The 54921-nt window shown below is 44.4% G+C and overlaps 3 protein-coding genes across 7 annotated transcripts in view; 2 read left to right on the top strand and 1 right to left on the bottom strand.

Moving 5' to 3' along the window:
- The window catches only part of arid5b (AT-rich interaction domain 5B), a gene marked incomplete at its 5' end in the record, with an annotated part of 176828 nt that extends 168198 nt beyond the window's left edge, over positions 1-8630 (top strand). Inside the window, 2 exon segments of the mRNA XM_084321299.1 lie at positions 5887-6097; positions 6248-8630. Coding sequence (XP_084177425.1) covers positions 5887-6097; positions 6248-8272 — 2236 coding nt within the window. The 3' untranslated portion in view covers positions 8273-8630.
- Positions 8631-14362: 5732 nt separating this feature from the next.
- On the bottom strand, positions 14363-43148 carry rtkn2 (rhotekin 2; the record flags this gene model as incomplete). Its single annotated transcript, XM_084321556.1, has 12 exons — positions 14363-15527; positions 16827-16934; positions 17907-18075; positions 24823-24954; positions 26115-26221; positions 26417-26511; positions 33536-33736; positions 34873-34990; positions 36886-36939; positions 37504-37562; positions 38777-38979; positions 43002-43148. 12 exons carry the CDS (start codon positions 43146-43148, stop codon positions 14764-14766), a joined length of 2157 nt encoding a protein of 718 aa, XP_084177682.1. The 3' UTR covers positions 14363-14763.
- A 6437-nt stretch (positions 43149-49585) lies between these two features.
- The window catches only part of cep170aa (centrosomal protein 170Aa), a 132234-nt gene continuing 126898 nt past the window's right edge, over positions 49586-54921 (top strand). For all 5 annotated transcript variants that reach the window (XM_084322123.1, XM_084322126.1, XM_084322124.1 and 2 more), the window contains exon 1: positions 49586-49670. The gene's annotated coding sequence lies outside the window, so the exon portion shown is untranslated. The remainder of the gene's footprint in view (positions 49671-54921) is intronic.

The following is a 54921-nucleotide window of genomic DNA, read 5'->3' as shown; positions in this document are numbered from 1 at the left end:
ACGGATAGTTCTCCTCACCATCTTCATTCCTATATTGGCATGTGGTATTATTGTGTTATTCAGATTGTTAAAGCCTCCCTTCCCCCCCTTGTTATTTACGATGTCAGATAGGGAAAACCGACTTGAGAAATATTCAAAGAAGGCAGAGAGCGTAGTTCAATAGTCCAAATAGTTCTCGACGACGTGTGGTACTTTCCCACAATTCGATTCTTGTCTTAACTCGGATTTGATGCAGTCGGAACAACGCACCCCCCCACCCCCCCCCCCCCCCCCCCCCCCCCGTCATCAATCAAGTCAAGCAGACGGCGCATTCAAAACACGTCCTTAGTTACCAGTTGAGATATTGTATTCCTGTAACCGTTTTTTAAGGGGGCTATTGTGATTAATGACGTCAAAAGATTAGATTAGGATTCATAAGCTGTGTGAACTTCTTTTTGGCAGCTATGTGATTTTCAGGTTGACCGAGCCTTTGTCTCCAGGCAGCCTCCTCACCCCCCTTGGCGGTGTGCCAACCGTTGTGGCATTTTGGATAGAGCTAGTACATACAGAACATACCTGCATTGTGTTGGCGCATGCTTTCCACACACACACACACACATATACTGTACTAGTACACGTACACTAGACGTACACCTACATGAGCGCACATGTGCTCACACCCACGTGAGTGTGGAATTCCCCACAGCTGGTTTAATTGGAGTCGTATTGTTAATGCATAATGCGGGTATTACAGAAATATTTTCAGGGGCGTGTTTGATTCGGCAGATGCCTCTGGCTTAGCTGTATTCTATTTCTAGTGTAACCTAACAAAGCCCTTGTGTTCTCTTTGTTCATATCATTTGCTCTTTTCTACAGGAAATCACCCACTTTCTTTCTGTTTTATGTTCACGACCGGAGACAGACAGGCCTGGTGTGGTTAAAAAACATGAGTCAACTCCCCTCTCCGTTGTGAAATGTAGTTCCTTAATCTAATTCTGACAAGATGTCTTACCAGCAGACGTATAGAGAGGTATTTGTGTTTGTCTTAACAACGGAATTATTGTAGCGTCATGGAAAATACAAAAATGGTACAGTACATACTATACCGACACAACACAACAAAGATAGAGAGATAGAAGATAGAATGGAATTGAACCACACAGGGGGTCCGTGAGGAGGTTTCAGAGGTTTAGTTTAGTGTTTTACTATTTCATTCACTAGAAGTTAAGCCCCATGAGAGAATATACTGTATAAGAGCCTATTTAGATCCTTTCACTGTATCTCCTCAGCTAGTGGACAGTTGTGGAATTCTGGAGTAAATCTAACAAAAATCTTCTAAATTGGCGTCTGTGGTCTGATTGATTGATTGATTGAAAAGTTTATTAACAGATTGCAGAATGGGTACAGTACAGTACAGCTCAATACATACAATTGTTAAGGGGATGCAGACCAGAGAAAGACTTTCGTCTTGTTTACATCAGGGTCCCCCATTTTCAATTCATCATAACATATATGACATACAGATAGACAGTACTGCTACATCTATACATTTATGACATATCAGATTTGCAAATACAGTACTGTTTGTGATACAAAAGTGTCCAGAAAAGGAGTGTATATACATTTGGCGTAGAAACTGTACATTGGAGGAGGTTGGATGGGTGGGGTGGGGTTGGGTGGGTTGGGTGAGGGCTGTACATTGGAGGTGGGGGGGGGGGGGGGGGTTGGGTAGGGGACACACACACATTTTACACTGTACATTGGAATACTGACAAAGCCTTACTTGGTCATTTACTGTACAACTAGGTTAGGACATTTGTAGGGGCCAGTTTCGAATTGCAGTCTCACGTAGGTGTTTTTTGAGAGTGTTTTTGAAAGTGGGTAGTGATTCACATTCCTTTACAGCTTTAGGTAGGGCGTTCCACATTGATGTGGCATAATTGCGAAACGTGTTTAGTCCCTTGTTTGAGCCGAATCTGGGTTTTACATGATTTGTGGAGCTCCCTCTGGTGTTGTGATCGTGGTATTCACTGACCTTTGGGAAGTATTTTGACATGTACATGGGTACCTTGGTCGCGTAGTGTATCTTGTAGACCAGGCCCATTGCAAGTTGCTGTACTCTGTCGTCTACTCTAAGCCATCCTAGGTTGTCAAAGTGGGCAGGGGTGAGGTGGGTTCTAGGAGTCAGGTCAAGTAGTAGTCTGACTAGCTTGTTTTGAGATGTTTGTAATTTGTTTTTTAGTGCCTTTGAGGTGCTTTGGTACCATGAGGTGCAAGCATAGTCGTAGTACCCTTGAATGAGTGCTCCTGCTAGAGTCTTCAGGGTATTCTTGTTTACCAGAGAGGAGATCCGGTACAAGAATCGCGTTCGTTGGTTGACTTTTTTTTATTACATTGGATGCCATTTTGTCACAGGAAAGATTAGCCTCTAGGATGGAACCCAGGTAGGTAATTTCATCTTTCCTTGTGATAATATTGTCACCCACTGTAACCGAGAAGCCGTCGGTCTTGCTGAGTTTGTTATTTGAACCGAAGAGAATGGACTCTGTTTTGCCCATGTGTAATGATAGTTTGTTGTCGGCGAGCCATATGCAGATTTTGCCTAGTTCCGAGCTGAGGGCTTTTTCAACCTGTAACTTGTTCTTGTCAGAGACCAGCAGGGCTGAGTCGTCCGCAAACAGGAACAAGTTGCAGTCACAAGCTGACGACATGTCATTTGCATAAATTAGGAATAGTAGCGGTCCTAGTATGCTTCCTTGTGGAACACCACAGCTCACTGTGAGGGGGGGGATAGGGTACCGTTTACTTCCACCATCTGTTCCCTCCCCTCCAGGTAGGATTGTATCCAGCTCACTGATAAACTATCAAAACCAATTGCTTTTAGCTTGTCAATCAGAATGGTGTGATTGACAGTGTCGAAGGCCTTTTGTAGGTCCAGCATGACCATGCCGCAGTATTTGCCCGCGTCCACCTCTTGTTTGATGTGGTCGTTCAAGTAGAGAAGGCATGTGTCAGTGGAGTGGGATGTTCTGAAGCCAGATTGGAATTCGTAGATTAGATTTTTTTCCGCGAGGTACTTTTCGATCTGTTCGTATACTATTTTTTCCATGACTTTCGAGATGGATGTAAGGATAGAAACAGGGCGGTAGTTACCCGGGTCTAATTTGCTGCCCTTTTTGTGCAGGGGTGTTACTCTCGCAATTTTGAAGTCCTTGGGGACGTGTCCCTGTTTTATGGAGAGGTTTATTATGTGTGTGATGACTGGGGTGATGGCTGCTGCTGAGTCTCTGAGGAATTTGGAGGGGATGTTGTCATGGCCAGTGGCCTTGTTTGGTTGGAGGGCGCTCAGTTTTTTGAGTACCTCATCTGTAGTTACCATTTCCAGTTTGAAGTCGTCTTTGTGGACGCCTAGGTTCTTGTAGTATGCTACTATGTGTTCTACCCCATACTGCCCTGAGTGGGAGGGTAGTTTGTTTACCAGTGTTGTGGCTATGTTTGTGAAGAAAGTGTTTAAGTAATTGGCTACATCCAGCTTGTCTGTGATGAGCGTGTTGTCCGTCTTTATGTTTATGTTTGAGAACCTGGTTTTAAGTTTTTTACTGCAGCCTAGTTGATTGTTGAGTAATTTCCAAAGTTCACGTGGTTTATTTTTGTTTTCCTCGGTTTTGTCATTGATGAAATTTTTTATTGCAGTTTTGATCATGGAGTTTACGTCATTTCTTAGTCTGTTTCTTTCTAGTTTGAGTTCAGTCACGTGGTCTTGGAGTTCACTGCTCATGCTTTTGGTAAGCTTTGACTGGCTTTTACGAAACTCAGAGCATTTTTTGTCTCTGGCTTTCATAGCGGTCAGTATTTCAGTGTGCATCCATGGCTCAGCGCGATTTTTTACCCTGGTGGTTCTTAGGGGGGCCATGTTGTTTAGTATTGATGAAAATTTGGTTTTGAAGCCAAGCCAAGTTTCTTCAACCAGTGTACCATTGAGTTCATCTGACCAGTCCAGACTCTCCAGTTCAAGGTTAAAGGCCTCGCTAGAGTAGGTTTTGAGGTCTCTAGATGTGACTGTTTTGTGACAGCCAGCCTTTAGTTTTAGCTTTTTGCGGGTACAGAATATCATATAATGATCACTTAACCCACATGCTATAACCCCTTTATTGGAGATCTTGGACTTGTCAGAGGTCAGTATGAGGTCAATGGTAGTCTGAGTTGATTCACATATCCTTGTGGGTTGGGTGATTAGTTGGCTGAGGCCGTGCAGATCACAAAACCTATTGAAGGATTTGAAGACGGGTGCATCTTTTTGTTGCATATCCGTGTTCCAATCCCCAATAAGAATTTTTTCCGCATCCTCAGCTCCAGCTAAGCACACATCCAGAGTATCATAAAAGCCAGTTTGATCTGGCGGTCTGTATATTGTGCCGACTAGAACAGATTTTGCCCTTTCAAATAAAATGTCCACCCATACGGTTTCAATTGTCTCATGATGAAGGTCAGTACGGGTAATGAATTTGGTGTCCTTATGTATGTACATAAGGACAAATATGTCTAATGTGTATCAGTTTGTTGGTCCTCGACACGAAAAAGGTTGAGAACCACTGATATATTCTAGTATAGCATGACATAACATGACATGACGTGACATGATAATAACATGACATAACATGACGTGACATGACATAATGTGGAATAATGATCCCCTCCCCCACTCAAACAATCTCCCAGTCATGTTCCAACCCCCCTCCCATTCACATTTTGTCTCCCACCTGATACCACCTCCCCTTTCTAACTCACTCCTCCCCCCTCCTGGCCCCCCTCCAATCCAATACCTGGGCCATCCTTCCCAGAATCCCTTTTTCTCCACTATAAATACCTACGTCTTACTGGATTCTGGGAGCTCTCTCTGGCGACACATCAGGCCAATGTCTCCATTGAGTCATCCACCGTAACTTTTGATTTACTTGTACCTGTTTGGGTATAATAAACCTGTGTTTAACCAAGTCTATATTTGAATAAGTACATTCATTGATCCGGTTATATTCCTCTACAAATAGCATGACATGACATGATAATAACATGACATAACATAAGTAACATAGCATAGCATAGCATTAAATGAAATAACATTTCATTTAAAAAAGGAGGTTTCCCTCATTTACAGTCACATCGAGTATACATACAGAGTTAAGCAAAAAAAGGCATATCAAATCATAACAATACGACAACTTGATTGACAATGGTTGGAGATCAAGGTTTTAAACTGCAACAGAAGGGAGAATCTCAAACTTTAAGGACTGTTGGAGTTCATTCCATGATTGATTGATTGATTGAAAACTTTATTAAAAGATTGCAGAATGGGTACAATACAGTACGGCTCAATACAAACAATTGTTAAGAGGATGCAGACCAGAGAAATACTTTCGTCTAGTTTACATCAGGGTCCCCCATGAGCTAGGGGCATCATAGCAAAATGCAGATTTACCCTGTTCCAAGCTAACTCGGGGCACCTTAAGGACCAGCCAGTCACTAGAACGGGTTCCATTAGGTACCAAAATTCCATTCCAATAATGATGTAGTATAAGGAGGTAGCTTACCCATACAGGCCTTAACACATTGAGCGCCATAAGCTTCCCCCATCCTTCACTGTGTAGCGCCAGCTTTTCATGACCATTTTCGCGATATTTCACGATCTTAAGAGTCCAAGGATTTAAGGGTGGAGGCCGCAGCATGCTTATAAATTACATCACCATAGTCCGGGGACTGAAAACTGCTTCGACAACTCTCTTCTTACTAATCAAAGAAAAGCTGGTTCTGTTTCTGTATCGGAAGCCAGTTTTCTGTCACAACTTGAAGGCAAGGTTAACGTAACATAATATAACATGACTATAATGTCTTCCCCTCTGCCCCTCCCAGGCTCCTGCTTCCCTATGAGAGGAACATCAAGGGAGAGAAGGACAAGCCCCTCCCCTCGGTCAAACCCAGGAAGCAGGAGTGTGGCCAGGACAAGGCCGGGGGGCCCAAAGCCAAAGGAGCGGGGGCCAAGAAACCCAAAGGCTCCAGTAACCCCAAACAGAGCTGCAAGATGGAGACAGAGGAGACGGCGCAAGTCCAGGAGCACCCGCAGGTCAGACCTCTCCCTCCCCTCCCCTCCACCTGCCGTCTCGTCAGGGTTTATTATTGCTGTGTTGTCTAATGAAATAACCAATATGTCTCAGATATGAACGCGTGTTCTCCTTTCGTAAAAAAAACAACAACACTTATTTTGTGTCTCCAGGATTCCACGGTGAAAGATGAGAAGCCGGAGGCCTTTGCGGCCGTCAAGCCGGCGGCCTCGTCGGGAGACGAACCGATCACGATAGAAGAGGAGGAGCTGCACGTGACCCTGAAGAAGGAGGAGTCGCTGGAGGCGGAGCGACCGTCCCCGCTCTCCCCCGACGACCCCGACTGCAGGGCGTCCCGCGCGTCTCTGCACCTCCTCTGCCACAGGGGGCCCAGCCCGCAGGCCGACTGGCGGCAGATCAGGGGGGCCCTCCACGAGAAACTTGTCTCGGAGCAGCTAGCCGAGGGGCCCGTGGTCCCTAAAATCCCCTACCCGCTTCACAGCTGGGACCAGAACAAGCCCACCGGACCCGTCGCCCTCCCCGAGCCCGTGTCCACAGTCAAAGACTCCACAGAGAGCTACGGCTGCGGCAGAGTGGGGAAGGTGTTGCCCATGATGTGCAAGCAGCCGGAGAGGCAGTCGGAGGTAGCGGTCTACCCGGAGACACAGGACTACAGCGTGATCAGGAAGGAGGGCCCCTACTGCAAAGCCGCCCAGGGGATCATGTCTCCTCTGGCCAAGAAGAAGCTCCTCTCCCAAGTGTGCGAGACCAATCCCTACTCCTTCGCCTCCCTGCCTATTCCGCCGCCGCCTCCCCCCGCCCCTGGTCCGCCCTCTCTCCCTGCCACGGTGTCGGCCGTCGACAGGGAGAAGGGAGAGAGGCGGTGCGGCGAGGAGGAGGTGGCGGCGGCGGCACAGAGACAGGGGAGCACCGCGGACAGCGGCTTCCCAGAGGCAACACCGATCTTCAGGCCTTCGGTCATCCAGCACGCCCAGAGCACCAAGCCTCCCCACCCGGCCAGCGGCGGGCCGTCGGAGAGGAACCCCCACGTGGAGCCCTCGGAGTCCTACGCTTGCCGGACAAGCCACCACCTCCAACACCCACAAGTCAGCGCGCCGTGGCAGCCCTACCTCCCCCGAAGTCACGCCCAGGACGGGGCGGAGAGCGGCGGGGAGAAACTCCTCCTGGTGGCCCCGACCGCCCAGGCCCAGAGCTACGGGGGTGACTGCTACTCCTCCCCCCACCTCCACAGCCTCTACAGGCAAACCGAGAGCTGTCTGAGCCAGGAGCGCATGGCCGGGTACCCCGGCGGAGCAGAGAAGAGGGGACATTACATAAGGGACGGCGAGGGCAACGAGGGCTTCGTCTGCGTCAGCTTGGACAGAGAGGGCTTGGCCTACAGGTCTCACTACAGCGACAGGACTCAGATGCACGGGGACTGCAGAGGGGTGGAGGACAAGCCCAGAGACTTCAGTATGTCCAAACCCCTCTCGCAGAGGACGCACTTCTCCCAGCCCTCTTTCTGCGGCCTCCCGTATCCCATCATGCACCAGGGTTTAGACTCCCACCCCAAGGCGTGCCGAGTCCCCCCCATGACCATCTCGCCCCTTAAACAGAGCCCCCCGGACCAGCCGTTCCCCAGCCCCAAACCCTCGTCGGACGCCTCCCTCGTCGGCTCCACGCGGCCGGGCAAGCGGAGCCTCGGGGAACCGGACAGCGAGGGCGTCCCGGACCGGAAGGTCCGCGTGGTGACGCCCATGCACCCGGCCCCCCCGGCCCGCCGCGGTGACCCGGAGGAGCTGAAGCCGGCCGAGCCGGCGCATGCCGTGCACCTCAACAGCCACCTCCCTGAGGGCCACCCGGCCAACAGTTACCCCCCGCCGCACCACCTGTACCCGGGAATGTACCCGCCGGGGAGCCTGGTGTCAGGCCCCAGGCCCCAGGACGGGCTCCAGCAGCACCCGGGTCTGCAGTACCTGAAGAGCCAGAGTGCCGTGTCGCCCCTGGTGCCCCCCTTAGCCTTTCACTCCATGATGCTCCACAGGCAGCTGCTGGCCTCTGGCCCCAGCCCCCACCACTTCTACCGGCACCCGGGGGGCGGAGCGGCACTGTACGGGGACCTACTCCACCACCTGTACCCCCTCTCCACCCTCCCGCCCCCACAACTGTCCTCGGTCCACCCTAGTACCAGACTGTAAGAGAGAGAATGGGCCCCCCCCACCAACTCACACTCTTATCTTTCTCTATATCCTTCTCTCTCTGGGATAGTGGCACGGTCAGCGCGTTAACACTGATGACGAAAACTGATTGTGGACAAACGGACAAACTCGTCAGAGTCAAACGGACTTAAAAAAAAAAAAGAATTCCATTTCCTTGTTTTTTGTGTTTGTTAATTTGTTTATACACTTTGCACTGTTATTTTGTTGTCGTTTTTTTTTTTTTATCACTACTTACTGTATTTAAGTTTTTCCTCGTCATCGTCGTCGTATCCTTATTTGCATGTGGCAGGTGTGTTTGTGGTCACAAATCTGTTAGCCACTCTGTGTCACTCACCACGAGCCAGGATGTTGCTCTGATTGGGGGGGGGGGGGGTTGGGGACAAGAGAAAAAGCCATTTTGTTTACCATGTCTGATGGGGGTGGGGGGGTTGGGAGGCACCTCGTTGTAGCTTTAAAAACACTATGATTAACATCTTAAAAAAACGAGATAGCAGTTTGACACATCATGATAATATTACACTTTTTATGTTGGGTGCTAATATTATCTGTTTATGTGTCTCTCCACTGCTGTGAAAACGTGTCGTTTTTTTTGGCCTGGTTTTGCTACGTTGAACCCACCTGGATCTCCCCTGGTTTTCTTTTGGAATGGATGTTCACAAACTGCGGTGCTGCAAAAGAAAAAAAAAAAGAGCGGAGTAATCTGTACCATCCAGAGGTGCTGTGTGAATGGCTGCACTGTCGACTCACTTTCAACTCAACGTCAGTTCAGGAAAATAGACTATCAACTGAATTCTATTCACTTATGACATACGAGTTGTTGTATTTCACTATTGAAAAAAAAATCACACAATGAATGTTTTTATTTTTTTTCCTCACTTCAGTTATTAAATAGCGGTTTCAATCTTACTTTAAAGTACGTAAAATGGACCTTCAAAGCCCACGTACTGTAGATAGTAGCCTGATAACAATATAGCAGTTTGTTCTCGGCATAATGAAGCAGCCGTATGCTGTTGAATGCTCACAAAATCATCAATTTCCTCGTCTTATTCTTGACTTGAAAAGCTCTTTTTTATATTAAAAGGAAAAAATTAAAGAAAAAAACAAGCATTTAGTGAACAAGCTGAAAAAGACTCATTGTATGATCTTGTGTGAATGTTGTCAGATAGGTGCTTATTGCTTTGCGGATAACTGTGCCTTTCGCATTCTTGGATTGTTAGCGCTAGCACTACAACTGTTAAGGTTTACCTTTTGTAGCAATTAGGGATATCAATATTACAGACACTTATCGGCCATACTGCAGCAAACAGACCCACTGTACTGCAATACACAGACCCATACATGCACTCACACACACATACACACAAAAGCCTAAATAGCACAGTTATCAAACGAAGGGCTTGGGGAAATAGTGGCCTATTTGAGATCTTTAAAAAGAAATATTGCATATTTGTGCTTATATTATAAAACTAACTCAATTCACTTATTTGTGTCAGGCAGTCAATCATAGAATACTTGAAAAGGTTTACAAATACTTGACTTTGACCCAGAGCCTGGCGTCTGTTAGGAGAGAGAGACGATTGGATGTGTTTTTTTTTAAGCAGTGATCAAAAGGTAGCATGCTCCATAAAGTATGCCTATACCACGCTTTATAGCCTAAGGGAGGCAAGACAACACCTGCTCCCGCTTAACAACCAACCATAACTTGCTGTTAATGGTAAATCTGGGACAAGTGGAAGTATACGGTGAAACGGTGTCTTGTGTGTTTCAGAATTTCAAAGAAGACGAAAAAAAGAAAAAAGAACAGCTGTAAACTGTCTGTGTGTACAAGTTTTACGGGATACTTTTAAAGATAAAACATTCATTTCGTATTAAGTACTGTACATTACCGTGTGTAGGTGAAAAAAAAGAAAGAATAAAAACGGGCTTTGAACGGTGCGTCATGCGCTGCCAAGTCCGTCCTGTACAGAACATTCAAAAAAATCTAACATCAATTCCATGGCAACCCCTTACTCTTATGTCTTATGGTTTTTTTTTAATGTAAATAGCACTGTATAGATAGTACTGAGTGGACTGATACTTTGTTGTCATCATTTTAAACTGTGTTATAATCTGTAAATAGTTATAAAATAGTCTAAAAAAAATATAAGGAAAATAAAAGTCGGTTACACAATCTAGTCGTGTCCTTGTTGGGCGCCGTCTCAAGGTCACCGTGATCACCTTTAGATTTTAAAAACGAAACACTACAATTTAACAATTTAGGATACACTATCTTTTTGTTTGCTTCTATTTTTGTTTTTACGTTATTTCCATGTGCATCCTCTGAAAAGTGTTTTTTGATACAATAGCCATCTGTTTACCAATCACCCCAGCTGGCGAGAGAGAAGAAAAAGAAAAGAAAAAACGAAAGGAAAAAAACAAAAAACGTTTTGTATGATACGACTTCCTGTATATTTAATTAAAATATTTTACTATCTACGCACGTCTCCCACTGTCGCCTTCTTTCCTTTGTTGGTCTTCAGCAGGTGGGAATAGGTGCACATAGCTACACAAGATGTTAAATATGAACAGCCTTTGTGAGGCCATAACATCTTTGTTTGAGCTCTTAACACCCAAACGATTTAGTTATATTCTAGGATTGCTAGGTCTGAACCAAAAAAAAATAATAACTCAATTAGGTGTAAGATATCACAAAATAAATATTTGTATGGCCTCACAAATTTGATGGGTTTAGAGGAGTTCTCCCTCTGATATCTAGCTTTAGGAGAGAGTGGTGTGTTTGTTCACAAATACCAACTGAACCGTCCTGGGGCACAGGAGGAACGTGAATTCTTCAAATGGGTGGCATTCCCCTTTAAAAAAAATCAGATGTCTCACAAAATGACTTGCGATATATTGGAGAATGTCAATGGACAAAATCCAGTTTTGATAGTGTCTCACACATTCCATTACCACAGTGTAATATGATGATTGATTGGATTACCCATCATGTGATTTTCCATACCCAAGCAAACGTTCCTCCCTGCGTATGGCCAAGCCCTTGCGGTACATAACAGGAATGAGGTATTTTTCTGCATCACTAGAGTGTAAAGGGGCGGTTCAGTACTCATACACACATTATGGCTTAATACCATTATCTGAATATGAGATTCCACCCTGGCCCTAATCCTCACACCAGGCCACTTCTGGGCTACAAGCCAGATAAGCCCCTCTCTCTCACTCGCTCCCTCTCTCCAGTATATATTTACTGCAGTAAGAGTGCACTGTGCTGCATCATACACTGTTCTCCTGCATGCATCTCACTGGGCCCTGTGGACTTTCCCCAACGTTTATTGCCACCCTCTGGTAAAACTTTGTAGTGAAAGATATATCTGACAATACCTCCGAGCTCAGCAAAAAAAAGAAGAAGACAGAAAGCAGCAGGGTGGAGAATACGATCCAGTCAGCGATAAAGAGAGAGCGTACAGTTAGAATCCATGACAGAAGAGAATAGAGAGGTTGGAGGAAATTGCACGACGTCAGGAAAACAAACAACTACCATCTACATGATCTTTTGTAAAGGTTTTATGACAAAGTGTGCACAAAATATTTATGTGGATACGCTCAAAAATATTATTTAAAGTAACTAAGAAATGACAAATTATGAACGCTGCCGCGCAAAAAAAAAAGGCTACATTTAAAAACATTTCCCATATAATGTGTTATTGTAGACATTCTAGAAGGAAAAGGCATACAAAACAAGTATGGAATGTAGTAAAGTGTTCAAACGACAGGGTACTGTGCAATAGTACTGGTCTGATGATCCCTTAAAAAGCGATTCAGTCCTTGCTCACTCATTAGTCATAGATTTGTATTCATTGGAAGCGTGGCATTGGATACAATAATATTAGGTGACAATCGAAATGGATATTCAGAACACATTCATTACCAATCTATGAATGCACAATGTTTGTGAAATTACGGGGTCATAATACATTCATAACACTTCAATAAGTCAGTAGTGTGGTCTGGCCATTTACAGTATACTGTACATACCCATCATCCTATTAAAGAGGCCTCTTCCAACATGGCTGCTTGTAATTTATGTGCAATGGTAGGTAAAACTTTGGAAAAGCACAATATTAGTGTTACTGCGACCGATTTACAAAATCTAGTCAAAAAGATATTTTTTTTGTTGATATATTTCTCATTTATCGACACATAGCAACCATTGTTTTGCACTATAGCAACCATCTAATATGGAGGACAAAATGGGCATTCATTACGTGGGAGGCCTCCATTACCACTGAAATACAAAAGATGATGGGATCACTGTTGTGTTTGCTTGAACCTTCCATTGTTCCGTTAGAATAATATACTTTGTCGTTTGTGCCCTATAGAGTTGTTTGGTGCCGCCTATGGGCCATTGGGCTACCGTATTTCTATGTTACGCAGTTTGGGAGAGGTAGAAGGAGACCGACTGTTCAGTGTAAAGTGAAAGTGACAAACAAGTAAAGCTAACATCGGTTTCCACAACAGTCACCTCTCTCAACATCACATCATTATGCATCATGAATATGTTATGATGACACTGTCACAGGTGAGTAATGAATGCGTTATGAACTTCCAGTTGATGTAAACCGAATGTTGTTTCTTAGTTCTCTTGTGCCAAAGTCAGGGATAGGATTGACAAGAGACACAGGATATGATCCATGCAATAGTGGTTACATTACAACGGTGCTGACTCCTATATCAGCCAATAGCAATAGAGCTGTGCTGTGCCCGCCCCCTCTCTGGTTTCAGAGGTATTTTCTCTATGGCTGGAGCCTCTGGTGAACATTTAAATGAACCAGTCATCTTACCATGCAGCATAGAGACCCACGGGTCTCCCAAGATCATAAAACAGTTGCATAGATTTCTTCCTGCGCTTGTTGAAACCAGGAAAAGGGGATATTAGATGACCCTAACAATCAAAAGTAACTATGTAGAGTATATTTTAAATTAAATCTATGCAACTGCTTTTTACAATCCATGTTTATTTTTTATGTTGCATAGAAATATTGTATCTAATCTAAAATGTTTTACAAGAGAGGCTACAGCCATATAAGATGTTGGTATAAGAATGATTATATGGTTAGAAAGACCTCTTCCAGGTGCGTTCCCTGGAAAGGACCTAAGCGGGGTTGAAATACTCCCGACTTATTATCTAGCAGTTAGCAGTATAAGTCATCTGCCAAAGAAACATACAAAGACATTCATTGTTTGGCGCTCAGACCCTCAAAGACTCCGTAATGCAGTCATTCAATCACATCGCAGTCCATAAATACTATTGTTTCTAAATGAAACGGGACCCAAGGTTACTCAGTCTGGGACGACCAAATCCCATTTGTGGTCAAAGACTTAAGTCCTAAACCCTTGTTCCCTAACATCGTCTCTGAAGTGGCCATGAGCAATTCACAGTAAGTAGGATGTAAGTCGATAGTTCACAAGCGAGCGACCCGTCTACAGTAAAGCCTATGGATAAATTCCAGGTTGAGGGCTTTTTTTTAAAAACATGTTTTTTTTGTCTCAGGGCTCAATAACCCTTTTCCATTTTAGTGCAAGTCAAGGTTTTGGATGATGACGGTCCTCCAGGCCAAGAAATATTCCCTTAGACATCACCAGCGGGCCGAGCTGCTTGTGAGCGATGAGTGGAGTCCGTCAGTCATTCATCTCTAAGGGATGCTTAAAATAGGTCTCGCACAGCCGCCGGCGTGATCATTTATATGAGCGGCGGTGGATATTTTGGGGGAGGCAGTGGCTCAAGAGGCATTTTCACTCCTAGAATGGTGTCCTGGGATGGATGGTACTCGGCTAACTAGGGTACCTGTTTTTCTCTTGGACACGCCGTCCTGTTTTAACGGGAAATTATGGTAAACAAAGATCTCAGGGCAAAAGAAATATAATAAAAAAAAAAAAAAAAAAACTATGAATAATAGTCTACATCCTCAGATATGAGCAGAGTATCTACGTTCCTCTCAGTATGTTGTGGAGTATGTTTGGAGTTTTAGTTTTTTTTTGCCCAAGGATGATGGTTTATTGTGTGTGCATGTGTGTGTGTGCGTGTGTGTGTGCGTGCGTGTGTGTCTCAACCTCAGACTTATCTCGACACCTTATCACTATAAGCACAGTATGTATCATAGTTTCCAGTCTGTTACGAACTAAAATCTATATTAAAGGACACATTGAGGGCACTGTGTGCCACGGGGGCCACTGGTCCAGGCTCAGAGGACGTCTTCTTCACACGTGGTTCCAAGTCATTCTTGCCTCGATACAAAAATCAAGGTGCCCTTATGTTTTTCATAATCTTTTTTTTTTTTTTGCTGATTCACCGCAGCCACAGCCTTCCATTTTCATCATGAAACGTGTCTCATCACATGTCAGAAAGACCGCTATGGTCCTTTAAGCCTTTGGACCCTAACTGTGGCTGTGTGCCCGTATAATTAAATGTGATTCTAGAGACCCTGGTGTCCTCCATGGCTCCCAGATACCCAGGCTTTGGGGTTGATCTTCTCTCTAAAGGACTTCCTCAGCTTGCTCCTGGGGGCCGGGACGGGTCGTCTGGGGAGACCGGGGGGCGGTGCCAGGGCCGCCGGAGCCTCGGGGGTCTTCTGGGTGTGGTGGTTCTGGAACTCCAGCTCTTGGAGAGCAGGGGGCTGCTGAGGTTGACCCTGCGGCCGCACGTCGAGGTGCCCCAGCGGGGCGTTTTTGCGGCCCAGGGCCCCCGCTCCTCCTCCTCCCCCCCCGGCGTTGCCCCTCTGGAGCTGCTGGATGATGGCGGAGAACTTGGCGTCCAGCGACGGCCTCCCGGTCTTGGACCTGGCGGTGTGGCGAGGAGCGCCAGCGGCGCTGTTCTCCTTCTCCTGGTACGAGAGAGGAGGAGGAGGGCGGAGAGGAGGAGGAGGAAGGGGAGGTCTGGCTGGACGGGTGGGCGGCGCGTAAGGCTGTTGGTCAGAGGGAGGGGGAGGGGCACGACGCTTCTTGTTGCCATTGGATGCCGAGCTAGGGCTTGGGGCGGGGCTAGAATGAGGGGTGGAGCTTTTGGACGGCGACAGGATGCTCTTCTGGATCACCATCGAGCGGGAGCCGTCAAACAGCGTGGACCAATTGGGTGGCTCCCTCTCCTCCCCGTGGCCAATGAGAAAGCGGCCATCCGACTCTTCAATCTTGCTGTGGATAATGTCAGTGATGCTCTCAATCTTGCCAGGAGAATTTATACCTGAGAATAAAACCAAATGCGGAAATATATTATTTTGCAGTAAGATGAGAAAATTCATCATAAAGCCATTCTAAAAACAATACAACAAAAGCAATATCCAAGATAAGCCAACAGTCTAACTGAATTCCAGTTTCTTGTATATGAAGAACAGATTACAGAAATAAAAAACTCTAATGTGTTATTTCCATGGCATGAGACAGTTCAATCAATATTGTGAACATGAGCTACTCTCTCTCCCAAAGCCAGAAATCAGAGAAGTAAGAATCAAACGTGTGCTGTCATCAAGTATAAAGTCTGGAGCTGCTCCGCAGACAATGAATGGGAGACAGATTTTGTTTCGTTTAATTTTTAATTTTTTTTTTTATCTTTTTCCCCCTCCATTTTCCTCCGATTTTCTCCCATCCCAATGTTAGTCGTTATGCCAATTCCCAATCCCCTTCCTGGTCGCTGCGCACTTACCCCCCACAGTCGATCTGGGAGAGTGGAGGCTATCACGTGCTTCCTCCGACACACGTCCAGCCAATAAACCGCTTCTTTTTTCACCTGGCAGCGCGGATTCTCATTGAGAGGGCGTAGCGTGTGGAAGGATCACACTATCCCACTCAAGTCCTATCCGCGCTTAGCAGGCACCCCGACCGAACTGTAGGAGTCGCTGTTTACAACGACCCGGACCCACCCCGCCAGCTTCTCCCACCCTCTAATACAGCCAATTGTATTAGTGTGAACGGCCAGCCAAGCTGGTGACAACCCCGGAGCTGTGAGCTGGATTCGAACAGGGGAATCTAGCCGCTCCGGGGTTTGGTGACGAACGCAATCTCCGTTACGCCACCTGACCGCCCCGTTTCGTTTCATTCTTTTTCTTTTGTATATCCAAAAGAGCTTTATTCTATGGTAGTGGTCCCAGTTCTGAAACAGAACATGAACTCAGAACATTCCCCCGGGTGCTCTTAGTGTCATCTATAAAACATTTCCCAATTCATTGTCTATGGAGCAGCTTCAGACTGTATACTTGAGTTTTAGCACTCTAGTTTTTGTGTTTGGGAGAGTTTTCACTAATATGTTTGTACCATCTTAGACCAGAGGAATGATGTATGCATTTTTAAATTGGGAGCAGTTCCCCTTTAAAATGTAGGACTCCCAATTGTACATTTCAGATACAGGAAAAATACCCTCCAAATTGATGTCGGCAATAAACTGGAAAGGTGTGTTCTCTGTCTGTCGTCAATAACACAACAGCAGCGCCTCCTCCTGCATCATGAAAGTCCACTCTGTGCTTATTTTCTAAAGCCCTCTACTCACTGAGGTCGTTGTAAACGGAGTCTGCCTGCTTGGCGAGGAACAGGGGCGGTTTCCGTGGTGACGTGACCTCAATTTTCATCAGCTGCTTACAACAGTGGAGCCACTGGCCTGATGATAAAACACACACACACACACACACAGACAGGTAAAGCATCAATAACTTGCCTAGTCCTAATTTGGTCATAAAGTGCTTTTCAGAGGTGGACTGCTTTTACTATACACAGTACGTATTCACATGTACACACGCCTTATCTGCCTACTGCTTATGCCATGACTGGACAATATGACCACAAATGTTATCACAAATGAATCCTTGAGAACAATATACAGTCGATCTGTTTTTTACTTTTTTTTTTAATTTATTTATTTATATATATATATGTATTTCTTTACAGCTGTATTTTCAGTTGTAAAGTCAATTCAAATAAAGGAAAAAATACTGAACCTCAACACAAAACGCTCTCTCTCTCTCTCTCTCTCTCTCCCTCTCTCCCTCTTTCTCTGCCAGATTCAAAAGGATTCCTTTCTGCCTCTAGCTGAAGCCTGCAGAAATCTAGGTTGATGCATTCTTTTGTGCTTTTGAAAGGAAGATACAAAATATTTATTTTATGTTCAGCTCCATCATGAGGGAAATAACTAGCACTATACAAAGCTTCTTCATATCTCGTACTAAAAAATACTATTATTATATACTAGAAGAATAGAGGTCTTCCGTTTTCTGCATATAGAAATAATCCATTCATGTAATAACTGCGATTCCCTCTATTTCACTGGTTATGCATCAACATGCAAGATTCAGCAACAGATTTCCTTTGTGCGGGTTCTCTGGGTTCTGCAGGTCGGGTTCTCTGGGTTCTGCAGGCGTCACCGTGTGCTCATTTAAAGCGTCCGACAGTGAGTCGTCAGTAAGTTCTACCGGCAGCGGTTAACCCTGAAGTGTACCAACAACACCCAGAGGTATTATGCAGTGAACTGGTGTAAACAATAATTCATCGAGAATCGTTTGATAATTGCCAGGTCCTTGCTGGTTTCTACCCTTAACACAATACACAGACACACACACACACACTCTGAACTCACTCTGGTCGTAGAGGTGCTGGTGCAGGGCGTCCAGCCAGTCGTCCAGCTGTTCCCTGGTGTCGGTGGTGAAGTGCAGGGTGAGAGCGCCACCTGGTGTCGGGGTGGTGACGGACAGGCTGCTGGCCCTCTGTCCCGCCGCGCTCTTCTCCACCACGTGGATCCGCGTGTCCTGGAGAGGAAATTTTTTTTGGAATTGGAATTGGCATTAGAAGGTTCTTCTGAAAACACGTTATTCATGTGATGTGGTGTAACAATTTGGTCTTGTGTAAAGTTCGATTTTAGAAAATATTGACTCATGTGGAGAAGAAGAAAAAACGAATGAAAATCTTTAGATTTGTTTTGCTCTAGCGGCCGGGTAGCACAGCGGACTAAGCGTCTGTCTACCACCGCAGAGACACTGGTATCGAAATCCGGCTGTCAGCAGTGCCTCCAGCCTGGCCGGCCGTCATACTGGCACAATTGGCAGTGTCAGCGGGAGGGAAGCCGGTGGGTGGTAATCTGGTCGTTGTAAACAGCGACTCCTACAGGTCGGTCAGGGCGCCTGCACAGCGAGGAAGGGATCTGGGTGAGGTAGTGTGCCCTCTCACGCGTTACACTCACCCAATGAGAGTCCTCGCTGCCAGGTGAAAAGAGGCTGCTGCTGGCTGTCTCCTATGTATCGGAGGAAGCATGTGATAGACTTCAGGGCTCCCTAGACCGACCAGTGGGGGGCACATGCGCGCAATGACCAGGAAGGGGAGGGGGGAATTGGCATAACGACAAAAAATTGGGATGGGAGGTAATTCCAGAAAATAGGAGGAGAAAAAGTGGATAAAAAAATGATTTGTTTTGCTGTATGGGATGTGAAAACCTGAAAAGGGTACCGTACTCTTAAAAGGTACTTCAAAGGTAATATCTCGAAGCTACTCCATAAGTACAGTAGATCTGAGCCTTATAATTCCAAGCTCACAATTTAATACCAAGAGCACGGGAAGTACTGTTGTGATTTAAAAAAACAAACACAAAGAAAGGCTAGGCAAGCCTGGTTAAGGCCAGACCAGGATACACGCCGAATTGATATCCAATGCAAGCAACTGATAAGTCACTCCAGTGTCTGACGATGCAGAGTGAGTGTAGCATTAGTTAACATCAGAAATGCACTATACCTACAGTATGTGATGATGAGTGAACGTGACATGGTTATTTTGCACCACTGAAGTTGACGTGTTGTTCATGTGGTCCACTGTTATACAGATCAGACCAATCAGAATCAGAATGGTCTTTATTTGCCAAGTAGTTTTCACATACAAGGAATTCACTTTGGACGTTATCGGTGCGACATTAGCGGACAGACATTAACAGACAGATAATACAATAAAGAGGTGGAGTAAAATAAAATGAACTATGAGCCAAGTAAAGCACAATAGAATAATATAATTATGAAATAAAAAATATAGGCCAGGGCTGTATAACTGTAAATAAGAGGTTGAATAAAATTTGATAATAATAATAATAAATAATAAATAATAAATAATAAATAATAATAATAATAATAATAATAATAATAATAATAATAATAATAATAATAATAATAATAATAATAATAATAATAATAATAATAATAATAATAATAATAATAATAATAATAATAATAATAATAATAATAATAATAATAATAATAATAATAATAATAAATAATAATAATAATAATAATAATAATAATAATAATAATAATAATAATAATAAATAATAATAATAATAATTACTTGCATTTATATAGCGCTTTTCTAGACACTCAAAGCGCTTTACAATGTAGGGTGTAAATTGCCTCCTTCACCACCACTGGTATATCACCCAACCTTGGGCTACGCAGGCTCAATGGCTACCATACACTGACACCCGGCACACATCACACTACACAATGGCTGAACGGATATATAGATGGGATATAAACTAAATTAAATATAGCACAATAGAACACAGTACAATTCTAAGTAAAAAATCAAATAGGAATAGGCCACCAGGGCTATACAACTGGGCAGATGTGGTAAATTATATACAGATGATGCTGTTTACAGGAGTTTGTGCGGCTTCACTGTGGTCCGATACCCGTTACTGCAGGCAACACTAGCATGTTTCAACAGTGGGGAGTCGCTCAGTAACCAACATTGGCTCGTATTGTAATATAAAGGCTTGTATTGTAATATAAATATCACCTATTTTAGTGCCGGGTTATAGAAAACCCTGCAGACAGTGATGCATGAAACACAGTGACACTGCCCATAAGAGAGAACAGGGTTCACATGCCCACAGTGGAACAACACCATTTTTGGCCACAGGGTGCCAATCCTCCTTACTGTAGCTTCAACATCAAACATCAGCTGACTGAGAGCAACTAGTTGACTGAGGAGGTTAAACCCCCATGTATGTGTGGCCTACTGGCCTCCCACCACAAAGAAGATTCAGTCCTCAGTGGAGGCTCCCTGCCACCACCACCACCCTGGCTCCCTGCCACCATAACCACCCTGGCTCCCTGCCACCACCACCACCCTGGCTCCCTGCCACCATAACCACCCTGGCTCCCTGCCACCACCACCACCCTGGCTCCCTGCCACCACCACCACCACCCTGGCTCCCTGCCACCATAACCACCCTGGCTCCCTGCCACCACAACCACCACCACCCTGGCTCCCTGCCACCACCACCCTGGCTCCCTGCCACCATAACCACCACCCTGGCTCCCTGCCACCACCACCCTGGCTCCCTGCCACCATAACCACCACCCTGGCTCCCTGCCACCATAACCACCACCCTGGCTCCCTGCCACCATAACCACCACCCTGGCTCCCTGCCACCATAACCACCACCCTGGCTCCCTGCCACCATAACCACCACCCTGGCTCCCTGCCACCATAACCACCACCCTGGCTCCCTGCCACCATAACCACCACCCTGGCTCCATGCCACCACCACCACCCTGGCTCCCTGCCACAACCACCACCCTGGCTCCCTGCCACCACCACCACCACCCTGGCTCCCTGCCACCACAACCACCACCACCCTGGCTCCCTGCCACCACCACCACCACCCTGGCTCCCTGCCACCACAACCACCACCACCCTGGCTCCCTGCCACCACCACCACCACCCTGGCTCCCTGCCACCATAACCACCACCCTGGCTCCATGCCACCACCACCACCACCACCCTGGCTCCCTGCCACCATAACCACCACCCTGGCTCCCTGCCACCATAACCACCACCCTGGCTCCCTGCCACCACCACCACCACCCTGGCTCCCTGCCACCATAACCACCACCCTGGCTCCCTGCCACCACCACCACCACCCTGGTTCCCTGCCACCACAACCACCACCCTGGCTCCCTGCCACCACCACCACCACCCTGGTTCCCTGCCACCACAACCACCACCCTGGCTCCCTGCCACCACCACCACCACCCTGGCTCCCTGCCACCATAACCACCCTGGCTCCCTGCCACCATAACCACCACCCTGGCTCCCTGCCACCACCACCACCACCCTGGCTCCCTGCCACCACAACCACCACCCTGGCTCCCTGCCACCACAACCACCACCCTGGCTCCCTGCCACCACAACCACCACCCTGGCTCCCTGCCACCACAACCACCACCCTGGCTCCCTGCCACCACAACCACCACCCTGGCTCCCTGCCACCACAACCACCACCCTGGCTCCCTGCCACCACAACCACCACCCTGGCTCCCTGCCACCACAACCACCACCCTGGCTCCCTGCCACCACAACCACCACCCTGGCTCCCTGCCACCACAACCACCACCCTGGCTCCCTGCCACCACAACCACCACCCTGGCTCCCTGCCACCACAACCACCACCCTGGCTCCCTGCCACCACAACCACCACCCTGGCTCCCTGCCACCACCACCACCATGGTTCTCCAATATTCATTCCTACATGTATCTCTGTTCTTGTTCTACACTACAGTTCAGTTCCTACATGTCACTCTGATTTTAGCAGCATATTGTTCTCCACCAGACTACATGTCTCTGAATTAAAATGGCATACTTAGCATGGTAAGCTATGTATTGGTTTAATAAAGGATGTGTTAGCGTGCTATTTTATGGAAACTATAGGACAAGTATTTTGTGTTTTCTCAAGTTTTGGGAGAAAAACAACCAAATAAAATCCCAAATGCCAAGGTTTTGTAGAGTGTGCAGTACAACCCCCCTCTAGCATAGATACATGTATTATGCAACATATTTATAAATTATTAAAACGCTGAGCTCAACGGAATAAGCCTCATTTTGTGACCCTCATCTCAATAATAAACAGCATTTTGTGTCAATAACTGAATTTGGGCATGTAATTTTCTTTTGAAATTATGAATCCTCTTTTTTTTCACTTTTTCTCCCCATTTTCTATTTCTCTCCCATCCCAATTTCGTATATCCAATTCTTCCCTCCCCTGTCTTGAACGTTGCTAGACTATGCCTCCCACAGGTCGGTTGTAGTGAGGACAGAAGCCTTGCATCACGTGTCCCCTCCGGTACACGAGGAGGCAGCCTGTCACATCTTTTCGCCACAGAAGCTCGAACTCTCAGTGGCGAGGAGTAACGCGTGGGAGGCTCACGCTGCCCCCGTCACTTCCTGCTTCCGTCGCACCGGCGTCACCAAACCGTCATGTAGGAGTCGCTGTCCACAACGTCAAATCCCCACCCACCGGCTTTCCCACCCTCTAACCCTTGCCAATTGTGTTAGTATGAACGACCGGTAGCAATGCCGAGAGCTGGGCTCGAACCCAGCGTCTCCTGCGTTAGAGGCGAGCGCCTTGCCCACTGCGCCAATCAGCCGCATTATTAATCCTCTTCTCATCATCTACAGACTAGAACTGAACATAACCTAAAAAGGGTAGTGTGTCTATCCAATCGCCTGGAAGGAGGTTTTAATAGAAATAGTCACTTTTTGGGCTAGCTGCAAAGCCGTAACTCATCATCGTTTTCTTTTTTTTATCCACTTTTTCTATGTTTCTCCCATCCCAATTTAGCCGTGCCAATTCTCCCCTCCCCTGTCTTGAACGTTGCTCGCATGTGCCCCCCACTAGCCGGTTGTAGGGAGGATAGAAGCCCATCGCATGTCCCCTCCGATACATGTGTAGGCAGCCAGTCGCATCTTTTCACCTGCCAGCGCGGACTCTCATTTGGCGAGGAGTAACGTGATGGAGGCTTCCTGTCTCTGCTGTGCAGGCGCCCCAACCGACCTGTAGGAGTCGCTGTTTACAACGTCCAGATTACCACCCATCGACTTCCCACCCGCTAACTCTGCGAATTGAGTTAGTATGACGGCCGGCCGGAGGCACCCAGCCACCCACTCATCATCGTTTTCCACATAAAACGTTATTTATGATTCATCTCTTATCTTAACCCTAACCTTAACTCATTCAACGCCAGACCCGATGATAGTCGGGTTAACTCGCCAACCGTTCAGCGCCAATCACGAGTATAGTCGGGTTTTAATCGTTATTTCTTTTATTAGTGATATCCATTCATTTTCATCCATCCAGCCTGATGTTATCATTGGGAATGGGTCTGAGCTTGCAAAAGGGCAAATACCGCCGCCTACCTGGTATTGCACTCCATTAGAAATGGTGTCGTTTCTTTTCTGGGACGATCCGAGCCGTGCGGGCGGGGTTTAAATACTCAGGCGAGGTAGGCCTTTACAATGGTGGCATGGAACAGTAACCCCGCCCGCCCGTTCATGTGTAACGCTCTGTAATGTGGGACGGACCTCCACGAGCAGTATTTGGAATGGCGTTCAGATAATTGGATTATTTCTTTTGCATTACATCAGATACCAGGTAAGGACTCTATATATAAAATCTTGCGTTGATCTGATATTTCTTTCTCCCCCGATCACGGCTGTCTGTGTGTGTGTATGTGTGGCTGTGTGCCGTTGGGTGCAGGAGGGGACTGGGGGAGCCTCGCGATACGAGGGCCATTTCATTCTTGCATGAGGAAGGATAATAATGATAATCTAGCGTTGATTTCAGGAAGATTAGATAATCAGGCGAAAAATTACAACGTGTTTAGTGTATTCCACTAAAGGGCTATTATTGCGTCTCTTCCTGGGATTACTAAGAATCACCAAAACTATATTCATATTCAAAACGGTATAAAACGGAAATGTACGGATGAAAAAACTATCCGTTTTGTACATGTTGATTGGAAGCAACTCAACGGGTGTATTAGACCCATAGCTATAATATAAGATATATTTTAAGCACTCGCAAATCTCGCAGTCCCCCCATTGATTAAAGCGATGGTGTAATAGTGCCCTCTGGCGCATTAAGCGATGGCGCAGAATGAGTTAAAGTACCAATCTCAAAAATCTGAAAACATAAATAAAGTGCTAATCGACCACAGGAAAAAAGGTACATAATGTATGTACATAATGGCTGAGTGCTCTCACCACTACACTAAAACCACCCACCCTCCCTGATACACACACAGCAATACTATGATTATGTAATATACTGTATGTACTGTACTTATTTGTAATCCGTATACATTGTACATCTTTGACACAATACGTAAATATATTACAGTATGGCTAGAACAGAACGTACTTTCTTTACATAATTAAGCAAGATCTTTTCCCGGGAATGTCGCCACAGACATGCAGTCCATGATACTTGGTAACGCTACACAGGCAAGGGCTTTCATCAGTGGGCCACAGGCTCATTCACCACTGTTACCTCATTCAGCAATAGATAAGTGACTTAACAGACATTTATCTAAATAGAGATCTTCGAAATTGGCACTTTAACCATTCTCACCACCTACAAATGAAAGAATAAAAAGGTATAACGTTACACGTTCTTCCCGGCTATGGGATATAAACACCACCCTATAGAGAAGCTGAAACAAAATGCCGCCCCCTACCTTGTTGATGGGTATGTTCAGGGTGGGCTCCACTTTAGCGCTGATCTCCTCTGGGGTGAAATAGCAGGACAAGAAGCCAGAGCTCAGCACACAGTACAGGCGACAGCACCGGTACACACCCTCCACACTGTGCTGCACACACACAGAGCACAGAACACAGAGATTAAACCACCAGCTTCTCTGATGACCGTGTGCGCTGTAGAGAAATGCTGAAATGTTGGGCAAAGGAAATATTTATATGCAAAATGTTTATTTATTTTTTTTTATTGATATTTTTCCCCCTCCATTTTTCCTCCGATTTTCTCCCATCCCAATGTTAGTCGTATGCCAATTCCCAGTCCCTTCCTGGTCGCTGCACACTTACCCCCCACAGTCAGATCATCTGGGAGAGTGGAGGCTACCACGTGCTTCCTCCGACACACGTCCAGCCAATCACCGCTTCTTTTCACCTGGCAGAGCGGATTCTCATTGAGAGGGCGTAGCGTGTGGGAGGATCACACTATCCCCCTCAGGTCCTATCCACGCTTAGCAGGCGCCCCGACCGAACTGTAGGAGTCGCTGTTTACAACGACCCGGACCCACCCCGCCAGCTTCTCCCACCCTCTAATACTGCCAATTGTATTAGTGCAGACGGCCAGCCAAGCTGGTGACAACCCCGGAGCTGTGAGCTGGATTCGAACAGGCGAATCCAGCTCACAGCTCCGGGGTTGGTGACGAACGCAATCTCCGCTCGGCCACCTAACCGCGCAAAATGTTTATTATTAAGAGTCAGTCGCCTGGTCCTGTGTAGCCCCTCTCATGACTGTTATCGTGAAAGGGGATTATGGGATTTTCCTATGGAGGAATAAGGGACTGGGGTTTCACTCGTCCAACCCGGTTGGCGTGCATCACAGTCACGAAAGGGGCTAGGTCCTGTGTATCTCAATGGGTAAAGCATGGTACCAACACTGCCAGGGTTAGGGGTTCGATTCCCTGTGTATCTCAATGGGTAAAGCATGGCACTAACACTACCAGGGTTACTGCTGTTGCAGTTGATGGATTCCCACATGCTGCACTCATGGTAATTACTGTATGTGTTTGGGATAAAATAATCTAAAAACATGGAATATGTTATTGTATAATTTGCCACTTAAATGTCTTTAATTGTATGGTTGTTTGACAAGCGAGGACCAGTATATACACATAATCCTCAGAACGGCAAAAGTAACACATTTCAGGGCATTTCCAATCCGGAGTGAATCAGAGGATTAAGTTATATAAGCCAAGAGATGCCTTCAGGGTGTCGACTTTACCTGCTGGTTCAGGTAGCCAGTCAGCATGTGCTGCATCATACAGGTGGGCTGGGCCACCAATCGGCAGCAGAGGTTCCCGTAGAGTGGCAGCCATGAGGACCAATCAGCTGTGAAGGTGGAGGACAGGGATTCGTAACACATAACACCATGAATATTAGGTCATGTTAAAAATTGCGAGACGATTCAAAGGCTGGAACTAAACGACTCCAGCTAAACAACGTTGACCGATTCTAGGCTCAATCAAAAGGGGTAACAATAACCACGGGTACAGAACACCGCAGGAGGAGACGTGATGTTCTTACCATCCTGGAGGACGGTGAGAGAGTGGGACTGGAAGCAGTCTTCAGCCTGGGACAGACTCAGAGTGGTGTGGGCCAGCAGGCTGTAGCGCGCTCCACTGGACACACACACACACACACACACACACACACACACACACACACACACACACACACACACACACACACACACACACACACACACACACACACACACACACACACACACACACACACACACACACACACACACACACACACACACACACACACACACACACACACACACACACACACACACACACACACACACACACACACACACACACACACACACAGTGGTGTAAATGATTCATTCATCTCCACATACATTTCAAGCAGGCAAAATACATGGGACATTTCAAATGCACAATATTCAGAGACCTTTTTATGCACTCAATTGACAAACCAGGCTGACGCATACAATAATCCTACATTTATCCAGTTACAATTATCGTATTATCTACAATTAAATACAGTTATCCTACTTTTTGATGTAATTATTTCCTGCAATATGTTGGCCTGTAGAAAGACACCTTTCAAGCCCCTAGACTCTAGGGCCTAGAGTTAAAAAAAAATAGGCATTTCTCCTTCATGTCCTTTTTCTATTCATAATGCATTTATTTTTTTACATTTGTATGTGTAAATAAAGAAACAGAAAATACGCCAGATAGCACAATATTAAGTGAATGAAGTATCAGTGCTTCTAAATACTAAATCACCTCCATATCTGCTCGACAATGTTAGGTCCTTACATTATTTGCGGTGGCAGGCAAGGTCATTTAAAGGCACAATCTGTACCAATGACAGCATGGTACCCTCTGTTGAAACACTGTCAAATCACTACTGCCTTTGTTTACACACTAACTTATTTAATTTATTTATTTGTATTATGTGAAAGGCATTGTCAGGTAATCCAGGGTTTTGAGCCTGCAAAAGATCTGTTTACGTTTGTAAAGCTTGTAAAAAAAGGGGATTAAAACACCTCCATTTTGGTTTAAGAAAGTTCTGAAAAGCTTATAGCTTATCCATCTATAAGTCAAAATGGAAAAAAGAAAATATGTGAATATGAATGTAAAATGATTAGATGGTGTTAATGCTAGATTGCATCTTTAAGACACGGGGTTGTGGTCTTGTGGAGAAAACTTGTGTCCAAACGGTCCATGCAACCCTGTTAATATACGACTACTGTATATGATGCAGGGCTGAGCCAACGCAAATAAATCTACTGTTGTATGTGTGGGAAACACTCCTCTATAATATATGACCCCCCGGCTGTGTTTAGACTGCTTTATGAGACCCCGCCTACAATGAATCCTTCAGATGAACCATATCAATCCATTTTAAGAAGGGGAAATGTCACCCATTTTGAGAATTCACATACGTTATTCCCGTCCCCCAGGACAGCTCAGTCAATATTTGTGAACAACACGCACCACTCTCTCCTAAGGCTAGAAATCAGAGAGAACCTGTGAATGTGTGATGTCACCTGGACGGCCAAACACTAAACAGTTTTGCACGCATTCATTTAGTTTGACAGTTATTATAATATAATTTGAATATGGCCACCGGTGGTGTACATTGCACAGACGGGAGCTTGGCCCCATTGACTTTGCCTTGGTTTGTGGCTAACTATCCGGAGCTAGTAGGAGGAACAGCATGGACTGTGCTGCGAAAGGACTCCACCGATCAACAACATCATAGGTAAGGAGCAAACAGGCCTATGTTTCCAAAAATCTGAACCATCTTTAAATGCCATCGTCTAAACACTAGGAATAGGGGTGATCTGTGTAAGCCTGTGTTTGTTTGAAAGCGGCCTATAAAACGCTGTAAAGGGTGCATATTTGAAGGCATTAAAGAATTGTCTTTTTACATTATACAGTGGCCTCCCTCTTCATTTTTTTTTTATAATTTGCCCTTGTTTTTCACTCATAGTTAAGCACAGCAGAGGCAGTACACGAGGTGTCACATTCACACAACAAATGATTTGGTTTCACTGCATAATTCCGAGTACTTTATTCGCTGCTCGAGCATATTTCGTACAAATGTTTAATTTGCTCTAGTTTTCACTAAATTAGTTCCCACTTCTTAAAAAGGTGCTATAGATAACATTCAGTCACTAGGTGTCGCACTAGAGCACCAGCATGTCATTTATCGAATGTCATTTAGCCAAACGGGGGGAAACATTTAAAAGCTTGAAAAGTGAGGGCGGCTGCGGTCAGGTGGCGTAGCGGAGATTGCGTTCGTCACCAACCCCGGAGACGCTAGGATTCGCCTGTTCGAATCCAGCTCACAGCTCCGGGGTTGTCACCAGCTTGGCTGGCCGTTCACACTAATACAATTGGCAGTATTAGAGGGTGGGAGAAGCTGGCGGGGTGGGTCCGGGTCGTTGTAAACAGCGACTCCTACAGTTCGGTCGGGGCGCCTGCTAAGCGCGGATAGGATCTAAGTGGGATAGTGTGATCCTTCCACACACTACGCCCTCTCAGTGAGAGTCCGCGCTGCCAGGTGAAAAGAAGCGGTTGATTGGCTAGACGTGTGTCGGAGGAAGCACGTGGTAGCCTCCACTCTCCCAGACCGACTGTGGGGGGTAAGTGCGCAGCGACCAGGAAGGGGATTGGGAATTGGCATAACGACTAACATTGGGATGGGAGAAAATCGGAGGAAAAAGATCAATAAAAAAAACAAAAAACAAATGAGGGCGGCTAAGTGGCGCAGTGGGCAAGGCGCTCGCCACTAACGCAGGAGATGTTGGGTTCGAGCCCAGCTCTCTGCGTTGCTACCAGCTTGGCTGGTCGTTCATACTAACACAATTGGCAGTGTTAGGGGGTGGGAAAGCTGGTGGGTGGGGATTGGACGTTGTGGACAGCGACTCCTACAGGTCGGTTGGTGCGCCTGTACAGCAGAATCAGGAAGCATCGGGGGCAGCGTGAGCCTCCCACGCGTTGCTCCTCGCCACTGAGAGATCGCGCTGTTCAGGTGAAAAGATGCGACAGCTGCCTCCTCGTGTACCGGAGGGGACACGTGATGCAAGGCTTGGTCCTCACTGCAGCCAACCAGTGGGAGGCATGGTCTAACAACGTTCGAGACAGGGGAGGGTAGAACTGAAGGGAGAATTGGCAAGGCGAAATTGGGATGGGAGAAAAATTGAAAAATAAGGAGAAAAAGTAGATTAAAAAAAAAAAAAAAAAAGCTTGAAAAGTGACAACAGATGACCAAGTAGGCTTTAACTGGAAGCAGAGCGTCACCGTTAAGACAAGCAGAGCGAGAGACGCAGCCTCACTCTGGAGAGAGAGAGACGCAGGCTCACCCTGGGCGGCGGAAACATGACTAGGCGTGTTCACGTAGCTGCTATCCTTTTTTTTTGTATCCACTTTTTCTCCCATTTTTCTATATTTTCTCCCATCCCAATTTCGTATCATCCAATCCAACCCTCCCCTGTCACGGACGCTGTTTCTTGCCTCCCACAAGCCGGCTGCAATGTGGACTAAGTCAGTGGTTCTCAACTGGTCTAGCCTCGGGACCCAACATTTTCCTTAGTCATTAAGTCGCGACCCAAAATTTTTAACCACTATGATTTATGTAAAAAAAAATTGCAGTAATACGCAATCTTTCAAAACATGAAATAAACACAAAAAAGTGCAACAAAAGTGCAACTATTGCTAAAAATGAAATAAAAGAATCATAAATAATATATGCTTCTTAGCAGATTTCTTAGCTTAACATAACAGACCTAAATTTGGGGGAACTAATGGGATAACTGAGTTTGCAACAAAAGTGCAACTAGGGCTAAAACCCAATGAAATAAAATAATAATAAATAATATGCTTCTTAGCAGATTTCTTAGCTTATCATAAGTTCATAACAGACCTAAGTTTGGGGGAACTAATGGTAAATGGCTGCTTTTTTATATAGCGCTTTTATCCAAAACGCTTTACAATTTGTTACTCACATTTTACCCATTCACACACCGATGGCGGAGGCAACCATGCAAGGTGCCAACCTGCTCATCGGGAGCAATTAGGGGTTAAGTGTCTTGCTCAAGGACACATCGACACGCTGCCTGGGAGGAGCAGGAATCAAACCGGGAACCTCCGGATTGCCAGACGACTGCTCTACCTCCTGAGCCACTGTCGCCCCTAATGGGATAACTGGGGTTGCAACAAAAGTGCAACTAGGGCTAAAAACCCAATGAAATTAAATAATAATAATAATAAATAATTATGCTTCTTAGCAGACTTCTTAGCTTAACATAACAGACCTAAGTTTGGGGGAACTAATGGGATAACTGGGATTGCAATAAAAGTGCAACTAGGGCTAAAAACCCAATGAAATAAAATAATAATAAATAATATGCTTCTTAGCCTTAGCTTAACATAGCAGACCTACGTTTGGGGGAACTAATGGGATAACTGGGGTAACGGGTTGCAACAAAAGTGCAACTAAGGGCTAAAAACACAATGAAATAAAATAATAATAATAATAAATAATATATCCTTCTTAGCAGACTTCTTAGCTTAACATGCTTAACCCCGACTAACCTTAATGTCATGCACTTGTCCTAATAAACTAACCTACACTGTAACACGCAACACTTTGATGAACATTGTTACTCAGCTGATAGAGTTATACCCTTCTTGCTGTCTTGTCGCACAGAACTTGTAAGTCGCTTTGGATAAAAGCGTCAGCTAAATGACTAAATGTAAATGTAAATGTAAATGTAAACTAATGGGATAACTGGGGATGATGTTTGCTCCTGACAAGAGTCTCAAAGTCTGGGGTGATGGTAGACAAAGCAACTCTGAGGTCATGCTCAATGTCCAATCTGTTCCCCCGCTTTGTCTTCAGCTGGACCAGAGCTGAGAAGCCACTTTCACAAAGATTTTTTTTTACACACATCCGCGACCCACTCAAAATGGCCCCGCGACCCACTTTTGGGTCGCGACCCACCAGTTGAGAAACACTGGACTAAGTCATACATAGCACAAGTCCCCTCCGGTACTTGAGGTAACAGCAGTCGCATCTTTTCACCTGCGCAGCTCGATCTCTCAGTGGCGAGGAGTAACGCGTGGGAGGCTCACGCTGCCCCCGACACTTCCTGATTCTACTGCGCAGGCGCACCAACCGACCTGTAGGAGTCGCTGTCCACAACGCCCGATCCCCACCCATCAGTTTCCCACCCCCTAATACGGCCAATGTGTATTAGTACGGACGACCAGCTAAACTGAAAGCAAATGTGGAGCGCTGGGCTCGAACTGACGAGCCCAGCGTCTCCAGCATTTCGTGGCGAGTGCCTTGCCCACTACGCCACGTAGCCACCCACGTAGCTGCTATCCTTATGATTAGGAACGGTCATCCCATCAGCAGATAACATGGATGGACATGAGACATTCAGGCTATGCCTACCTGCAGTGATCACATTAAGCCAACATTTTAATTTTATGGATTTTAATTATGAGGCCCTACCTATGTTGGATTGACTATCTTAAATGTACTTGAAGTGTTCAGCTGTATTATCTAGGAAAATACATATATCGGATCAGGACTCGGTATCAATAAATACTATATGAAATTACTCAGATTGGGATCAGGGGTTACACTTCCCTCACTAGCGGTTACACTTCCCTCCCTAGTGGTTACACTTCCCTCCCTAGCGGTTACACTTCCCTCCCTAGTGGTTACACTTCCCTCCCTAGTGGTTACACTTCCCTCCCTAGTGGTTACACTTCCCTCCCTAGCGGTTACACTTCCCTCCCTAGTGGTTACACTTCCCTCCCTGCACTACAGTTAAGGCAAAGTTACCAACCGATATAAACATTCTAATCATACTTCCCTCCTCAGAAATATGGAAACTAATCCAATCTTTCCTTAACTTGCCTAAGGAATACAGTCAAATTTGCCACAGGCTTTCCTCCTGCCTTAGACAGACCCAGTCTTTTCTTTTATTTATTTAAAAAAAAGAATTATAAATCTGTAAAGTCAAAGATATTGTCACAATTAAGGACTTGTAATGTAGAGGGAAACCTTGTGTCTTTACAACAGACAGACTCGTCTATCATCAGCACATTGCTATAGGTACAGTACCTCCAAATTAAGAATTGTAGAAGGACTCCTGTATCACATCATGACCATCAGCCCAAACATAACATATTGGACAGCATCCTTCTTGTACCTGGCAGGAATCCATCTCTTTATACTTTACAGGCTTGTGTCCAGTGACAAACTGAAAAACTATTGGGAACAATAACTCCTCCATACTGAAATCTCAGAAGACGTATAGGAGGCAATTATTGATAATATTCATCACAGTTCTAGTCAAAGTAGTTCACAGACTCCATTATTCTAAGTCCATAGGCTTCCTGCCATCTACCCCAACACCTCTTATTTATGTGATAAGTGTGCACAAGAGACCGGAGTATCGAACATCAGTTCTGGTCCTGGCCAAAAGTTACATTCCTTTTGGAGTCTTGTCTTTGACTATATATCAAAAGCCTTTAATAAAACCATCGCACCAGATCCATTACTTGCCATCTTTGAATCAGTGGTAGTAAATCCTTCCGTTAATAAATACGAGGGCCCATTTCCCTCTGTGTACGCTGTTGGCCAAACACCTTAGAGCCATAGCCCTCTGTATCCCAGCAGTGGCTCAGGGATCTGGGGGATGTGCTGCATATGGAGAGACTTCACTATACGTTTATTAACGGAGACAATATCTTCCTAAGGCTCACACACGCTTAGTATGGCACCCCATGCACTTGAAAATATAGAATATAAGATTTCATTATATTTTATATATTGGAACGTATTGTATATTATAATGGCCGTCAACGTTTTTTAACATCCCATATGACGGTGAGTTTATAATTTTTATTATTATTTATATATATATATATAAAATAATATATTTTTTTGTTATTGTTATCTTTCCTTCTTTTTTGAAAAAGTCTTTATAGGTGAGGACCAGGGTTTTGTAATGGATCAGGTGGGAGCCAGTGAAGGTCCTTTGGGACTGGGGTGACGCGTGCTGGACCATTTGGAGTCTATTGATGGGTGATGGCAGAGTTTGGAACTACCGTACATATTGTATAATTCTGCTGTACTCACAGGGGTATGGGGTTGGTTTGTAAAAAGGTGTCTGGGTCAGGGGTGTCCAGCGGGGGGCAGAGTTTCTTCCCGGCTGACTTGCCAAAGGAGCTGCGCAGCTTCTTGGCCAGTTTCTTTGGCGTGTTGGCCAGCATGCCCTCCTCCTCCACGGCACAGCTCCACAGCTCCACCTTCAGCTCAAAGTGGGGTACTGCCTCCTTACTGTGGGAGGGACACACACACACACGATAATTGGATTGGAGCTCATAATAATAAGGATGCCTTTCTATCCATTTTTTGGACATGGAAAAGTGATGGGCGGGGCGAGACAATCAAAATAATTGCATGGGATCTCTACATTTACATTTTGGCAGTGTCCTAACCTGTCCACTTACTGTGGAGTTCAATCTTCAAAAAAATGTCAGATGTATTTTGAAATGGAAATTCAGCCAGATCTATTTTTGGCATATTGATGGGAAAATAATGAGAATCTTTCTGAAACTAAACTCCAAATAACTAAATGTGTTACATTGCTGAGAGACAGAGACTGATCCTTCTTGAATACTTCCAAGAGCAGTACAGCAGCTCGGATGATTACCTACCGTCATGTTCATATTGCCGTTGATGGATAAAAACATTGGATTTACAAAAAGTACACATTATATAGACAAATAATCATTTTGATTTAATTTGGAATGATGACCATATATCTAAGACTATACAATGTGTTTTTAATGGTTTCATGAGCCCTGAGGTCACAAGGGTTTCTCTCTCAACACTTAAACTTTGATTCAAACATATAAATAAACCACCACCAATTATGAGGTTACCCCACAACAGTAGTGACAGGATAGAGATTTCCTTCATTTAAATGACTAATTGCTGGATTTAAAGAATTCTCAATGTCCATGCAAGGGGTTACTAGGGTCTGTCTACCCATTAGATAGAAGGACTAAAGCTTGGTGGTAGTGGAGCCCGATTTTCAACCAGCGTTGCATTCACCCTAAGCAGGGGGCGACAGTGGCTCGGGAGGTAGAGCAGTCGTCTGGCAATCCGGAGGTTCCCGGTTCGATCGCGCTCCTCCCGGGCAGCGTGTCGATGTGTCCTTGTGAACAAGACACTTAACCCCTAATTGCTCCCGATGAGCAGGTTGGCACCTCGCATGGTTGCCTCCGCCGTCGGTGTGTGAATGTGTGAGTGAATGGGTCAAATGTGAGTAACAAATTGTAAAGCGCTTTGGATAAAAGCGCTATATAAAAAAGCAGCCATTTACCATTAAAAGAAAATATATCTATGAACTTGGAAGAATTGGAAATATTTGGAATATAGTCTGCATGTTCATTATAGTAAACACTTACAAGGTAGTAACTCCCTCAAAGCAGATGTCAGTGAGAGAGCGATCCACCACCACCATCTCCGTGTCGAACACCTCGGAACCCATCTGCAGCAGACAGAAGATAGCCACCCGACGAGAGCCTGACAACAGGGTGGCATTCAGGTCGTTAGTACATTGATCACTACTAGTAAATAGATCACTGACTACGCTGAGATTTAAGCCTCAGAATAGGCATTTTGCTGATTTTTAAAGATCCCCTCCACTCAAGAGCTAGTCGTTTTTTATTTATTTTATAGTCAACTCCTCTTGGGAGGCATGACTAACTACACAGATTGTTATTTGTGCAGAACTTGTCACGAGAGCGCCCTTTTCACATTATTCCCCTGGAGAGAGAGAGAGAGAGAGAGAGAGAGAGCTTCTCTGTACTTCCCTGAAATCTGAGTGGCATGTGTGATGATGTCAATGATGGGTCAAAACTATCATGGCCCAATATGTGGTAACTTGACACCGTTAGGCCTAACAAAAATAATGGTTGGTTTCAGGTTGCCGACCGACCCTGCCGATTTAGGTGCGACCCAATATATTTTATGAGTTTTAAAAAAAAATTATATATTAAAAAAAAAATAATCCGTTTTTTTTTTTTGTTTTTTTTTTTTTTTTTTAGAATAAAGTTTCATAGAAATCTTAGTCAAACATTTAGTATTATGGATATTAAACATGCTGGCAGAGTACATGCATCCATGTTGTTGTGAACATTTTAACCCTTTCACTGCCACACGACAGCCGGTTAACCCTTTCACTGTGACAATACAGAAGGTTAGCCCTTTACTATCACACAACCGACGGCGATGCTCCATCATTAGCATCATTAGCTCCGCATCCGCGGAGCTAATGATGCTAATGATGGAGCATCGCCGTCGGTTGTGTGATAGTAAAGGGCTAACCTTCTGTCGTGTGGCAGTGAAAGGGTTAATTAAATAAAGAAATTCCCTATCCATAGTCGCCGTGGGAAAGAATAAAATAAAAAAAAAATAAAAAAAATTCCCTACCTACCCATGGCCAAACTGACAACCAACCTGAAACCAACTATTATTTTTGTTAGGCCTTAGCTTCAGCGTACACAGAAAGCTGAGTAGGTATCGAGTTGACATGTCTTGAAAAGAATATTAGCTGCCGACTTGGAACAGCAACATCAATAGGGGCTTGTTGCCATTTTGCATATTCATAGATCTTTGCATTCTCAATGAGGGTAATGGTTTAGAGATGCTGCTACGCCATTTTAAGTAGTTTATTGGGCACATTTGAGGGAAAACTGTATTTATACAACTTGCTATACAATATAGAACATTTTAAGGGTTTAAAATACCTCTGGAGGGGATTTTTCTACCCGAATAATCATATCCCTGTTCTGTTGTGAGGGGGACATGTGATAGATGTAACATAATATTTACCAATGGGGGTATGAAAGTTTGGCTCCATCCCCCGAGAAACTCCATCGGATGACGTCGCCCAGAGGGAAGCAGAACTCCAGTGAACTACAGATCATATTTCCTCGACTAAGCCCAACCTTCACTAGATGACGTCACTTTGAGGCTCTCCAGACACAGAACGTGTTAAGTTTTATGTCCGATTATCACATGCCCTCCTCACGGCAGAGCAACAGGGGGAACCCTTTCACTACCACACTACCAAAGGGTTAACCCTTTCACTGCCACACGGCAAAGGGTTAACCCTGTCACTACCACACTACAGAAGGTTAACCCTTTCACTACCACACTACAGATGTCTGTAGTGTGGTAGTGAACGGGTTAACCTTCTGTAGTGTGGTAGTGAAAGGGTTAAGGTTGAAAATCAGCCAAGTGGTCCTTTAAGGCAAATTATACCCATGGGGTCAAATGCTTGGTAAAAACCCCTGCTACACTAGACCAACACCCTACAGCACAAGGACAATACAAGCATTCACCGACAATACAAGGAAATTGGACTAAATGAAAGGCATAGATATTTGGCAAATACTGTAAAAGCAGACACTCACTCCCTCGGTTGTTGAAGTGGTCTGAATCCCTCCACATTAATGGGATACGGAGCCCTGGAATAATAATAGAAGAGGAGAAAAGTCAACAATACTTATATACCGTAATTCCTCTAATAGTAACCCCGGCTTGTATTTGTTTCAACTGTAGCTGATAATACCAGGCTTGTATTAGGAGGAGGCATGTATAAGAGAGCCTATATTTCTAATTTTCAAACAGATCATAATGAATAAATCAACATTTTGAACCCAGTAAAATGTACTGGGTTCATTTATTGAAACCAAGTACTGTATGAAATACGGTAGTAAACAGTGCAATTACAGGTGGTCAAAAAAAGTTAAATAGGGCAATCACAATACTGGTATAATAATAATAATAATAATAATAATAATAATAATAATAATAATAATAATAATAATAATAATAATAATAATAATAATAATAATAATAATAATAATAATAATAATAACTTCGTTTTATACAATTCTGAGGTAGGCAGGCTTACTCTCTTGGTAAACATTAACACCATACCATTATATGGTATTTACTGCACAGCCAGGCCAGCATATACATGAATCTTGATCTAAATGATTTTGGATGGTGTGTGAGAACAATCTTACCAGAAATGACGACTTTCCCTGTACAAGGCACACGGTCATCTGAAATTGGATCTGAAAGCCTGAAATAAAAAAGATAAGTAGACGGTATACAAATTAACTTTTGTGTGAAATGGTCAAACCCGCATCCCACAGAACATCCTAAGTTATTCCAACAACAATGACAACACTTTGGCATACTCCTCGACAATTCAATAATTAACATTACTGTCCTCCATGGTGAAAAATGTAGGCCTTTCTTTTCCAAAACAAAGATTAAGGGCTGGAAGTAAGAAATATAAGCACCTAGCTAAGCCATCAGTTGGCAATTGGTATAGATAAAGTAGTAATATGTTTACTGTTCTTTCTCCTGTCTAATTATGTCTATCTTACCACCACCACCGGTTTGATTCCCACTCCTCCCGGGCAGTGTGTTAAAGTGTCCTTGAACAAGACACATAACCTAATTACTCCCAATGAGCAGGTTGGCACCTTGTATGGTTGCCTCCGCCGTCGGTGTGTGAAATTCAATGTGTGAGTGAATAGGTGAATGTGAGAAACAAAAAATTGTAAAGCGCTTTGGATAAAAGCGCTATATAAATGCACCATTTAGATAACCCAAGAGCCCAAGTTTCAAGTTTCAAGTTCAAGTTTCTTTAATAGTTGTCATACAGAAGTACAGAATACTTTTATACAAAATGCTTCTTTCTGTTACGCTCCAGAGACTGTGCTAGACAAGAGATAAGTATGAAATAAAATAGTATAACATGTAATACTTAGGGATGGGTACCTTTCACATTTGAACCGATACCGGTACCGGTACCTGTGAATCGATACCGGTACCCAACGGTACCTTTTTTCGGTACTTTAGTCTCAAGAAATTTAATTTACCTACCTCAGTCGTAAAAAAATAATCCAAACTTCAAATAACTACAATTTCGACAGTTTTCGGCTTGTCATTGCTCCGACTGCTTTGTTGTTGAATCAAGTCAAATCCTAGGTAAGCATATATTGTGCGTGTGAACGTTGACATGAAAAGAAAAAAGTTAAAAAAAATAAAAATAAATAAAAAAAGAATTAATAAAAAATATTTTTTTTCGGTTTCTCACTTGATTCGATACTCGGTAGTACCGACGTGTTTCGGTTCGGTACCTCAAAAGTACCGAATTCGGTACCCATCCCTAGTAATACTAGAAGTAAAAATAGAAGTCACGTACGTAGACACAGTGTTCAGTATATACATATGTACAATGTTCGATGCACCAAACACCATCTCTCCCGCCCTCCTTCCACCTACCAGCGGGCTGCTGCGCCCATGGCATCCTGCTCCGCTTGCTTATCCTGGAGCTGGGTGAGGTAGGCCTTGATCCTGCTGTTGCAGGTCAGGAGGTTCTTGGAGGCGTTGAGCACCTGCTCTCTCTTACTGCAGGCCAGCAGCAGCTTGTAGGCCCCCTCACGCATGCGCATCTCAAAGTCCAGCTTCTCCTTGAGGTTGGTGTCCTTTGGAGGAGAACATATGATTTACTTTACCAATACCTTTATACCGAAAACAAATGCTCTGAAAAAGGCAGTAATGTATAGCGCAGTTGCTTATTGGAATAGTATACAGAGGAAAAATATAACTATGGTAAGGAACAAGTTTATGTTTAAAATTTTTTTTAAATTGCACTCAGGAATAACGAGATACATTTTGGTCATCGACTTATTATGGAAATTAGTATGGAAATATAAAAGGTGATGGGTGACTGCCTGGAGACAAGTTATGCTATATATTATAAATTAAAATCATATAAACTATTTTATCTGTTTTGTTCGTATGGACTGATTATGGAATATGTATTCTATGGTTGGAGAATTGTTGTGATATTTGACTTGTGAATATCGAGTGAGCTTTGATTCACTTGTTGTTGTGATGTTTTCTTGTGAGTACTGGTTTTATTTTATTTTTTGTGTTTGTTTGTATGTTTGGACCCCAGGAAGAGTAGTCTCACCTTGGTGTAGAGTAGACTAATGGGGATCCACAATAAAACAATATACGAGAGGAAATTGTTGAAAGTTAGCTTACAATAATCATCAAATCAAAATGTAGCCAAAAGCTAAAAACTAGGGGTGTAAAGGTACACGTATCCGTACCGAACCGTTTCAGTGTGTAGTGTACCGTACCGTACCAAACGGCTGTGTACCAAACGAATACAACGGTATGTTAACCACTAACGACCGCCCACCGGGGGCTGTTTTTTTCCACAATCTAATATAATTATTATAATTAAAAAAAAAATTACAAGTCGATTATTAATTTCAATATAGAATATTCGTTGACAGCCCTACAAGTACAATTAGTTACTGCACACTACATCACCCTGACTGGAACATGGAAAGCCAAACTTTCCCCCACTGTACCGAAAACCCGTACCGAACCGTGACTTCAAAACCGAGGTACGTACCGTACCGTGGTTTTTGTGTACCGTTACACCCCTACTAAAAACTAAAAGACAGGTATGCAGACAAGAAGTATGTAGCTACTACTAGCTAATAATGCTTTTTTTTTTTTTATGGGATTCCTAGACTATACAATGTCAACTGGACAAGATGGTTTGGTTAGTAAGGACAGGTCGTACAGTGAAAGTGGAACTGAGAGTGAAGTTGGCCCTACTGTAGTAGTAGTGCTGCATCTAATAGTTAGACTATTTCTGGAACATTATTCACACCTCTATGGCATTATAACACTATCCACAGAGAAGCGTTACATCTTTGATTAATGTATGCGAAGAAGTCATTTTACATGACTGACATTCACAGGCTAATCTTGGCTATGGTGTGGGAACTTGGGAGGAATCATTTTATAGATGTGTTGATTAAATAGATTATTAATTTGGTCATGAAAATCCTACGACTATTAAGCTAGGCGGCTAAAATTAGACATCCCTCCTAGCCCCTATATGCCTGATCTGGAGTCATCTCCCTGCTAATATTTGAGGTTAGATTTTTGGACAGGGGCACTAATGCCAGGACTCTGGAGCAACTTCAGCCTGTTATGGAGAAAATAATGTGTCTTTGATGATCAAAGCTCCCTGTACAGAGAGGAATGAAATGAAGGACTGGGACAAAATTATGAGGAATGTCTTCAAGGGTTCCAACATATTTGCCATGACTATTTCATGATACAAGTAGGCCAAAATGTCCTTGATTCATGTCTCTATGTTGAAATGTTGCATTTTCTTTGTTGAATAGCTCAGCTGATTCGAATATTCTAGGGTTTATTTTGGCTACATCTAGCCTATCACTTGAAATCCATGTAGCCTGATCAAGAAATGTGCTGTTTGGGTTATCCATTTAGGCGTAATTAGATCTACCAGCGGACAAGCTTTCCTGGTTGAAAAGGATTTCCTTGTGACATTTCCAAAACATTTTGGATATAATGTTCCATAACTTCTCCACCCTTGGAAAACACACAATATAAAATAAATTCCAGGATGTTTCCAGGTTTCCATTACCATAGGAACCCTGTGCATTGTCAACATACTGTTGTAGGCTCACAGGGATACATAAAAGCTAGATTAGGCCTAGGTAGAAACATATAGACCACACAAGCCTAAACACAATGGATGGCGATGAAATGACATGCAAGAATGCAGTGAAACATGTGACTGTTTCTGTGGACAAAATTCTAAAACATGAATTATATCTAACATATAGGCTAAATAAAAATTGGTATGGAATGATGATGATGTTGTTGTTGTTGATGAATGTCTGTCTGTGTACAGTATAGCTAGAAGACTAATTAGGGTGGGAACGGAAGTGGTAATCTTTGGAAATCTCACAATTCCATTTTGACTCTTGGGTCCAGGATCCGATTTAAAAGAGATTCTCTATTCATCAAGATTAACTAGGCAATTCAACAGATTAGATTCTAGATTGTTATTAATCTTCATGTTACAAAGCTTGTATTGTACAAGTCTTTCTGCTTGGCTAATCTTGGCTATGGGCAGAATTTAGCAAACAAAATATTTATAGTTCTAAGGTCATGAGAAAGTTGAAACCACATCAAGACTTAAAACCTTATATGTATATATATATGGAATGTATTTAAGAATAAGAATGTGTATGTTAGAAGAGATAGAATCTCTATTCCATCGGACCCCCCCCCCCTCTCTCTCTCACCCATAAGACTAATGTGATTTATAAATATACAGTAGGCCTTAACTTCCATCAGTCAGCTAATAACCTATAATAAAACCGTTGTGTGTCTAAGTACAAGTCTTTTAAGATTACATACATATGCCTTTTGGAATATAAACATAATCATTCTCCCAATTTACTTGCATGCATTCTCCTAATGCACATTTCTGACTACCTGGAGCTTCTTAGAAATCGTATGTACAACCAAATAATATCCTCTACTATCTGAAGAGTGTCATTCAAGAGACGTGGGCATTATTATTTTCATGCTTTTAGCCTGTAAGAAAATGAGTGTGTTAGACCAAAGAGTAAAATTAAATGTGAAAAGCATCAACAGTGGGGAGAGAGAAGGGGAGAGAGAGAGGGGGAGAGAGAGAGGGGGAGAGAGGTGGGGGGAGACTTCTATTAGCACTTTGCACAAACGGGTTGAAAAGGCTAGAGAGGAGGAGATCGGTTAGGAAGTAATCCTATTCATAATCAGAGCATACGGTATGCTGTGCCTGTTATTATGAGGAAAGGGGAAATGATGATGCTGGAATATAACAGAGTTATGTGGTAATGTCATCATGCTATGAAGCACAGTGCACGTCACAGTGCACTGTCTATCTGTATGTCGTGTGGGTCATATATGTTATGATGAATTGAAAATGGGGGACCCTGATGTACACAAGACGAAAGTCTTTCTCTGGTCTGCATCCCCTTAACAATTGTATGTCCCAATTGTACACCAGGTCCCTCAGGTCAGCCGATCAGAGGCTCCTGACAGTCCGGAGGTCTAACCTCAAGCTCAGGGGGGGCCGTGCCTTTGCTATCGCAGCCCCTGAACTCTGGAACAGCATCCCCACCTCCATTAGGCTCGCCCCCTCGATAGATGCCTTCAAATCGAGGCTCAAAACCCACTTCTACCTACTAGCCTTTCCCGTTCACTGACTCATGCCCTGTTTTTCTATGCGTTTGCCTGTGTGCCCTCCCATAAAACGGAGTGTGATTGTTGTCTATATGTATCTTGTGTATTTACCCTCTGTACAGCACTTTGGTTGACACGCGTCATGTGAAATGTGCTTTATAAATAAATTTGATTGATTGATTGATGTGATTGATTGATTTATTGATTGAAAACTTTATTAACAGATTGCAGAATGGGTACAATACAGTACAGCTCAATACACACAATTGTTAAGGGGATGCAGACCATGTATTGAGCTGTACTGTACCCATTCTGCAATATGTTAATAACGTTTTCAATCAATCAATCAATCACGTTGCACTCACCACCACTGCCAGTATTGACAACACAAACATCAGACACCTGTAGTAGCCCCTATGCTTACGTTACCACTTACCTCTGACTGCAGGAACACGGTGCTCTGTCGTATTTTCTTTCTTTTGACCTCCATGGCCAGGGAGGAAGAGGTCGATAATAACGTCGATCTGCAGCTTGCATTTCGCCTAAAGATTTGAACATCCCGCGGTTCATCCATGTCCGCCATTCAGCCAAGACAAGAGACTGGAGTGGGTCCAAAGGGGCGTGATTTCTTCCCGTACCCTATGTTTGCGAAGACGCTCTCTGATTGGCTAGCCGCGTACAGCGAAGACCCCCTCTGATTGGTTTAGCGCCGAAGGGTCTCTTCCGCCTTGTACATTGTCTTCGCAAACATAGGCTACGGGAAAAAGCCACGCTTCCAGCGGGCACAACAACGTACATTCCAGTAACGCCTCCCTTGTCCACATTGCTCGGTTTGATGCACACGGTGTTCCGAGCAGGCGGAGTCCCCGCGACATAGTTACAGTTGCGCTGTTCAAAAAATGCCATGCTCCGCCTTCACAGCGACCCCGGGTTTAAAAAAAATCGAGCAAGCCCTAGAGATGACAGCGCTCCCGTCTGCCAGACACACAAGACTGTACCATTTTTTAAATTCGAATTTTCTACATGTTATAAATCGATCGAGCGTGTTTACTCTTCAAACGAGGAGGTATATGTTTGTACATATATGTAATCGTGTAACCTAGTTAAGCGTGATATACATACACTTCGGTTTTAAACGTGTAATCCTTGATTTGTTTAAAAACAGAATGGCCTTCTCCCCCCATCTGTCAAGTAGTCTCGCCCGCCCAGTCGTTTGTTGTGGATGCAGCACGAACACACGATTTGATACAATTGCATGCTGTAATTGGATGCATCCTGCATGTTACAACTACAAGACAGCTTAGTTATGACCTATACGGCTCTGGTTATGACTAATTTGAATGAGATGCTTTAATTTGCCATGATGCAACTTTCATGCATCATGCCAATACTATAGTCAAATGAAATCTGCCGGTGGAGTGACTGTATAAACCAAGGCAAAATTATGAAAAATAAAAATAAAATGTTATATAATATATATAAATAAATGTAGGCATAGACCTGGGTCTATAGGCAAATCACATTCACAATTTTGCGTCCAGTACAAAAGCTAATGAAAACCATCATCAGTGCAGCAAATATATTATTGTATCTGTATTGCAATATGCACATCACATCTGCCAATTGTCCACACACGTTTCAATTGTATCCTCATTCAAAAATTATGTGCAAAAAAAGTATGGAGCGACGTTGCGTAGTCTATTGAATATTATATACACCACTGCACTTCCGCGTTGCATGGAGCTCGTGAGATGGAGGGGGGAGAGCACGTGGGGATCAAATTGATGAATGTTGATTAGAGCCTTGGCGTAAGTGGTTGTTGTAGCTACGGCTCAATACGGAAGCGTATTGCTGCCACACCAGAAAAGAAATTATAATTATTATTATTATGGAACACGTCATTCCCCGCCATGCTCATTCTGCCGAAGACGCTGGACAGCGTCTTTGATATCAATATTTCAAAAATCTGTGATCGAAATCATATTTCTCCCCCGGAGACATGAGATGTACTGGTGAGCCCCTATCAACTCTCTAACGGTCCAAGAGAGCCATCTGGTGGCCGATCGGCGGATCGCCCAGGGAAGAAACAGGAAGTGGAAGCTGGTGCTCATTTCAATTTGGTCCGATCACTCGGTAATAGTCCCAGGACTCGAGCTGATCACGACGGATAGTGATCCGTTACCAATAACTCGATAAACAACATGATTTGGACGTATATACTATTATACAACCTGGAAATGGATCGGATATTTCGACATCCCATAATAGAAAAAATTCTATTCCACGCTCATCTCCCAACGGCGAGAGGAAGCTACGGTGAGTTTCAGCGTTATTTTGTAATGTCTTCTATACTAACTGCTCTAATGATCATATCACCCACACTAGATGAATGATATAACGTTGCCCACGGAATTATAAACGACCCCCCCCCCCCCCCATCCGGTCATCATCAGATCATACGTAGTAACTTCTAGAAGTACGTCCATTTGACATTTTTTATCTCGCACAGATTCCTACCAAACTGTATTTGATCATCAATATAATGCATTTAGGGTGGGCGGCTACGTGGCGTAGTGGGCAAGGCGCTCACCACGAAATCTGGAGACGCTGGGCCCGCCTGTTCGAGCCCAGTGCTCCACATTTGCTTTCAGTTTAGCTGGTCGTCCGTACTAATACACATTGGCCGTATTAGGGGGTGGGAAACTGATGGGTGGGGATCGGGCGTTGTGGACAGCGACTCCTACAGGTCGGTTGGTGCGCCTGCGCAGTAGAATCAGGAAGTGTCGGGGGTAGCGTGAGCCTCCCACGCAGTGGTGCGTTATAGAAATCATCTGGGGTGACACGCACCACGTGCACGCGCGCTCCCGGCGCGTGCGCGTGCTCCCGCGAATGCGCATTTAATGTCCCCTCGTTTGAGCACAGACTACAGACAGTGCCTAATTGCCTCTACGAATGGAATGTAACACATGTCTTCACAACAAGTTAGGTGTGAATGTATCTGAGAGCGTATTTAACACACCTGACGACCGGCGCTATTGATATGCAAATAGCGAGTACTTATCATGGGGTGGCACGGAGTGCAACCCCGTCCCATGAAGAACGCATGCCTGCTCCCACGCGTTACTCCTCGCCACTGAGAGATCGAGCTGCGCAGGTGAAAAGATGCGACTGCTGTTACCTCAAGTACCGGAGGGGACTTGTGCTATGTATGACTTAGTCCACATTGCAGCCGGCTTGTGGGAGGCAAGAAACAGCGTTCGTGACAGGGGAGGGTTGAATTAGATGATACGAAAATTGGGATGGGAGAAAATATAGAAAATGGGAGAAAAAGTGGACAAAAAAAAAATGCATTTAGGGCTATAAATCAAGTTCTGGAGAAAGCTGCAGAAAACGATAAAAACATACTTATACTTTAGACCGTATTTTAGTATGAATATGTGAATGAAAAAGTATAACGTTCAAGTTCAAGTTCTCAAGTTCAAGTTCTTTAATAGTTGTCATACAGAAGTACAGAATACTTTCATACAAAATGCTTCTTACTGTTACGCTCCAGAGACTGTGCTAGACAAGATAGTATCAAATAACATAATAACATAATATAGCATGAATTTAGAAGAAGAAAAATGAGGTCACAGTGTTCGGTATAGACATATGTACAATGTTCTGAGTTACCATATAATATACAATACACAATACTATGCAGTGTACTAATGTACAGTACTATCTAGTGCAAAGCAGAAATGGGATGAGGTACAATTTTAGGTACAATTTACAGTAAGGTGTACGAGTTGTAGTGCAATCCTTCATCCATAAATATAAAGTGTGGGGAGTGGGTGCTACAGTGTGTTTGTTTAAAGTGGGTGTGTGCTATAAAGTGTGTGGAGTGGGTGCTACAGTGTGTTTGTTTAAAGTGAGTGTGTGCGTGTGGATGTGTGTGCTATGTGCGTTTGGTGGTTGTTGTTGTGTAGTGTTCATTCATTGTTCGTTTAGCAGCCTGATGGCCTGGGGATAGAAGCTTCTTCTGAGTCTTTCTGTGCTCGCCTTGAGACTCCGGTATCGCTTGCCTGACCGCAGCAGTTCAAAGAGGCAGTTGTTCGGGTGACTGGAGTCTTTAATGATTCTCCTAGCCTTGCCCCTGCAACGCTTGTTGTAAATGTTCTGGAGGGTGGGGAGCCCCCCTCCAATTGTGCGTTCGGCTGAACGTGTCACTCTTTGTAGTCTGCTTCGGTCTTGTGCAGTGCTATTCCCAAACCAGGAGGTGATGTTGCCAGTCAAGATGCTCTCTATTGTACATGAGTATAAGTTCTTAAGGATCTTCTGGCTGACTTGGAACTTCCTTAGGCGCCTGAGGAAGTAGAGGCGTTGTCGTGCCTTCTTCACAACACTGTCAATGTGTGTGGTCCATGTCAAGTCCTCGGATATGTAGGCTCCGAGGTACTTAAAGCTGTTGACTCTCTCAACCGGTGCCCCGTCGATGCTGAGGGGGCTGTAGTCCTTGACCCCCGACCTCCTGAAGTCCACAATCATCTCCTTTGTTTTGCTGACGTTCAGGGAGAGGCTGTTTTCCTGGCACCATCCCGCCAGGACCTTGACCTCTTCCAGGTAGGCCCTCTCGTCGTTGGCAGAGATCAGGCCCACCACCACTGTGTCGTCAGCAAATTTGATGATTGTATTGCTACTCCGCTGAGCCACACAGTCGTGTGTGTACAGGGAGTAGAGGAGGGGACTCAGAACACAGCCCTGGGGGGCCCCTATGTTGAGGGTGATGGATGAGGAGGTGCAGTTGCCTGCTCTCACCACCTGGGGTCTGCCAGTCAGGAAGTCCAAGACCCACTGGCAGAGGTCATAGCCCAAGCCCAGGTCCCTGAGCTTGGCTATGAGTATGGAGGGGACTATGGTATTGAATGCCGAGCTGTAGTCGATGAATAGCATTCTCACATAGTTCCCCTGCCTCTTGTCCAGGTGTGATGCTGCTGTGTGCAGCACATGGGCTATGGCGTCCTCCGTGGACCTGTTGGGGCGGTATGCAAATTGCAGGGGGTCCATGTTGATGGGGAGGGAGGAGCAGATGTAGCCCTTTACTAGCTTCTCAAAGCACTTCATGGCTATGGAGGTGAGAGCTACAGGGCGGTAGTCGTTGAGGCAAGCAGGCTTGGATTTTTTGGGTACAGGGATAATAGAAATGTTTCACGTTATAACGTGATAACTTCTTGTTATAACATAAAGGTTTCACGTTATAACGTGATAACTTCTTGTTTTTTATCATGTTATAACGTGAAACGTTTTATGTTAAAACAAGAAGTTATCACGTTATAACGTGAAACCTTTATGTTAAAACAAGAAGTTATCACGTTATAACGAAACCTTTATGTTAAAACAAGAAGTTATCACGTTATAACGAAACCTTTATGTTATAACAAGAAGTTATCACGTTATAACGTGAACCGTTTTATGTTAAAACAAGAAGTTATCGGGCGGTCAGGTGGCGTAGCGGAGATTGCGTTTGTCACCAAACGCCGGAGACGCTGGATTCGCCTGTTCGAATCCAGCTCACAGCTCCGGCGTTGTCACCAGCTTGGCTGGCCGTTCACACTAATACAATTGGCTGTATTAGAGCGTGGGAAAGCTGGAGGGGTGGGTCCGGGTCGTTGTAAACAGCGACTCCTACAGTTCGGTCGGGGCGCCTGCTCAGCGCGGATAGGATCTAAGGGGGGTAGTGTGATCCTTCCACACGTTACACCCTCTCAGTGAGAGTCCGCGCTGCCAGGTGAAAAGAAGCGGTTGATTGGCTAGACGTGTGTCGGAGGAAGCACGTGATAGCCTCCACTCTCCCAGACCGACTGTGGGGGGTAATGCCGCGTTCACGTTACGTGGGAAAAAGCGGAAGAACCAGAGGACATCTCGTTGCTACAACTAGGAAGCCTTCACGCATTGACTCGATGAAACGCCCACATCCATACTTCCACAATTCGTGACGCGAAGTGGGAGATATCGGGGTCTATAAAAAAATCCCATATGTCCTAGTAGGAATTACCACTAGGAGGCTGACGTGAATGGTTTTCCCCAATCGGAAGCTGGTTCTTCCGCTTCTTCCCACGTAACGTGAACGCGGCATTTAAGTGTGCAGCGACCTGGAAGGGGATTGGGAATTGGCATGATTGATTGATTGATTGAATTGATTGAAATTGATTGATTGATTGCTTGATTGATTGAAAACTTTATTAACAGATTGCAGAATGGGTACAATACAGTACAGCTCAATACACACAATTGTTAAGGGGATGCAGACCAGAGAAAGACTTTCGTCTTGTTTACATCAGGGTCCCCCATTTTCAATTCATAACGACTAACATTGGGATGGGAGAAAAAGGAGGGGGAAAAAGATCAATAAAAAAAAAACAAAAAAAAAATAAGTTATCACGACATGAAACCTTTATGTTATAACGTGATACGGATATATATATATATTTTCTGGTGTGGCAGCAATACGCTTCCGTAGAAGTACGACTACGAGCTCAAGGCTCTAATCAACATGCATTAATTGTATCCCCACGCGCTCTCCCCCCCCCCCCCCCCCCCCCCGCCCCCGGGGCCCCCTCCATCTCACGAGCTCCATGTAACGCGGAAGTGCAGTGGTCTATAATATAATATTCAGTAGCCGCTCTTCCCCCCTCCATCTCACGAGCTCCATGCAACGCGGAAGTGCAGTGGTCTCTATATACTATTCAGTAGCCGCTCTTCCCCCCTACATCTCACGAGCTCCATGCAACGCGGACGTGCAGTGGTGTATATCTATTCAATAGACTACGCAGCCTCACTGATGATGAAGCGACCCTGGAACGTGACGTGGGCCGTCACTCAGTGCAGGAAGCCCCGCCTCCTCCTGGGTTCTGGTCGAGCTGGAAGTGTAGACGCAGGAGAGGATGAGCGTCTATTCTCCGCTATGTGCATGAATATAGCGCTATTGCAATGCTGAGCAACTGAAGGGCCGACGCACACACACACAGTTTTTGGGGCAGGGCTGGCCCAACATTCTACCATTGGATACATGCGAGAGAGGGGAACTATTATACATCCAATAACAAGAGAAAACGACAAATAAAGGGTAAGTGAGAAATGCATATTGATTGAAGCGATCCACAGCGGACAACCCCTGCTATACTGTATAGGAAATTACCTAACGGTATAGGCTAGTAATAATTCTACATTAAAGCTTACAATCAAGGATACTTGATCCTCTTTTTGGTCCTCTTTTCTCGTATCCTCCTCATCTATTGATTTCACTTTGTGGGTTATGTTGTTGTTGATAGAATAAACCTAAGATATGATTCGCCAGTTTTTGCAATGACCTTTCACAGCTTTGTGTAGGCTTTTATCTGCATAATAATTAATAATTCTTAGACAGAAAGGATCATAAGCACCCCAGGAGGAGCGCAAGAGACAACGACTGAGCTGATCACAGCCAGGGCAGCATCACGACTAACCGGTAACCAGTCCTATACTAACCTATAGGCTACTCCGTCTTTTCTTTAGAATCTCTGTTTTTAACACATCACATGGCTGCTAAAAGGTACAAGGTTGCTAATACCGTTCTTTTGAACTCCCGACGTTTTAGTAGAAGTTATTTATTTTCTATTATGTGTCCACATTCAGGCTATACCAAGGAGGGAGGATGCACATCAATGAAGCCGGTCAGATAGAGAATGCTTTGTGCTTATTATCTCATTTGCAACAGTGTAGCCTTGGGGTCCCATTCGATCGTCTGTCTGGGGTTTATTTATAAAATGTGTAAAAGGGTGTGTGAACATAATAATTTCCCTCTATCACGGTTCCACTGCGTTTTTCCCGATGCTGGAGCTGGACCCCTGGCCCTGTTCTGTGTGTGTGTGTGTGTGTGTGTGTGTCGGGGGCTTTGTTTTCGTCAGGCAGAGATGTAGCATCTGGCCTACGTTACATCTTTGATTGATTGATTGAAAACTTTATTAACAGATTGCAGAATGGGTACAATACAGCACAGCTCAATACACACAATTGTTAAGGGGATGCAGACCAGAGAAAGACTTTCGTCTTGTTTACATCAGGGTCCCCCATTTTCAATTAATCAGGAATTCATCCGCTCTCTCTTTGTGTTTGAGTTGTGTTTTTGCCTTCATCATCATCACATAATAAGACCTAAAACTTTGAAAAGTGACAGAGGGCAGGCTTCAAATGCATCAGAATAATTAACGTCAGTGTGTCTAATTGTCATGAACAAAGATTCTGTTCATAGTGACCTTTTCCTAATGTGCATGCTTCTCGTAATGGATGAAGTCTAGACTGCTAGAGTCCCATCATCAATTAGGCAATCTGATTCTGAATCATGTGATCCAATAAACAAATATCCGTAGGTTGTTATAGACTACTTAGAACAATATGCATACAATATAGACAGACAGCATAAACCAGAACATTTGGAATGGAGATTTCCAATCTCAGCAATGGTGAATGGAAAGAAAATTAGGCCTGCAGTTGTAAACTGGTATAAACGACATTACACAGAGTTATAAGTAATATAATTAGACCCTACACAGTAACATTCATGGGCTTCAGTAATACACATAAGCACTGTAACGTTCAAGTAACACAGATGCAGCACACAAATTATATTGTTTATTATATTGACACTCTATATTGTATAGTATTGTAATGTATATAGGACTCACTACCTTTAATTCTTAAAGCTTAGTATTGTATTGTATTGTATCTTATAGTAGCCTACTTTTTATCATGTCTATTTTATTATCTATTCTATTTTATTATTCTATTATTATTTGTATTTTTTTGCACAATCAAGGCGGGCATGGCCACCTTCATTTCACTACATGTCTCGTTGTGTATGTATGTGATGAATAGATCTCTTGAATCTTGAATGTACAGTAAATACAGTGAGAGACTGCTGTGTTCCTGGACAGCAGCAGCTAGCTTTCTGCTGGGTTCATGTCTCCTCCCTCAGCTGGAAGAATTCAAACCTTCTGGGTTTGTGCCTAGAATAAGCAGATAATAATCTCTAGTCTGGATTCTCTTCCCTTCTCTTCTCTTCTCCTCTCCTCTCTTCTCCTCTCTTCTCTTCTCTTCTCTTCTCTTCTCTTCTCTTCTCTTCTCTTCTCTTCTCTTCTCTTCTCTTCTCTTCTCTTCTCTTCTCTTCTCTTCTCTTCTCTTCTCTTCTCCTCTCTAGTTGTTTCTTTACTCCCCCCCCCCTCCCCCTCCTTCCTCTCCTCCCTCTCCTCCCTCCAACAGTAACCGCTGGCTGGGTGGCTCTGCCAGCTCTACAGGCAGCTGCATTTTTAAAAACTATGTCAGTGTCACGGGTTGTCTGCAGCATTCTGGGAAGGCAAAGCAGTGGAGTAGCAGTATCCTAGCTGGCTGCAGGCAGCATAGCATCATATGTCTCTATATAGACCTGGGGAGTGAGGTTCCACTGTCGTTTTCCACCCCATTGTAGCCGCACAGTGAAGATCGAACTATCAGTAATTTATAGTATGGTCACCGTACTGTGTAGGTTCATAATGTTTGATGGAGGGATTGATTATTCAATTATTTTACTGATACAACCAACCAATAAAGGTTAATGTTTTAACTACATCTATGAGAAAATGTGTTTTATATCACAACGTTTACTTGTTTCCTTGGTAACTACTACAATACCCATCTTCGACCAATAACAAGAGCACAACAGCTCTGATGTTTGATATCCCTTGTCATTCCCATTCGTTATCGCACCTACATTAACCATCATCTTGGTTCACCTATGTCCAAAACATGAAAATTATGTCAGGTAATCATGAGTAATGTATGCAATTCCAATAGTGTATTCTGTCTATTGTGACTTGGTAACTTCGTCCTCTCAGCTACATAGTAGCATCCGTTTGAGACTGGAGGACTGACTTTTAAAACATTTTCTCAAATAAAAAAAAAAAACGCAAATCTCATTATGCTCAACTCTGCTCCCATCACATTTCAGACCAATGGAATAAGTGGAACTGTATAAACCCAGTTACCTTGAGAAACTCAATGTAGTAGAGCGAGACCACAGGCAGAACTCTCACTTGACTCCCCAGGTTGATACATAATATGCACAATTATACACCCTAACTTCCTCATCCAGACTGCATGTCTTCCTCATCCAGACTGCCTGTCTTCCTCATCCAGACTGCCTGTCTTCCTCACCCAGACTGCATGTCTTCCTCATCCAGACTGCATGTCTTCCTCATCCAGACTGCATGTCTTCCTCATCCAGACTGCCTGTCTTCCTCATCCACTGCAACTCCTCTTTCTCAGTCACCAATGCCTTTCAATGGCTCTCTGTTAAGTAGGCTTAGAGTTTTTGAGCCTTTTTTGAGCTTTTTGTCTGAGCCCCAACCACGGTAGCAGTTTAGGACCCCAGCCTGATTAAAACCCAGAATTCTTGCTATTAAAACAAATTAAAAAGGTAATACTTTTTTAAAAGGTCAGTTCTGGTGCTGTTGTTATAGTGAGTGGTCCAGTGGCCAAGCACACGTCCGCTATGAGTCAGCGGTTTGAATTACATTTGAATTTTTTTGATATTTCCCCCCCTCCTTTTTCCTCCGTTTTTCTCCCATCCCAATGTTAGTCGTTATGCCAATTCCCAATTCCCTTCCTGGTCGCTGCGCACCTACCCCCTACGGTCGGTCTAGGAGAGTGGAGGCTATCACATATGCTTCCTCCGACACATGTGTAGCCAATCAACCGCTTCTTTCACCTGGCAGCGCGGACTCTCACTGAGCGGGTAACGTGTGGAAGGATCACACTACCCCCCTTAGATCATTTCCTTGCTGAGCAGGCGCCCCGACCGAACTGTAGGAGTCGCTGTTTACAACGACCCGGACCCACCCACCAGCTTTCCCACCCCTAACACTGCCAATTGTGTTAGTATGAACGACCAGCCAAGCTGGTAGCAATGCCGAGAGCTGGGCTCGAACCCAGCATCTCCTGCACTAGTGGCGAGCGCCTTGCCCACTGCGCCACTTAGCCGCCCATGGTTTGAATTACATTTTATACAAACCTGACCCGATTCAAGCATGGGGGGGGAGTTTAGAGAAATCACAGCCCCGAACGGAACGGGTCGGTCTGGGCCCAATCGGGTTCGGGCAGAGAATCAAAGCTTGCACATCACAAATGTGACCCTGGCCCGCCAACCAACCAGGGTTTATATATAGTCAGGGTTCCTTCAATAATAATAGTCTATTTTCTTTTCCACATTATGCCAGTCAGGGGGCAGGACTTTGTGATGTCCAGCCAGTCTGTCTGCCTGTGGTCATTGTGTGCAGTAGGACACTTAGGAAGTGAGTTCACTTCACTGCAGCCGTCAGGGGAAGTGTTATTCTATGTGTAGAAAAATACCCTGCCTGTAGGAAGAGAGACAACACTTTCTGTTCTGTTCTGTTCTGTTCTGTTCTGTTCTAGTCTATAGTCTAGAACCCAAACTAGCTCACTAGAAGCGTTCATTCTAGTGTAATTGTGCAATGAATAGTCATATTAATCTATTCTATTCTATTGTACTCTGCATTATTCTATTCTGTTCTGTTCTATTCTAGTATAGTCTAACACCCATTCCTAGCTAGGTTACTACTACAAGTGTGCACTCTACTTGCACAAGGAATAGCTTATATCAAATTATGTGTAATCTGTAAATGCTCTATTCTGTTCTATTCTATTCTATTCTGTGCGTATGGTCGATAGTGCTGTTGTAGCCTACGAAGTGTGTACAGTATGTGGCTAAAAATAGGAGTGCATCTCACCTCTGTGATCTGCCAGAGCAGAAACATTATATGGGTTATGAGACTCAGTTAGCTGGCTTTGCCTGGTGGTGAAAGGTCTTGTTTGTGTGCAAATCAAATGCGGAGAGACGACGAAAGAGAGAGGGAGTGAGAGAAACACAGCCGGCAGAAAAGGGCTGAGAGAGAGAGAGAGAGAGAGAGAGAGAGAGAGAGAGAGAGAGAGAGAGAGAGAGAGAGAGAGAGAGAGAGAGAGAGAGAGACATGGATGGAGGCAATGAGAGAGAGAGAGATTGTTGTCCTATGGCACTCACCCTACTGCTGTGTTTTTGCACAGGATTAATATGACTATGAACATCATAGGCGTGTCTGTCTATTTTCTCGTATTTCTTCCACCATTACTCTTTTTTCTTCTTTTAAATAGCAAACCGTTCACAACAGTGTCAAATGATGCACAACGGTCTTCCCATCTGTATTGGGGTGTGGCCTTGTTTTCCCTGGTGTCCATTTCCCAGGTTTTTAGAGAAGCATAGGTAGTAACGTTAACAGTAGCCTATACATTAACATATTAGCTTTTATTTG

The sequence above is a fragment of the Notolepis coatsorum genome (genome assembly GCF_963971535.1).
Source record: "Notolepis coatsorum genome assembly, chromosome: 9".
Lineage (NCBI taxonomy): Eukaryota > Metazoa > Chordata > Actinopteri > Aulopiformes > Paralepididae > Notolepis > Notolepis coatsorum.
This window is presented reverse-complemented; position numbering and strand designations above follow the sequence as displayed.